This window comes from Saccopteryx leptura, chromosome X, assembly GCF_036850995.1.
Source record: "Saccopteryx leptura isolate mSacLep1 chromosome X, mSacLep1_pri_phased_curated, whole genome shotgun sequence".
Taxonomy (NCBI): domain Eukaryota; kingdom Metazoa; phylum Chordata; class Mammalia; order Chiroptera; family Emballonuridae; genus Saccopteryx; species Saccopteryx leptura.
In genome coordinates this window covers 48,654,808-48,726,896 of record NC_089516.1, presented here as the reverse complement: position 1 = coordinate 48,726,896, position 72,089 = coordinate 48,654,808, and the positions used below count along the sequence as shown (strand labels likewise).

Here is a 72,089-nt window from a genome sequence, read left to right as displayed (position 1 = left end):
AATTGTTATGTATTTTTTATATTTTTTGTTTTTGTGACAGAGACAGAGGGAGAGACAGATAGGGATAGATAGACAGGAAAAGAGAGATGAGAAGCACCAACTATTCATTGGGGCTCCTTCATCTCCTTAGTTGTTCATTGATTGTGAGTGACCCCTTGTTCAAGCTAGCAACCTTTGGGCTCAAGCCAGTGACCAAGGAGTCATGTCTAAGATCACACACTCAAGCCAGCTAACCCATGCTCAAGACAGTGAGCCCATGCTAAAGCCAGTGACCTCAGGATTTCAAACCTGGGTCCTGTGCATCCCAGTTTGACACTCTAACCACTGAGCCACCACCTTGTCAGGCTTATGTATTCTTGATATAGTGTCCCTTTATCATTATAAAATGTTCATCTTTGCCTCTTGTTACATTTGTTATCTGGAAATCTATTTTGTCAGATTTAAGTAAGGCTATACCTGCTTTTCTATGAATGTTATGTGCTTCAAGAATGTTTTTCTACCCTTTTATTTTGACTTTGTTTTTGTCTTTGCAACTTAGATATGTCTCCTGAAGGTAGTATATGGTTGGGTTTTGTTTATTGATCTAACTTGCTATTCTTTGCCTTTTTATTGGTGAATTCAGTCAATTTGCATGTAGGGTTATTTTATTTATTTATTTATTTATTTATTTATTTATTTATTTATTTTTGTGGCAGGACAGAAAGAGGGATAGATAGTGACAGACAGACAGGAAGGAAGAGAGATGAGAAACATCAATTCTTCATTGCAGTTCCTTAGTTGCTTATTGATTGATTTCTCATATGTGCCTTGACCGGGGGGCTACAGCAGACCAAGTGACCCCTTGCTCGAGCCAGCAGCCTTGGGCTCAAGCTGGTGAGCCTTGCTCAAATCATATGAGCACACACTCAAGCTGGCAACCTCGGGGTCTCAAACCTGGGTCCTCCGCATCCCAGTTCAACACCCTATCCACTGCACCACCGCCTGGTCAGGAAGGGTTATCTTTGATGTATGAGGATTTCCTATAGGCATTTTTTTTGTTTGTTTTCTGGTAGTGGTGTGTTTCCATTGGTTCTTTTTGTGTTTCTGACATTTTTTTTTTGGTAGTATTCTATACCTTCTTTTTTTATTTCTTTTATTTAAGTTATGTGTACTAGTTTTGGGTTTTTATGTGTGGTTACCATTACATTTATGAAAATAAAAGTTTCTTATATGCAATTGTTATACTTCTTTTGGATGTATTTCACCTCTATCCTCCCTTACAAATTCAGGTATCTACCCCTCCTCTTTCATGTTTTTGTTGTCACAAATTATCTCTGTTTATGCTATAAGCTTGTTGGTGATCTTACTCATAGTTTTGTGATCTTTTTTTATTTCAGGTAGAAAACCCCCTTGAGTATTTCCTATAATGGAGGTCTTCTGGTGATAAATTTTTTCAGCTTCTGTATATCTGAAGAAGTCTTTATTTCTCCTTCATATCTGAAGGATAACTTTTCTGGATATGTTATTCTTGGCTGGCAATTTCTCTTTTTCAGTAGTTTGAATATTTGGTTCCATTCTCTTCTGGCTTGTAGAGTTTCTGCAGATAAATATGATGATAACCTAATGGGCTTTCCCTTGTATTTTACTTTCTTCTTTTCCCTGGTTGCCTTGAGAATTATTTCATTAATCTTTCACAGTATTAATACAATATGCCTTGGAGAAGGCTTTTTGGGATTGGGGTATCTAGTTGTTCTGTTTGCTTCTTAGATTTGAGGGTCTAGCTCTTTTCATAGGTTTGGGAAGTTTCCATGAAACTATTTGTTTGAATAGGTTCTCTGTTTATTATCCTTCTCTTTTTCTTCTGGTATATTGCTCTTTCTAATGGAGTCAGAAAGTTCTCATAGAATTTTTTCATTTCTCTTTCTCTCTCTCTCTCTCTCTCTCTCTCTCTCTTTGGTGAGAGAAGTGTAGGCAGAGAAAGACTCCTGTATGTGTTCTGACCAGAATTCATCCAACAAGCCCACTAAGGGGTTATGCTCTGCCCATCTGGAGCTGCTGCTCTGTTGCTCCATTGAAACTAGAGCAATTTTATAGCACCTGAGGCAGAAGACATGGAGCTATCATCAGCATTCAGGGCCAGTTTGCTCCAATAGAGTCATGGCTGCAAGAGAGAAGAAGAGAGAGAAGGGAGAGGGGGAGAGGTGGAGAAGCAGAGGGGTGCATCTTCTGTGTGCCCTAACCAGGAATTGAACCTGGGATATCTACACACTGGGCTGATGCTCTACCACTGAGCCAACTGGCCAGGGCCAGTTTTTTCATCTTTTTTTAATAATAATTTTATTTTTTTAATGGGGCAACATCAATAAATCAGGATACATATATTCAAAGATAACATGTCCAGGTTATCTTGTCGTTCAATTATGTTGCATACCCATCACCCAAAGTCAGATTGTCCTCTGTCACCTTCTATCTAGTTTTCTTTGTGCCCCTCCCCCTCCCCCTTTCCCTCTCCCTCTCCCCCCTCCTCCGTAACTACCACACTCTTATCAATGTCTCTTAGTTTCACTTTTATGTCCCACCTACATATGGAATAATGCAGTTCCTGGTTTTTTCTGATTTACTTATTTCACTTCGTATAATGTTATCAAGATCCCACCATTTTGCTGTAAATGATCTGATGTCATCATTTCTTATGGCTGAGTAGTATTCCATAGTGTATATGTGCCACATCTTCTTTATCCAGTCATCTATTGACGTGCTTTTTGGTTGTTTCCATGTCCTGGCCACTGTGAACAATGCTGCAATGAACATGGGGCTGCATGTGTCTTTACGTATCAATGTTTCTGAGTTTTTGGGGTATATACCCAGTAGAGGGATTGCTGGGTCATAAGGTAGTTCTATTTTCAGTTTTTTGAGGAACCACCATACTTTCTTCCATAATGGTTGTACTACTTTACATTCCCACCAACAGTGTATGAGGGTTCCTTTTTCTCCACAACCTCTCCAACATTTGCTATTACCTGTCTTGTTAATAATAGCTAATCTAACAGGTGTGAGGTGGTATCTCTCCATCTTTTTTTATGCTCAGGTCTCTCTCTTCCTTCTGCATCATTTTTAGATTTCTATCTTCCATATCACTAATTCTTTCCTCCATCTGGTGTACTCTATTTCCTGTGCTTGCTAGTTCATTTTTGACCTATTTTATTGAGTTCTTCATCTCTAGAATCTATATTTGGTTCTTTTTTAAAGTTTCCATCTCTATGATAAAGTGCTTGTTTTGTTCATTGATTTGGTTTCTGAGTTTATTAAACTGCTTATCTGTGTGTTTTTGTCTCTTGTTGAGTTTTTTCAAAACTGCGATCTTGAATTTTCTAACATTTAAACCACAAATTTCCATGTTCTTGATTTTATTTTCTGAATATTTAAATTTTTTCTTTCTATGCTACTTTGTTACCTTAGTGTCTATGTATGAATTATACTTTTCTAATAGATTTATAAGTATCTTTCTATTGTTTTCCAGTAGGTGGTGCTTAATCGCAAGGTTTTTTTTAGCTCTCTTGCAATTCTCTGGGTTTTCAGATCTTTGTGAGGTTGTGAGAAATGGCCTATGTTCCCTGGGAAGGCGGGCATCTACCTGTGATCTGGTTGTTCTGGTCCCAAGAGACCAATCCTACAGGGGAATTCAATAGACAATGGGGCTTTAAAACATGAAACCCTAGTGATATCCTCTGAGGTCAGATGCTGATGACAATGCAGCCGTTATGTGTGGGGCTGGAGTAAGCTGAGGGAACCTGGCCACCTCATTTGTTGCTTTGCCCTCCTAGCAATGGTGACCAGTGGACCTCCATAGGATCCCTTTTCCTCTCCACCTGAACCTGGGATTACTTGTAGTGTGCACACTTTGCTCAGGAAAAAAAAGTGTTCCTGAAATACCAGTTTTTGGGTTTTCAGGTAATGTGCTCTGCAACCCAACATGAAAGGTGAGGAAGTTTAAGGGAAGTTTAAGGGAAAGTGGCCAGGCTCTGTGGCTTTGTTTCTCTGTCTAGAATTCTGTCTAGAATGCCAACTGTCAGACAATCATAGCTCCACTTGTGTGCTTCATCTCTACCCATGTCACTGAGCTAAGCCACAGCTCATACTGCTTAATTTTGCAGGAATTCTCACTAAATCTCTGTTTCTCACAGCTGAAGGGAGTATCATCCACCACCATATTCTTTCTCTGTCTGGGCTGATTCCCACCTGAGCTGCTGGATTCAGGGCTATATCTGTGGCTCCTTTGAAAGTACTCTTCTTCCTTCTTGCCTCCCCAGTTCACTCCCACTTTCCCACCTTTAGATGTCTCAATGTGTGTATCTCACAGACATGTTTGTGTTTTGAGAAGGAGATCCTTTGTTGAATTAAAGCTGTTCAAATAGTTGAAACTTCCAGGGAAGAGATCAAAGGGATATTTCATGCTGCCATTCTTCTGATGTCACACCTTCCAATTTTATTTTGATAGTCTGCCTTTTATTCAAGTCCAAGACTTGCTACAAAGTTTTCCAGTTTGGGGTAAATGATTGCTGTTTTGGAAAAATATTCATTAATGTAAAAGATAACTGATTTAGATGTATTAAACTATGCTAATCAATAATTGTGCTGTTTGGAAAATGTATAGATTGTGCTAATTAAAAATTGTAATATTCTGGAAAAGTAGAAATTGATGTAAATAATAAATGATTTAGATGTATTAACTTGTCCTAGTTATTATAATCCTTACTTCTTTGCTGTGCAACATATAGTTCCCTACTCTTTCGCATTCTTAAATTTATATGTAACCAAGAATGTGCCTTCATGTTGTTCTTCCCACAGACTGCTACTGCGAACATACTTCATATTAGGCTTGTTAATTTACTCCTATAAGAATTGTTAAAGGGAGAGGGGGAGAGAAGACAGTTATTCTGAGAATAATTAGATGATGGGAGGAAAAGAAGGCTGTACATTTATTTCAGAGTAAATTAATTTCTCAGGAAAAGTATTGAGAAATTTGCATATTTCATTGTGTTCAGTTATTTCTATCTAAGCCTGGTTCAGGCATGTAGGAGAGCAAATAAAATGATATAATAGATGTCTTCTGCCACTAGCATAAATGTAATTTTAAGGCAGACTGCACAGCTTAAATTTAAGCTATAACATACCAACCAGTTCTGATTTACTTCCACCAATTTACTATTATAACCTTAAAAATGAAAATATTTTATTGTATGATAATAAAACAAGAAAACTTGAAAGTGTATAATTTTGCTTTAAAAAAATATAGATAAGAATAGTGTTAGCTTAACCAAAGTTATATTTGAGAAGTTACAACTTGTTTGAGCTATAGATGCACTATGCAAATGATATAATTTCTCATGGCTTTTTCCAACAAGTACCTAAAAAGTCATGAACCACAAGTGGAGCTGTGGAATCTAATAAGAAAAAGAGATCATCCTAATGCAAAAAAAGGAAACAGTTAGATGCCAGGATTATGGGGAAATACACTGCTAGTATAGACCAAAATAAAAGAGAACACATTGTTAAAAATTTAGTTGTTTAAAACCATAAGCCAGGGGTAGTCAACCTTTTTATAACTACCGTCCACTTTTGTATCTCTGTTAGTAATAAAATTTTCTTTCTTTTTTATTTTTTATTTTTTTGAAGTTGGAAACTGGGAGGCAGTCAGACAGACTCCCGCATGTGCCCGACCTGGATCCACCCGGCATGCCCACCAGGGGGCGATGCTCTGCCCATCTGGGGCATTACTCTGTTGTGACCAGAGCCATTCTAGTGCCTGAGGCAGAGGCCACAAAGCCATCCTCAGCGTCTGGGCCAACTTTGTTCCAATGGAGCCTTGGCTGTGGGAGGGGAAGAGAGAAACAGAGAGGAAGGAGAGGGGGAGGGGTGGAGAAGCAGATGGGTGCTTCTCCTGTGTGCCCTGGCCAGGAATCGAACCCGGGACTCCTGCACGCCACGCCGACACTCTACCACTGAGCCAACTGGCCAGGGCAGTAGTAAAATTTTCTAACCACCCACTGGTTCCATAGTAATGGTGGTTTATAAAGAAGGGAAGTAACTTTACTTTATAAAATTTATAAAGCAGAGTTACAGCAAGTTAAAGCATATAATAATAATTACTTACCAAGTACTTTATGTCGGATTTTTGCTACGTTTGGCAGGATAAATCTTTATAAAATAATTTACTATAGTTAAATATATCTTTTTATTTATACTTTGGTTGTTCCACTGCCGCACACCATGAAAGCTGGAATGCCCACTAGTGGGCAATAGGGACCAGGTTGACTACCACTGCCATAAGCAAGGTTTAGAACGTCAGCTTTTACAAGGAAAGACCTTACTTCTTTAAAATTTATTTTCATAACACATATGCATGTACAGATACTTTATAGATTCTTTGTGATGATGATGATAATATTGGTTTTGATGATCATTGAGAAGATAATGAAGAAGAGCTCTGGGATACCAAAATATTCTCAGTGATTAAAAATAATAAGCACTTAGTCATTCTATCTTCAAGGTGCGAGTAATATTAACCTCAAAGTTGGTTGGGAGGACTAAGTGAGATAAAGCAGAGAAAATGCTAAGCACAAGTCTGCTTTATTACACACTGTCAATCAAGATTAACAATTATGATGATGATGATGATGATGATGATGCTTCAGAAATCAAACTGTTCCTAAGGAGCCATGTCCAATTCTTAACAATTTCAAAATAAAACATTCAAATTAATAAATATGCATAACACTAGGACACTGAAGTCATTCATAAGATTACAGACAAATATGGTAGGGGTTTAAACTCATTAACATGGCTTTGGTTTCATAGGAAATTTGGAATTATTTATTTTCTTGAGAAGTTTCTATTAGAATAGCATATTCTTTAAAGTTAAATGGGGTTAAGGTCCTGTATGTTTTGTGTACATTCTGGGGTTATAGTTTACTAATGAGAACTGGTATATACCAACACAAAATCATTTGGTGGTCCTATCCTTCTGTTTACAATTTTGGATAAAAAACCACAAATGTTTTTGGGAATAACAAAAAAATAAAAAGCAGAGTTTAAGGTCAGAATACAACCTCTAGTTTCTTCTCTGTGATATTTTTGTGATAATTAACTTACTTCATGGGAATATTTTGAAAACAAAATTATATTTAATCTATGGCAATGCTGTACAAAATGTTCATGTTATTACTGAAAGTCATATCTTGTTAATTTTAAAACAGCCACTTTAAAACCAACACACATCACCTGCTTTATTTTGTTCATCAGAGTCTACATATAAGTGAAATCATATGGCATTTGTCTTTTTCTGACTGGCTTATTCCACTTAACCCTTTGAGTACTGAGATTTTTTATGCTCGCTGACCCCTGAAAGTGGGGTTTTTTTCAAATAATTAAATTAGTTCCAGTTACAGTTTTATTTACTTAAAATCATATTTGTTTGATAACCAATTTATGGAAACAAAAAGGACATACATTTGCCTTTTTTTAAATGTTGCCTTACACATGTACAATCGTACTCTGGATGGTCAGGAGGCACGAGGACGTACATGAACGTTTGTACTACTCAAGGGGTTAATATAATACTCTCCAGGTTCATCCATGCTGTCACAAATGATAAGATTTCCTTCTTTTTACAGCAATGTAGTATTCTATTGTGTAAATATACTATAGCTTTCTTATCTACTCATTTACTGATGGACATCTGGGCTGCTTCCAAGTCTTGGTTATTGTAAATAATGCTGCAATGGACCAAGGGTGCATATATTTTTTCAAATTAGTGGTTTGGTTTTCTTCATATATATTCCCAGGAGTGGAATTGCTGGGTCGTAAAACAGTTCCCATTTAATTTTTTGATGTAATTCCATATTGCTTTCCACAGTGGCTGCAACAAAATATAAATAAGCTCATGGATACAGAAACAGATTGACATCTGTGAGGGGGTAGAGGGACTGGGTGAAAAAGTTGAAGAGATTAAGCCAAAAAATACTCATAGACAGACAACAGTATGGTAACTACCAGAAGGAAAGGGGTGTTGGAGTAGTCAGGAAAAGGTAAAGGGAGGCTAAATGGTGATGGAAGGAGACTTGACTTAATACAATATACAGATGATGTGTTATAGAATTGTACTCCTGAAACCTATATAATTCTATTAACCAATGTCACCCCACTACATTAAAAAATAAGGATCATCTGCTTTGTGGATTAAATCATATGTCATCAGTGCACTTATAAATTCTTGTTCTCTGTAGGTTGTGCACATAATAAAGCAAGGCTATGACTTTTTCACCTCAATATCTCCAGCATTTAGCATTCTAGTTAACACATGGTAGGTGCTGGTGCATATATTTAAACTATACACTTAAAAGAAGCAGAAACATTAATTTTAACCCTCAATGTTATAGGCCACATAATGAGACTACACCCTTTAAGTGTACTTGTTTCTTTTTATAGGCCAATAAAATATGTAAAAGTTACTGTTTCAGGCTTGGTTTCCAAAAGTTAGATGCTGAGTTGGAGCCTATGGTGCAGAATATTTATTAAGGATCAGCACCTGTGGCAGGCCAGGGGAGAATCAAGCTTGGGCAAAAAGAGAAGTAGTGCTGGCATGCCTCAGACAGTCCAGTGGCCAGCTCTGGTGCCAGGTTTGCCCACTGGAGTTGTCTTTCATCAGGCCAAGATAGCCAGACTCTTATACCCTCACTTCCATCACTCGTTGCATAAGAGCTACCCCTGGGAGAGCATGTCCTTGGGCAAGGTTACTGCAGCTGAGACAGTCCCTGAAGGGATTGACAGCTGAGGTAACAAATCCTTCTTTGGTGCTTGTCAATGTTCACCAGTCATCAAATTTAAAATGTTCTCTCTACCACATGAGAAGATGACAAATTCAGAATTACATTTACAATCAAGTTAAAGAAAAGCTCTATGCTTTCTTATTCAGACATTAAGTAAAGCACTCTTTTTGGGGTGTAGTGATCCAGCTATGTGCAGAACCTCTCTCTCTTCACAGATCCAAACTTCTCCACTGTTCTAGCTTCTGAAGGTAATGAACACATTTGTCTGCCAGGATGTGGCTGCATCTAAGGTCATGAAGAAGGCAGCATTAGTAGGATATGACTTCCATTTGTATGTATTTGGCATTTCATCTTGGGTGGCTCTCTTGCACAAGTGTAAAATATTGTAATGGAGCCTAGAAAAGTGACCAATAACAGATCTGTGCCTTAATTTCTCCAAGGTTACAAGGAAGAAATAAACATTTCCCTAGTCATAATGTATATGTGGCTTGCTCTACCTAATACAAAATAATGTGTTTGGTAGATTAGCAAACACTTTAGTGTAGTAGAAAATCAATCAAGACCTAGATTTTTCCTTCATTCTAAGTTTCTGGAAAAAGTTCAGGAGCTTACACAAATAAGACTTAAGAGATTGGTGTGGGAAATTGTGATATCAATTCAGTCCATAAACTCCTCTATTTTTCAGTGCAGTGTTAACTCATTATTAAATGTTTATAAATGATAAGAATAAGATCAGTTTGAAACAAGTTTTCCATTCACTATTGTGGATTATCATATATATTTTTAGGTTGTAAACTACAAAGTTTATAATATTTTAGTTTGCTTTTATTTATGCATATCAAATGGGGAAGATAGGTGAACATTCCTTAAGCATTTCAGCAGTAGTGTTCTTAACCAATCAATGTTTTCATTTGGTTCTCTCTCAATCCTTAAGGGTAGACATTAAAATAAGACTAAATATGTTTAAATTTTAAAAGATATATTATAAATTCCATAGTAACTTAAAATTCAATAATGTCTACATTCTCTCAGTTCCCAGGGCTATTTTTAGGTCTTCAAGGAAAATGAAACATTTTTTCCTCTTTCTCAGGCTTGATATGCCCCCATTTAAAGGTGACTGTCTCAAAGCACCCTTTTCTAGCCCATTCATCATATTCAGCATCCAAGATCCTAAAAAGAGTGAGGATCTTTTCACTGGTTGAGAGAAGGGAAGCACTCATGGTTGTGGAGCAGGAAACCTGGGTTCTAGTTCCAAATCCAAGACTAAGTGTGAGACTTTAGGCAAGTTCCTGAGTTGTTGTAGGCCTCCATTTGCTCATCTGTTTAGGGAGAAAGGAGAATGAATGCTTTTTAATGGCCCTCCCAGTGCCCTAGTTTTATGATTCTCTAATGTTCCAAAGATATTCTGCTCATTTCCATGGGGGAAGCTTTGACAATATACCATGTAATGGAATTTGAAGGGAATATTTTCTATGACTTCCAGGGAATTTGGAAAATATGAGTCATATAACTAACCTTTCCAGTTCCAAATCAGTAGTAAGGAAATAAATACTGGAATTCGGAGCATGTGACTCTCAAAGCAAATTAAGTTATCAAAGCCAGGAAGAGATATTTTAAGGCTAGAAGTATTATTTCCATTTTTTTTTTTGATTAGTGACATGAAAGAATAGCTATAAGTGTGACTAGCAGTTAATACTTTTGTTATCAGTTAAGAATTATAACAATTTAACTTTAGGTATTAAGTTTAATTCTTTTTGTGACAAAAATTTTCTTCACATAATGGTCCAAATTACCATTTCACCTTTGCTTTCAGGATGAGACAACCTCCAATTTAGTGGACTGCCTGACTCTGTCATAATGAAGGTTAAGATTAAGGTTAAGACTTAATAACATTAGTTTCTTTCTTTCTTCTTTCTCTCTCTCTCTCTCTCTCTTTCTTTCTTCTTTTTTTTTTTTTTGTTCCAAAACCACAAACACAAATTTAACTCTGTTGGCTTTCTTTTAAAAAAATGTGTGAAAGCTATGCAGAAGATTTATAAAACCATTATCTTTACAGGAAGAATAATTCACAGGTCGGCTGTGCTAACGGTGACTAACAGTGTGGTGCACTTTCATCTCTGGTGAATCAAGACAGCATGGTGTTGCCCTAGAAACTGAGATGTCTAAAGCAGATATAGCACTCTACCTAGTACCATGAATATTCTCCTTAAGCTCAGGAGTATCCCTGGACTTTGAGCATTGGATAGTCAATGACAAAGAAGCTATTGTTAGTGAACTATTTGTCCTCCTAGTTCTTCAGACTTTATTTATGAATACTAATTCTCTTCTGAGAAAAGTGAAGAGGTTAAAAATGAGAAGACTTCTCTATTTCATTGCATAGTGCCTAAGGAAGCCAGAATGCATCGAATTTTATGCTCATTCAATAAATTAAATTCTGAGACTAAAAGCCAAGTTTTATAAGCCCCCACCACCCTAGTACTTTGATTTTTAAAAAATGTCTCCACCATGCATTCTAGGAACCTACCTCTCTCTTTCTCTGGACTCCTTCCTGCACACATACACCATAGTGATACCACAAAGTAAGATATTCAGTAGGAAAAAACATTTACACAGTAAAAATTTTGATGATACTCTCCTTTTATTTCACAATATGGGAATAACTCAAATTTTGAGTCTCACAGACCAAAATATATTTAAACCAAATGTTCAGAAGATGAGCCAGGTCACCATTTTGGCAGCAAGCTTCACATAGCCAAGTGGATCTTGGAGAAAAATACTCATGGCATGGCTATAGCTATCGCACACCCACAAATAGATTCATACTTGGTTGTCTAATTTGCATGCATGAATACAGTGCATTCTCCATGCCACTAGAAAATATATGCCTTTTTCAAAGTCAATACAGTATCTGTATTTGTCCAGGTCTTTAAAAGTGGCTCCCTTACAAAATTTTACTATAATTCATCTGAGAGAACCTTCAGGTGACAAATTTTTAATGCCACTTTTACTTCCCTAAAGTCATTTCTGAATAATAATTACAGCTATCAGGAGTTCCAGCATCTCATAAAAGAATCTGTTTGTTGATTACTTGGATATCAGCTAGCTAGCTGTGAGTGAACCTCACTAAACATATCCACATGTTTGGTGCCTGGAATTTCAAATTAAGAACCTTTAGCAGCAATGGCAACTTTAGACCAAATGACAAGATAAACAAAAAGCAGACAATGTCCCAGAAAGTATTGGGCTTTCTTGCTTTCCACAGTGAACGCTTCCCTAATCTGCACCAAACAGTGACAGTCTGACCCACTCTTGCTTGGGGGCCCACTTTTCCCCACTAACACTGAATTGTTGGAAACCCAAACAACATTCAGCACCAAGGAGAAAAATGAAAAAGAAGCAAAAGAAATTGTACCAGGGAAAAAAAGACAGGAATAGGCAACAAGTTCCCAGGATAATATCTCTCTGTCAACAAATGTCTAGCGTCTTTATCAAAAGAATATGCAGAATCCTCTGTGACTTGCTGCATCTTTTTTTTTAACTCTTTCCAGTCTTTCTTGGCTGATTGAACTGCTTCACTGAAAGAAGAAGGGGAGGTTGTCCCATCAAGAAGCTACTCAACTACAGGTATCAGGAACCACATTCCTCGCAGTGACAGGAGAGGATGTACCGGTAGGTGGCTGTGAGTCGCATGCCCCCTGAGCAGCGCAGCCTCAATGCTTTCAGCTTGGAAGTCTGGGGTCGACAGCAGTGACAGGAAGAGCGGAAGGGCTGCTTGAGGACAGTGCTGAAGGACACTAAGGGCTCAGAGCGTGATGCCTGGCTGCAGTGCCCCTCGCACCTGGCAAGAAGCACCATCTGGGGAGAGAAGAGAGATGGTTACCATGCAGAGATGTTAAAACCCCAGCCAGGTTGCACAGCTTTTTTTTTACAAGGGTCTAATATTCTTTGGAAATTCCTGCTGGATTAGACCGGTGGCTCTCAACTGTAGTTGCATGTTAGAATCATCTGGTAAAACTTGTTTTTAAAATGTCAACACCCAAGCCCTGTCTCAGACCAATTGAATTAAAGTCCTTGAAGACAGAGCCAGACTTTTGTGGTTTTCAAAGCTCCTTAGGTAATTCTGAAGTGCATGGAGAGTTTAGAAAAACTGAGTGAGGCCCACCACCATGAAGTGCGAATAAAAAATCCAAAAACAAAATAAATTTCTTCAGGCAGGTGGTAGTCGACCATTGACCCAATGCCAATTCTTCCAGTCTCAAAATGCAGAAAACATTCCAAATTAAAATTGGGAGTAAAGAATAACTGCAGAAAAAAATTGTTATATAAAAGGAATTGCTAAACAAAAGAAATATGGTTTCTGAAAAAAGAAAGAAAAAGAGAGAGAGAGAGGGAAGGAAGGAAGGGAGGGAGGGAGGGAGGGAGGGAGGGAGGGAGGGAGGGAGGGAGGGAGGGAGGGAGGGAGGAAGGAAAGAAGGGAAAGGGAATGGAAGGGAGGAAGGAAGGAAGGAAGGAAGGAAGGAAGGAAGGAAGGAAGGAAGGAAGGAAGGAAGGAAGGAAGGAAGGAAGGAAGGAGGGAGGGAGGGAGGGAAGGAAGGAAGGAAGAAAAGAAAGAAAGAAAGAAAGAAAGAAAGAAAGAAAGAAAGAAAGAAAGAAAGAAAGAAAGAAAGAAAGAAAGAAAAGAAAGAAAAGAAAGAAAGAAAAGAAAACAAAAGAAAAAAGAAAACAGAAGAAAAGAAAGAGAAAGAAAGATAACCAGAGTGATACTTAGGGAAAAAAATATTCTAGGTATTACAACTTGAAACAAGACCATGAAATAAAAATGGGGTATGTTTTGGGCCCTGAAATGACACCTCTGGGATTATAGATTGAGGAAGCCTAAGATTTGTGCAATCACATCTTCAGAATCATTTAGGGCAAATATTAACTCACTCTAACCATCTCATTTCCAAAAGTAGGTTAACATGATAATAAAGCTTGGGCTGAGTTTACAGAGGATCTGTGTTCTTTATAACAGCTCTTAATGTGGTTTTAATTAACAGACTCTTTTAAGAATCTGACACAAACTACCAAAATTATCCCCAGAACAATGGACATAGCACACACTCAATGTTTTACATACAGACTAAAGGGCAGAGCAGAGACTCATGTATGTATTCTATACACAAATTTTGGTGTCCTGGGAGTAACAGTCCCTGGGTAAAACAGGGTGGGCAATATGATTCATTAAATTACATAATCCTATATAGTGGGGTACAGAGGGTGAGGGGAACCTGAGATTATTAGTCCATGTTTATGTGGAAGGGTCTTGCTTAGTGAATTTCATATTAAGTGATGAGAAATAGTTGCCCTATAACTCCAGAACCAACAATAAGAATATAAAAAAACTATATAAATAAAAGGTTAAAATATGCATATATATATATATATATATATATATATATATATATATATATATATATATATGAAACCATTTGACATTTCCTTCATGATATTTTAGGAATTAGCAGCTATTATAAAAACACACTAGCTATTTATCTTTGAAATTATCCTATAGGACAAAATTAAACACCCAAGGATTAAAAGAAGGGTATGGCCTGCCCATCTTTCCAAAAGGAAGAGAAGCTGACATCTGGTAATTACAGATCATTACCTGAGAAGATGCTGGGTTGAATCCAACAATCTCTTAGCAACCAACAAGAGAATATGAGATACTAGAAAACAACTAGCAGAGCTTGGTGGAGATAAACTAAGAGATCTACTGATTTATTTTCTCTGAAAGATCAGAGATGGAGAGAAAATGACAGTTGTAAGCTGTTTTGGTTTTATTAAAACTTTGATTATATCCTGCCTGCTCTTCACATTGATGTGTGAAACAAAAATGATCTGAAATAAGGTTTTGAGTGGTTATTCTTTAGGTCAGTAGTATCTGGGCCAATCCTTGGTGCCCATCCTATCTCTCTAATGAGAGAGTCCAAAGTCTTCCACAGTTCCTTCTCCACACACCTACCATACATGGGAAGAGGTCCCTGACATCTCATTTTGAATACTATTCAATTTACTCATATTTAATGCAAATTATCTATTAAGCAGATTAAGCATTTATTCAAATAATCACCTCCCAAAATGGTGTCTGTAGAGATCCAGTTTTAGTCTGGATGGATATAACAAACTTGTGCCAATGGACTTAATTCAGAAGCAAAGACATGGTGGTACATGATTCCCAAATGATACACATACAGGTGAACCAAATGGAGACCTTGAATGACCAGGCAATTAGCCTTGATATGTAAAATGAAAAAGTCAGCAATGTAGGGTCATTTGTAGAAGAACTAATTTGATGGTGATTTCACTAAAGTTTTCAAGGTCTCAAGCTCTACCTTTAGCACATTCTGAAGGACAAGAACTCCAGCACTGAAGACCATGGGACCATCTCCAATGGGTCCCCCTTCTAAAAAGTTGGATTTTGGGGGCAAGGAGAATGCAGACATATAATAATCACCATCAGTGGCTTCCCTCACCCTTCACAATAAAATTCAAAATCTTGAAAAGGCAGTAAGGTCTTCTGTGACCTGGATTCCACATATATTTCCAGTCTTTCTTACAACTGTTCTCATTCTCATCACCCACTCCCTATTCTGATCAAGCTTAATTCCTTAAGTGTTAATGGAACTATGCTGAATTTGCCTGCCCCTTGCCTTTGCTCATGTCTTTCCTTTTACAGGAATTCCCTTTCCTCCTAGTTCTGCTTAATGAAATCACAACTACCTTCCATTGTCAAATTCAAATGCTCTCTCTTTGAAGAAGAGGACCATAAAACAATTATTTGGTCCTTGTTCTCAACACACGCACGCGCAAACACACACACACACACACACACACATACAGCTAAGGATCTTGTTAAAATGTTGAATATGATGAAGTAGTTCTAAGTCAAGCTAGAGATTCTGCATTTCTCATAAGATTTCGGTTGATGTGAGTATTGCTGGGCTAACAATCCACACTTTGACTAGCAAGGCTCTGCTTCAGATGGATCACCAAGTAGTACTCATTTAGCTAATAATAATAATGGCAGCTAAAATTTATTGAGTGCTTACAAAATTTACTCTCATTTAATCATCACAACAATCCTATTATTATCTGTATTATTTTTACAGATAAGGAAACTGATGCTTTAAGTAACTTGCTCAAACTCGTATCATGTAAAGGGCAGAGAGGGAGTCAAACTCAGGTCTGTCTAAAACCAAACTTTTCCTGAGGCATAAACCAACTCACACCTTTCTCTCATCTACATTGTCCTGCCTCTGGGAGCCCTAACTATATATCATTTCGCACAAGCCTGACCTTTGTCTTATGGACTTCCTGGGATACATTATCACCACCTCCAAGTGTATGCAGAGTTTAATCTACTAAGATCCATGGCAATCCTAAATAATACCTCCTTCACTGTCAAGACCCTTGCTCACCTCCACCCCCCAGTGATTTGGGAACACTCAGAAGTTTGCTGGATAGTACTACACACCTTCTAACTCTTAACCAATTCATCCCTCTTCAATTCAATAAACCTTTGACACCTTCAAACATCAGTTCATCTGCCAAAACTTGGTGGCCCCCCAGTTTGTGATTGACACACATTCCTCATGTTTGGGTGACTTGGCTGTGTTTTAATAACATGCATTTTGTTGAACATAAAAACGAGACTAAGAGACATGGACAAGAGTGTGGTGGTTACCAGGGGTGGGGGGAGGGAGGATGCAGGAGGAAGGGAGGGAGAGAGTTAGGGGGTAGGGGAGGGGCACAGAGAGAACTAGATAGAGGGTGACGGAGGACAATCTGACTCTGGGCAAGGAGTATGCAACATAATTTAATGACAAGATAACCTAGACATGTTTTCTTTGAATATATGTACCCTGATTTATTAATGTCATCCCATTAACATTAATAAAAATTTATTTAAAAAAAATAACATGCATTTTGAACTGCACTTAATCCTCATAATAAAGAGTATCTACACTGCTCTATTATCAAATCATGAAAGAAACTTCTTTTGACAAAATAACCACATAGGGGATAACCATAGTGGATTCAACAGTTGGTTATTGCTCATAAGACCCACTGACTTCTCACAGCCCAGGTGCGTGACAGATATATTGGCTTTGGGTCCAGTTCACTTTTTATTTTCCAAATAAGTGGCCTGATGCTAGGAAGCCAGGCAACTCCTCTAGCAGCCCCTTTGGATTCCCCCAACCTTGTTGTCACTTGGCTGCAGCTGGAGGTGAAAGCCAGTTTCTTCCAATATGAACAGGGCTACCAGGTTCAGAGAGATTGCTCAAGGGTGGGTTCCTTCATGCTCTAATCTTATTTCCATGTGCCGAGGCTGAGTAATAAAAAGGTTCTTGGGTAATAATAAAAGAATAGTAAGGATAATGATATATAACATGTATTAAAAGTTTACTAGGCTCCAGGCACTGTGTCAAACCCTTCACATGCAACTTAGTTCTGTTTCAAAAGGAAAACTCTCCTTATTTTACAAATTTAAAATTAAAGACAGAGGATAAGCTATCAGCCTCAAGTCACATAGCTGTACAATGGCTTCTGAACCAACACAGCCTGATTCCTGAGCTTTTTTTCCTAACCATAGTGCTATACTGTTGGTCTATGAAAGTCAGCCTGTCAAGCCTTTAAGTGTTCATAAGATGTTCAAGTTCATCATGGGCAACTTTGAGCTACATTGTGAGGGTTGTAGCCTGCTGTGATTCCTGGGTCCAGATTAAAAAATCCACTGGAGATCTCAGGCCTCTGCTCTCTCTGGTGACCTCTCATAGTTCTTAAACATATATGTTTTTTCTTCAATACATAACTATCTTCTGAATGAGAGAAAACCCAAACACAGATGGTTTTCATCACCCTTTCCTGAAAGACTAACTATCACCAAAGTCACTTTCCTCTTCTGACATGTGGAACTCCTGTGGGTTCCTTGATTAGGCCATGACTGACTAGATATCTCTATTGGTATCAGAATAAAGATACACCAGTTCCATCCTAGAACAAGGTGTTGGTTATTTTATCCCAATTGAGTTAGAAACATGTTTTGCCTTTTTCTCAGCAGTGAACACTATACACCTCTTATTCCATGGCACCCTTTGGAGCATCCTGTTTCTCTTCAGGAATAAGATTTACCCATATTTCTTCTGAACCTTTCCTTACCGATACCTTCAACAAACAATTGTTCAATTCATCTTCAGGGACCCAGATCACCCTTTAAAGTGTCTGTGCCAGGCTGAGGGCATCTGCAAAACTGCAACCCGAGGAATTAAACTGTGTATGGAGAAGGTGATGGAGGTGGTGAGAGCTTTGATAAGGTGGGTGGGAACTCTGAAAATTCTACCTGAAATCTGGTCCCTTCACTCTGGTCACAACTCAATTAGACATGAAGAGGCCTTTGCACAAAGAACACTCCCCTTTCCTCTCTAACCCATTTATTTGTAAACATTATGAAAGCCAAAACTTAGTCTTTTTTTTTCTATTTCTGTGCCTCTAGTAATTACCACAGTGCCTGCACATAGTAGGTATTTAGTATATAATTGTTTCTTTTTTAAAAAATAAGTCGTATCTCCCCAATAGTTAATTGTGTTATGAACTCAATGTTCTTGACTCCTTCATTTCTTTTACTACTCTATGACCTTCCAGAGCACCAGTAGGAGATGACTTGGGGATGGATTCTAACTGCTTTTTCCCAACCCCAAGACTTACTCTTTGGCATGCCAAGTCCTTTTTACTCTGGGAATTTCCCTAGGGTTTGTCTCCTGAATCTTCCTTTCCTTTTTTTTTTTGTTTTTGTTTTTGTTTTTGTTTTTGTTCCAGCTCCTGTAGTCTTTCAGAGTTTGGATAACCTTATGTCATGGTTCCACATCCTTGGCCTGGGGTCACCATCTCCTACTCCTCACCCAGCTCAGAATTCATGGACCTGCTCCATCAGCTTTCTCAATCTCAGTTCCTGAAAACTTTTCCTTGGCCTGGTTTTGGAAGTGACCCCCACTACAGTCACCCTTCTTCCACATACCTGGCATAAAAGGTCAGACAGAAAAATCTATTTCTCTTTGACTTTTATTTTTCCTTTCAGCATTCAGCAAAGTGGTTTACATTTACTTTGCTCTTCTGCATGCAACACCCACCCCTGCCAACTTTCTACGTTCAACATGAACCACAGTGAGGTTTATTTTCCTAATCCTTTAAGGCTACAAGAGATCACAACAGTTATTGAGGTCACAATAGTGACTGAAATAGAAAAGTGAGTCTAAACACCTGTCTGGTTTATAACTTCATCATAAAGATCATAATATCATTTATTAATGTCTAATATATACTAGACACTGTGCTCAGTGCTTTACAAATATTATCACCAATACTCATGTTCACACCTTTAGGTAGACAGCAATAGCTCTATTTCACAAAGAAATTGAGGCACCAAATAATTATTTCACTTCCCTCATTTTGCAAACTGCGGAACTAGAATTTGAACCAGGTCTTTCTCACTTAAAAGTCTGGAATGTCTCAGTTCCCTTAAAGATGCCCCAAACAGCTTGTTTTCACTAACTACTAACGTTTTGTCTGTTTGTTCTATATCCTTTACTCACTGAGAATTTCATGAAAGACTGTAAAATGAATGTGCCACTCCCAAAATGTTTTGTACCCAATTCTAAGAGGTGTCATTACTAAATGTTACCAGGTACATCCTAATCTGTGGTTCACACTGACCTCCGTAGTGGACCACAGTAGCCAGTCTTTAGTGCTTGACCCCATCTCAGCTCTTTTCTGAATTTCCAGGAGATGAGCAACAGGCCCCTGGGGCTGGCCAGCTGCAAGTTCAGGGCTCAGGGGAACAGGCAATTATGTTGAAATCTTCCTGAAAGGCTTTCACTACTAGTTCTAGTTCTAGAAAGGTGGCTAAATATAAATCATAATTTCCAGCAGCTCAGAAGATGAGTCTGGATTTCTAAATAGTAGCTCCTGCATTCTACTTGCATTTCTCCAATATGAAGTCAAGCAGTTGAAAGTTGAATGATCTGAGGCAGACATTGCCACTCCTGGGCTATAGTGCATTGAGCAATCTACTTAACATTCTTTCAGGTTTCAGTTTTTCTTGCCCATAAAATGGGAATAATAATTCTTTCTATCACAGGTTTGCCAGTAATGGTTAGATTATATAGCATGCCATGCCTGACACATATTAGCTGTTCAAGAAAGTGCCCTCCCTTCCCTGAGCCTGAGTTGCAAGCTCCCCTTCATCTGTTTTCCTAAGGCCAGACACTGAATAAATTTAAGTCAGGCAGTGTTAACAATTGAAAGGCAAACAGTAGACATGTGTTTAGTAAATACTGGCCTTTGAATATCATGATGAGGGAAAATTTTGCAGAGAGGAAAAATCTGCCCTAGTCTTCTCTTTGTAAAAAACCCCTTTTGGTTGTTTTCTAGAGAGAAGCTAAATGCTTTATCCAAAGTCTAGAAAGACAAACAGTTTTGTTAAATGAGACCTTTTGGAGAGAAGACCAGCCTGAGTTTGTGAAAGTTAATAACTATAGTATAATTCAAATGAAAAACAGTTTTGTGCCTGGACACATGAAGAAAATGTAATCCAGGAAAGGTCTGGGTATTTGAGATTCTGCCAGGCATATTTTATGGCTAAAGAAGAAAAGTTTATAATTACAACACCATTTACATAAAACTATTGCTATATTTAGGATAGTTTGGGATGTTTGAAAATAGATTGTTCCCATGAAATTGCAAATATTTCTCTTATTATCATAATTTTACGCTATTTACCATAACATTCTGGAAGAAACAAAGGTGAACTAAGGTAGACTAAAGTCTGTTTCTAGGACTCATGCTCAAGCACTATGGGTTGCTTGGGTCTGAGTTAATGACATCTCTACTTTGACTTTCCTTTAACTAATGTGATACTTGTTATGGTGTTCCTCCATCATTTCACCAAATATTTTCAGACTGTTCTTTTCCTTTTGAATATGCTCCTTTTTCTCTGTTCCTTCCCATTATCACATTGGCACTTTCTTTGAAATAATTTTAATTTCTGTTTTTATTTCAGAATCATTATTATGGAGCATACCTCAACAGACGAGAGATCATCCTTGGAATAAGAAAAACTAAATCCTAGATGCTGCTATATGGGGGTAGGGAAGGAGAAGCTAACAATTGCTCTAGTCAATTTCCAAGCAATCAAAGTTATAAAAACATATCCCATCTTTTTTTTGTCAACTTGTTTTTTGTTTTTCTTGTTTGTTTGTTTTTCCTAAGTAAGGATTGTGATCTTGCGAAAATTTAAATTTATTTCTTTTTTTCTTTTTCTTTTTTTTTAAGCTCTACAAGTACAAATAAGAGACAAGATGTTTTTCTTAGGTACAAGCAGGACTTTGGGACAAATATCCTTTGTGCTGTTTGGTAACACTTAACTCTTTATTTGTTGCAATCTTTCTCCTTAGGTGCATTTTCCCCAGAGTCATAGATCTTATTAATATAATAAGATTTAACTTGTAATAGAATAATAGAATGATTTAACTCATATTCTGATCCCCCAAAACTAAAACAAGCTATTATAATTGAGTTATAATCAGACAAATTATGGCCATTATAAAGGCAGACAAAAGTTGTAATGTTTTTAGATGGAGGGTAAAGATACTTACTTATATGGTCTTAATTCTAGTGATTGATATGACAAAAACTTCTTAATTATACCGATAATTAAAAAAATACTTGCCATATGAGAATGTTTAAGCAGTTTTAGTCTCAGGACTAAAAGTGAAAATCTCTGAGGTTGGCCTTAAAAAATTCTTATTTAGTAAATGTGGGCAAGTTTATTCATGTGACTGTTTGGGCCAGTGACAGTCATGAGGATTGTCATTCTGAGTCTGTTCTTCCCTACTCTATGCCTCCTTTCTAGCTGGTCCATGTGGCTGGCCACTCTTGGTGACCTCTAACACATGTTATTTCTCCCCACAATGTGTCTCAACACTGAGACATCAGTTGTACAGGTTGCCTGTATAAAACAAACAAACAAAAAATATACAATCTGCTTTAAACAAGAATGATTTGGATAATCAATGTGAAATGGACAAATGATCAAATTGGCATTTATCTTTTGAAATAATTGTAACATAAACATGGAAGGTGAAGAAAGGCTCGGACTCAAGACCAATGACCAACTACATCGTCAGGAAACTCTTTGAAGAGCCCCTCAAGAACTATGTTTCACTGCTCAATCATGTTTCTTGCCATCCCTTTCTCTTTATTGCCGCCGATGGAGATAGAAGGTGTTACAATAATTTGTAGACTCCATTTTTCTTTCTTGAAAAAGGACAGTACCACTCATAAATTTCACAACTAAGGATGAAACACACCCCTCCCATTTTGTGTTTGGCAACAATTTTATTGTGAGAACCATCCAGCCTCTCTTATTGACTTCGAGCAGCCTGTAAAGAGAGAAGCTGGCTGCATTTACACATGCTTAATTAGGCAGCTTTACAGACAAAAGTGCAAAGCATCAAAGCATGGTGCAATACTCTAAGCATGATTCTCCCACAAGCTTTGTGGACAAGCAGTATAGCTCAGGTTTGTGCTATCATCATAGTTCTCCATCTCCTGACAAAGGAATATGGCTTCCCTCCTGTTTCTAGAAGTAATGCTATACCCTCAACAAAGATTTGGATCTTACCTTTGAGCTACACTTGTACAGTGGGTGACTGATAGAATCGACATAGTGGTGCCTCATGCAGCGTCGAGGGTCTGAGTCCATCATGAAGGAGCTGTCCGTTTTGCTGTCTGTATCTCCCATTAGTGCCAGCAGGGAGAGCATAGAAAAGGATGCAGCTAGTACATGATTTTTCATTGTTGTAAAGAAAAACTTCTCAAGAGGAACAGCAGAGGGAAGCAGAGGACTAAAAATCAGAAATGCCTTCACCTCTTAGGATCCAGTTCCTTCCAAGGAAAGGGTAGGATCTGGCTGAAGCTTTCTGGTTGTCATTTTCCTTTGTACGCCAGACTTTTGTCTTGCTATTTACACTTGCAATCCATCATTACTGTATCTGCTGCACAGCTGGAATAAAAAACAGAAATTATTTTCCCCAGAAACATTTACCCAGAAAAACTAATGAAACCCAGGAGGTATTAAATAGAATTTTTCTGTGTCATTTTGAGTAGAGAATATTGGTTTCTAGAGTATCATTAGTATAAACTGTCATCCACTCGACACTCCCTCTGTAGCTTATGCTATATATTTATAACCATTTGGAGATGGAAACAGTGGTTTAATGAAAGCACATGTTAACTTCAATTGGTGTTCATGTTCCTATGAGCAAGAATAGTTTGAACCCATGGTAAAGATTAACCATGTGGTTCTGGCCACAGCATGACTAAATTGGGTGGCCTCATTCTTATCCTTGAATGGTGGGGTCTACTCAGTTTCTCAGTTAGCTTTGGTGTTAACATTAGCTTACAGGGATAGAAAAGAGAAAGGGTCAGCACTAATGAACACAGGCCATGTCCCATGGGAAAGAAATACATTTTCCATTTTCAAGTCAATACCCATCCACCGTCCCACCTAATTTTCCACTTCTGTGGTAGGCTCATCCTGTTTTTGTTTTTAGCCCCATGCCACCCAGCAAACTGCATCTGAGATACACGTTATGCTAACGGCCTCCAGTGTGGTTAAGACAATATGTGTATTTGCCAGCACAATCACAAATTTCTGCCGTCTCGGTAACCTGGACACATGATGTAATTTGAAAAGTAAATGGTCGTTGAAGCAGAAACTTATCATTAAAATCATGTTATACTGGTTTTTCTGAAAATTTCTTTGTTCTTTTAACCATATACCTTTTGGACAAAGGACTGGGTCTAGAGATCTCTCCAAATCACCTCACTAACCCCCAAAACATGGCTAACATTGATGCTTTTTATCACAACAGAAAACAAAGAATATAAAAAATATTTTCAAACATTTAGGAAAATTAGAGGAAACCTGACATTACTTCCAAAATAAAAGGAACATGATAATCAAAGCATCTGAAAAACTTTCAAACATATTTCAGATAAAATATTCACTTTTGTTCATAGTACAACATCTTTTTAAACTTTCCACTCATGTACAGTCTGAAAAACAGGGCAAAGTATTGATAAGATCAATATTAGATGTTCAATCCTATATATGTCAATAAGTTTTGCTTTAATAGATTGGCCCCAGACTCATTTAGCCTCAGTTAGTCATCTTGCAAGTGTGGGGCAGGGGATCCAAGCAGAAAAGAATGTGTGTCATAGGGTTATTTCAGTGCATAGCATCCCTGGCAATGACAAAATCTCCGAGAGTGTGTTTCAAGGAAGTTCTATAAATTGAAGAAAGGGCAGGGATCAGTAACAAGGGGACCTACCTGGACTCTAACACTGCCATTAATTAGCTGGAAGACCTTGTGCAGGTCATGTGAACTGTTCCAGCCTCAGATTCCTCACCTGTAGAGTAGGGGAGTTGGAAAAGATGACAAATGCAGTTCCCTCTTGCTCTAAAATGCCACTACCTGATATTCAGTGGATTCAGTTACCACCATCTCCATATACAGAAGATAATCTTAAAGTTGAGGAGACCATCTTTTCATACAACTTTGCATGATTGTTCTTTATGAACATGCTAATGAAAACATCTCATTAAAATTTATCAAGCCTGAGTCTAAAGCTCCAAATTGGCAAAGGATACAGAAGAGCATTTTTTTTGTTTTCTTTTCAGCTGCATAGTTTAAGTTTTCTTATGCACATTACACTGAAACTCACCAAGAATTCGTTTCAAAGACTACTGCTTTTGGGGGTTCCATGTTCAGAGGCAAATAATACTGACCATTTCTTGAGTTTCAATATAACTATATTATCCCAAGTGGTTATCTGTTTCTTTGAAGCCTTAATTAGTCCCTGGAAGAGAATTTATTAATTTCTCTTTTCACCACTCTAGTTTGCAGATATTTCCCTTAAGAGTCCATTGTAGCCTGACCTGTGGTGGTGCAGTGGATAAAGCGTCGACCTGGAAATGCTGAGGTCGCTGGTTCGAAACCCTGGGCTTGCCTGGTCAAGGCACATATGGGAGTTGATTCTTCCAGCTCCCCCCCTTCTCTCTCTCTCTGTCTCTCTCTCCTCTCTCTCCCTCTCTGTCTCTCTCTCTCTCCTCTCTAAAAAAATGAATAAATAAAATAAAATTACAATAAAAAAAAAGAGTCAATTGTAAAAGGATAAAGAGAAAAGCAGACATTCTAGTCCTGGTCCTCCCTACTAACTGCTAGTGCCTTCTATTCAGAGCCATGGCCAGCAGATATAGTCAAATGAGCAAAGCAAATGAAAGAAAAAATGTATAACATAATAGTAAAAAACAAGCAACAACATCAATAACAAAATTCTATCTATGTGTATGGATGATTGTATTTGTTGGCATTTGCATTTTCTCCAAAGAAAAGTACATATAAAATATAAATAACCCTTAAACATAGAAGATGGGTGTGCTCACTGATCTAAGAGAAATGAAAATTAAAGTACATTGAAATACTTTGTTCAACCAATCAGATTTACAAAAATTCCAAAGTCTGATCGGGTACCCTATTAGCAAGGCTATGGGAAACAGACCCATTGTGGAGACAGTACAGTATAAATGATACAAATTTTGTTGAGGCCAATTTGGCAATATCTATTAAAATGGTAAATGTATATAACTTAGACCCAGCAATTTCACCTCTGAGAATTATCTAATTTGTGAGACCATACCAGCATATTGTCATTCACTATAGCACTAGTTGCCATAAAATAAAATAAACCACAGAATACCTATCAGTAAGAAATTGGTTTAATATATTATGAAACATTTATACAATGAAATACTATGCAGTTATATAAAAAATGTGGAAACTCTACTGATTTGTGTTGTTAAAACAGAGAGGAACAAGAATATGTGTGTGTGTGTGTGTGTGTGTGTGTGTGTGTGTGTGTGTGTGTGTGTTTTCTTTGTATTTACATAGAGAAACTCTGGGAGGATGCCCAAGAAACTATACAATTAGTTACTTGTGGAAGTTGGGGAACAGACATAGGAGAAGAGCTTTTCACTGTATACGTTTTTATTTATAGTTTTTGAAGTTGTGAAAGTATACCTATTCAAAATTTTATTTATGAAATAATACTTTTTCTTTTAAAAGCTAGGTTTAAAAATATTAATTAAATTAATGGCTAATTAAGGTCTGTGTTCTTTTCTAATAGTAGTATATTTTTATTTCTCATAAATATGGGAAAACATGCTAGTCTTTTCTTAGTTCTTGTACACTACTGCCACCTAATAGCAGCATACTGAATTGCAAACACAGTTGAATATTTTTTTCCTACAAGGTGAATATGAAAAGGTGAAATTATGAAGTTTATACTGATAAAGAGATAGTTAATGTCATACAAAATGTAACCATATTATATTATTTTCTTTTTAAAGATAAGTTGAACCCAGAAGTTGTAAAAAATATAAAGTATAACAGAATGACAGATGTTGCTTCACCACAATTTTTCATTTCAACACACTCACAAAGCATGACACTTTTTGTTCAGTTTTTATATTGACCTATAAAATAAGAATGGAAGTGGCAATATAAATATGCCACAGAACTCATAGAACCTCAAAACATAAAGGTAAGATTCTTGCGAATAGCATTGGGATTTTTGCCTTAAATGCTCAAATTAAATGATTCAACACTGCTGTGTTGAAGAAATAATAAGCATAATGTTGAAGAAAAGAGGGATATTAGGTCAAGTTGTCCTAACATTGTGTTGGCCAGGGTATGCATAGGTGAGAATATGCAGAGTGCCGAGGGAAGTGCTCACAAAGAAGAAAATTGGAAACAAAGGAAATTTACATCACTTGAGATTCCAACTTTATGGCAGTCTAATGGTATCTGTCTGTCTTATAGGAGCTTCTGTCATTTTTCTCAAAATTAAATTAATTCTAATTTGCTTTCATTTTTTAAAAGTCACATAGCATAAAATCAAATGTTGCCTATTAACACTTAGAACCTCGTCCTAGCGAATGATGGATTGAATTAGAAAATGACTCTCTTGATAGAATCAGTAGCCTCAGGACTGCTCTGGATACAGTATCTGAGACATGGACTTGGCCAATGTACAGAGTCCACATTCTAATAGCTCCAACATGGACCTTTTGCCAGCAGAAGAGGCACGTAGGTCAGTGTGCCCAACTTTGGAGCTACCCTCCAAACAATACCAGTGGAAAAGAACAACTGGTGCCCAGATTTTCCCACCTGTTATCCTCAGCGAAATAATATAGCAGAGCTTACAGTGGGCCCAGCCTCCTGGGTGAGAGATGGTATTGTGTCCACAAATCAGCTTACTCTTGGGCTGACCTTCTGCCTGACAGAGAGTAAAGAGCTGGTTTCTTGAAGAGTTATCCCAGCAACAGGCTAAGACAAGTGGCATGTACCAAGAATGGCCTTATTTTTGCCCTGCTTGCCAGGCAAGGGAGGATAGTATTCATATCGCCCTCCACTGCCCCAGCTGTTTTCAGTGCTAGTATATGCAGGTATTGCCTCTCATTGCTTCTTTCAATAAGTATTTATTCAACACAGTCATTGAGTACCTACTATGTGTTTGCTTGTATTCTAGGAGATAAAAGTTAAGGGTCAGGGGGGAAAACAAGTCTTACTCTGATTCCCTCTTTTAGCTCACTGCATCCACCAGCAGAGTCTTGGCTTGTTGTTTTCTTGGGCACATTGATAAACTCTCTTAACACATAAGTTTTATCCAACATGCTTTGCATCATTTCTAAGATTAAGTTAAGTAGATAAAATATAATGACTCTGGAATGGCGTCAGTGACAGACAGAATTACTTGATACTTACTATAATTTAAAACTATCATATCAGGCATAAATAAGGTAAAGATGGCAGAACATAGAGCCTCTCTCAAAAAAATTACAAAAAAAATCAGATTTAAGTGTGAAAGTAAGCTTGCTACTAGATAACACTTTGTACTAGGATTAGAAAAGCAAGAGACTCACGGTCTAATTAGACAATGTGAAGTGCTAAGTAGCCCCTTCTCAGGAACTCAAAGAATTCCAATTGGATCTAGTCAACTAGATGCCTTGGAGAATAAGTCAGATGCCTCTTCCCAAGGCACTTAATTTATAAACTGTAAACAGCATGTTGGATTCTATAAAGCATCCTGTGCGCTCAATGAATGAGTTTTGATATTAGTCTTATCTGGCAGCACATCAGTAGCAGCCAAGAAGCCAAGCCTGGGCTGACCGAAAAGCAGCAGTACTGTAGACCACAAATACTTCTAAGCCTCCAGCTTTCCAGCCTCAAGTAGCTCCAAGAATGGAGAGCCACAAGGTCAGTGGGGAGTTAGTGGCTCCTGCCCCCATTGTCTTATAATGTCTATACCAGAATCAGAGATAAAGGAGCAGGTGAGGCAGTGCCTGCCCCCACTGTGCCACATTAAGAGAAAGAAAATGGGTTCTTGTTATAAACAAGAGTCCTCCAGTTGGGGATAAGATTCTCTGTTCTTCCAAACTGCATTACTAGCCAAGCATGGTCAAACTCAGCAGTGACAGGGATGAAGAAAGAAAAGAGATGGGAGAAACAAAAGGAAAGGAGAACTATAGCTCAGGAAAGAAGCAATAAATCACAATCCTGGGGTAAATATGGGTGCAACAAAGGACTGGAACTAGAGGTAATATCTGGGTATGAGCCAACTTTCAAGTGGACCCACCTGTGTATATGTGTCCTTGAATTGAATAAATTTACTCTCGGAGAAGCGACTGGTGAGGGAAGACTCGACCCTGAGACTAGCTGAAACTTCAAATTCTGATTTTCAAGGAAATCCAGGAGAACCTTTCATTGTTATTTAAACTCCCACTTATCTACAGCTTTCATCTTTTTCTCCCCAAATCTATTTTTAGGCTATCTTATTAATATATCATCTCCTGGTGTTTTACACTCATTTGTCAGAAATATTGGATAACTATTCCACTACATTCTGAAACTTAAACATCATTCTATGGTTGTCTGATCTGGTAGAAAGAAGGTTGATCTGAGGAGCCTCAAGCTCTGAGTTCTACCTTCCCATCATTGGCTGTATAGTCTTGAAAAAATCACCTGACTTCTCTGAGACTCAGTTTCTTAATTTACAACATGAATGAAATGGTCTAGATGCTTCTGTGGTTATATCAATTTCTAACATTCTCTAACTATACCTCAGCTTCTCAGAGTACAGCATCTCCTTTGGGGCTACATATTTTCCAAATAGATGCTACAGAAAGAGTTCCTTCTTTACACAACAGGTAAATGACTGTGGAAAAATCTAAACAAGTTCTAATGTGGTGCCTGAGGCAACATTGAAGGCCAAGCTATAAGAATGCCCCTTGGGCCTGACTTGTGGTGGTGCAGTAGATAAAGCAACGACCTGGAATGCTGAGGTCGCTGGTTCAAAAACTACACTTGTCTGGCCAAGACACATATGGGAGTCGATGCTTCCTGTTCCTCCCCCTTTCTCTCTCTCTCTCTCATTCTCACTCTCTCTCCTCTCTAAAATGAATAAATTAAAAAAAATGTAAGAATCAACTGAGTGCATAAATAAATGGAACAACAAATTGATGTTTAATAAAAAAAGAATTTGCCCCTTGATGAGGCCATATTGGTGTCCTTAAATAAAAATAGCCCTATTTCACCAGTTCTTATTTCTCTTAAAGCTGTCTTAAACTGTATAATGTTTTTCCGGTCTCCACCAAATGCAGAGAGAAGAAAGGCAAATAGTCAACCATATTAAAATTAAACTTCTTTCATTTGAGATGATGATAATAATGATGATGATGATGATACATAGGTTGAGTTCAACACTCCTGTACTTTTCTTATGAATGACACTTATTCCTAAACTGAGCATGAGACAAAGATCATCATGCTCTAATGGAGCCTTCTGTGATGCTCTGGCTCAGGACAGAAAAGGAAAATTGGTTAGAAGAGTTTTCTTCTCTGCAGATGTAGAATAAATAAGGCTTTAGTTGTTGAGAGCAAGAGACTAGGCTGGGTGTGGAAATTTTGGGCTAGGGGAAGTACATTGTTGAAGTCCTGGGCTGAAACTTCGGTCTAAAAGAGTTATCCATTTTCTATGGCTCTTGAATCCTGTGATGGACTTTTGTGAACTTCTATAGTTTCTATAGAAAGACTCACTCTGAGTCTTTTTTATTATTATTTTTAACTGATTTTAGAGAAACAAAGGAAAGGAAGAAGGGAAGGAGAGAGAGAGAGAGAGAGAGAAAGAGAGAAAGAGAAAGAAGCATTCATGTGTTGTTCCACTTAGTTGTGCACTCATTGGTCACTTCCTGAATGTGCCCTGACCAAGGATCAAACCTGCAACCTTGTTGTTTCGTGATGACACACTAACTGACTGAGCTAACTGGCCAAGGTCTCACTGAGTTTTTAACAGTTGACATAACTTACAGACTTTTAGAATACAAACCTTGCATAAATTGTAAATGATCAGGTTTGATTACCTATATGTAAAAAGCATGATACAGCTGAAGACTTTTCTTCTAGGAGTTTGGATTATTTCTGCAAATCTGGTGAACCCACTAAAAGCTATAACTGAAACAGTGACGAGCTATCAGAAAATGCTTAGGGTGAACTTTATACAGTGCTACAAATCAACAATATCCCAAACATGGAATCCTCTCCCATCCTTTCATCCACAAGTAATAAAAATAGGGAGGGAGAAAGCCACAGAAGTAACAGAAGAGAAGAAGAAAATATTATTTTTGTTAAAAATCTACCACTGTCCTTTCAATGATTTCAAATAACACAATTTCAAATAAGAAAGGTTCCCTTCATTTCACCCATTTAGAAGATTTTATGTGAGTAATGAGACACATTCTCACTTAGGTATCATGTGAGTAATGAGACTCATCTGATATAAAACCCTTTGAAAAGAAAACAGGAGAGTTCTAAGATACCCAACCTAGGGATTCAGTCCAGCCAAAACACATGAATGTGCTCTTTCCCTGTGGAAAAGAAAAGGTGGCCATGTTTTCTAGGGACCCTGGTGCTGATATAACTTGACACTGGTTCTGCCACGAAACTGCTGGCTGTGGTATGGCCTTAGGAGAAGAGAGGTGACCAGTGTTAGCTCAGGGTACAGGCTTCCGTTTTCCCTGGAGCCAAATGAATAAGTTGGCTTTTCTTCAAAGTGTCCAGCAAAGTGTTTCCAAAACTGCATTTGAATCTCCTCATCCGCAACAACATTTTGGAATGATGAGTAGTGATCTCACCTAACAGCTGTAGAGCCCTTAGTTAGAAATGGGGCATAAACAATAGGAGTAACACAGTCTTTTCATTCTCCATTCAATTTGCCTTTTCTTCCCAATGGTAGGATTTGAATACTGCAATCCAGAACACTTGTAGATGCAGACCTACATCAAAGAGGTGAGATTAAAATAATATCACATAAAAATATGTTTCCCTATATTGCTAATAACTCTGAACTTCTTGGGCTGTTGGTTTTCTGTTTGTATCTTGCTTTGCTTAAACCAGATATGTACAGCTGTATCATTTGATTGCTAATTCTCCTGCAACTATTCTATTCTGCTGCCTTGAGATGTCAAACCTCAAAAATACTTAAATTCTGAAAAGGAGTAATTTCTCATAATTTGAGGAAAAATCACAGAAACGTATCAAGTCCTAAACATTGCCTTGTGTTTAAAATTTAAAATGAACTTGCAATAAGGACTGGATTTCTTTGAAGCTTCACATCCATTATAGGCATTTGTGTGCCTACATTTTACTTAGAGTTGAAGATGGGGGATATTTCTTTTTCACTTGAAGAATGGGCCTTCTTTTCTAAAACCAAGTTAAAAAAAAAAAAACAATGTCAGAATTCAAACACCTCTTTCTGGGAGTAGAGAAGGTGAAATTATCGGTTTCCTTTCTGAAATTGTACTATGTGAAAATCTGCAGTGGCAGATTTTGAACACAAAAAATAATCCTTTTTCCTCTCTTTTGCTACTTCTCCCAAGGCCTGCTTGCTATCTTTTTATTTTTATTTCACATTGATAAAAGAATGGAAAAGGACTCCATATTTAGGGCTATTATTGGTTTGTGACACTGCAGAAAAGTCATCCCTGAGCATTTTCTGACAGCTCATCAACTTTCTTAAATGTATTAACCTGTTGCCCTTTCATTTTTAAAGCATATTGCAATTGGTTGGATCACAGCTTAAAAGAAAAAAGTTGGGATTGAGCCAGTCCCCTTGGAAGACAGAAAATTGTATGAAAAATTCCTAGCTCTTTTAGAAAAACAAAAAAGAAAATATATCGAAATTTTACAGAATTGATTTTAATGTTCATATGCAGATTTTGACATGAAGGTAAAATGGACATCAATCGGATGAATATATGATTATAAATACTGGGGATATATCACCAACTGAAGTTACTCATTTTTAAAAATTTTCTGAGTCGGCACTCTTTCTAACAAGAAAGTAATTGTTCCAGACTGTGAACCCTATCCAGGGTGTTTTGTTCTGACTGTTGACAATGGGTCTAGGGGGGTACAGCTCTCAGCAATATGTGCGCACCCATCAGACTATGAGACCCTTTAATGAAGGGGACAGTAAGTATGAATGATACCAAACAAACTATTGGCAGGCACACAAGGAAAAAAGCTTTGCAGATGTGAGGGCAGTTGGCAACAAAAATAATGCCATCGGCACAATCTTCCTTAAAAATCCAAATGTGTGGGCACGTGAATTTGTAGCATGCAACGTGCACAGTCAAGCAGCATTCATTTCAGTACCAACTTCTCCCATCCTACTGCACACACATGGGGGTTTCAGAAGGATTCCCCACTCTTTGTTTTTTTTCTTGGAATCAAACATAGAAGTTCATGGTTGCTGATCTGATGGTTGAGGAGTGGGTACTACCAGCTGGAATGTTGCCACTGGCAGGGGCAGACAGGAAAATAAGAATGCTCTTAATGTCCTCCCAAAGAAAACCTTTGATGGACAAAAGAGTGGTTGTATTTTTACCCTCTCCCTTCATGCTGCCAGGCGTCTTTAAATAGATCCTCTAGCCTAGGGACTTGTATGGAATAATTCATATTAAAATCCAAGAAGTGGCAGAGGAGGGGAGTTGGTTCTTTCTTCTTTCTTTTCTTTCCTTCTTTTTTTTTTTTCTTTTCAAGCTAACAGGGAAAGACTCATTTTAATTCAGCTGTGTTAAATTTTTTTTCTATTGGGTCTTTTAATGAACTTTAGTTAATTCAGAAAGACTACCCAGCCCTTAAGAAAAGAAAAGGAATAGGAAGCTGCATTGTAGGTTGCTCTTTAATACCTATTGGTCCCAAGGACATTAGCAGCATCTTTTAAGGATGCTGCGCAGAGGGGGTTATATGAGGCTCTTAAATGGGAATGTCTAATTGAAAAGTCCAGTTCTTTCCACTTGCAACTCATAAACCAATCTTTTGTTCTGTATTAAGAGAATGAAAAAATAAACCCAGAAAAAGTCCTCCCCCATCTCCCAGACCCATGCATTTTTAGTACAGCTCAACCCAGGATCCATTTCTCCCATCCCCCTTTCACCAAATAGGTTTCATAAAGACATTCAGGTCCGTGCTAGCCAAATTAAAAGTCCTGTTTCTCCTTCATTTTCCTTGGAAAGAGAAGAATGTGGATAGGACAGAGAAAGGGGGAAGGGTAGGGCTCAAGGATTCAGGGAGCTTTGTTTCAAGTCACTTGCCTGTCCCTCTGAAAAAGAGAATAACTACATTTCTCTCAATGTAGGCTGAAATGCATCCAGGCATTCCCATAGCACTCCCACCCCCAGCCCTTCACTGGAGATGTGCGGGTCACTGAGATGGTATGCTTGTTCCTGCCAGCGGGTCACTCCAGCCTTGCTCTCAGCAGCCTAAAGGGCAGCTGATCCTTGTGGCTGTTCCTTTTTGTGAGTGGGTTCAGGTTCAGAGCTTCAAAAGCCCCCAATCCTATCAGCCCAACAGAGCTGTTGCCAAGAATGACATCCTAGGAATAGTATGGAGATGGGGAGACCTCAAGGAACGAGACCCACGCTGTCAGGAAAACAGGCAGAGCAAAGGGCAAGCTCACAATGGAAGGAGCTCAAGAAAAGGGGAAAGGGGGTGGGGTGGGAGTAGTGGAGAGCAAAACAGAAGAAAAGACATATGCCACCCAGGAAGATTCCAAGGAGGGAAGGAAGAGGTGGTGATGAAGAACTTGCAGGAAACAAGTGCCCAGACATGGCACTGCCAGTCTAGCTGGATTCTTTTCTGAATTAGATTATGTGAAAGAAAGAGGGGAAATATATAGCCTGCCAGCTGTTCAAAGGCTTACAACCTTGCTTTTATTGTCCGGGTAAGTTGGTGAGGTGGGGCATCAGAGGAATTCCAAACATACCATCCCAGAGAAATTTTAATATGTTCTACAGTGTCATACACGAAGAGGAAATGACAGCTGATCACAGCCATGGCAGGCCACACAAATCTGGGCCTCGGAGCTCACCCACCCTTGCATGGCCCAATTTCCTTCTGATTTAGCACTCCTCAGTCCTTCCACCTGCCTCCCCATCCCCTCTGCTCCCACTGGCTCACTCAGCAGGCCTGGGCAATAGCACTAAATAATTGTCATGGGAAGAGGATGGAGTAGAAGTCTGCTGACCAAGAAGCTAAGGACTGGCTAGGGTGAGTCAGGCACCACAGAGAATCAGAAGCATTTAATTATCTGCTGATAATGATCAAATCAAGGACCACAGTGATGCTGTGATGCTGTCTTCAGGGCTTTTTCCCCCCAGTAACCTACCCGTGTCAGAAAACACAAGACTATATTATTTGAAAGCAACACTGTGTGTGGTTCTGATGGAGATCTGGGTTTAGAGAACAACTTCTTCTCAGGGGCCTCTTGAATTTAGGCCAGGCCCCAAGGTTGATCCTAGGGGTGAGACAAGTAAGTGGTGGGAGATAGTGAATGCATCTTCCTCTGTACACATTTCTAATTCAATGATTCATCAAATGGCCCTGATGTCAACTCCTGAATAGGTGACGCACAGCCATCCCAGATAAAGACAGCATATGGTCTTTTATAAAGGTTGCTGAAGAAATCAGAGAAAAGTTAAACTGACTGTTTCCTAGTTTTCTTCTTCCTGGGAAAAGAAGATCCAGGCAATGATAGATATGCAAGTGACATGTTCCCAGAATCAGGTGATAGAGGCCTAACAAGAACCTCTTAATCGTAAATGGGAGAGAAAACCCATTGATAAGTGGCAATCATTTCAAGTAAATCTGAATACTAGCAGATATTTCAAATGAGTCCCTGTAATAAGGAAATCATTGCCCAGTTTACTCACTGATAAAGTCCATCTCAGTTCCAAAATCTAACTGGAGATAACATACAGACTGAGAATGAGGGCATGGTACAATGTCTAATTCACCTTTGCATCCATCAGGACTAGCATAATTTATTAAGAGAATGATGAAATGAATAATCAACTAATAAGAATAATAGTACTTGAATAGTGAGTTCTTGAAATGGAGTAAAAATTGCTGGCCACTACTGGTGGCTATAATTCTGAAATACTCACTACATTTTTCAAAGACCCAGGAAAATAAATGAGTTGGAAATTGTTAAATGTATTGAAAAATGATTAATTTTCCCCTTAACAGTATCATTGGAACTCTAATTAAGATTGAAAACTCCACAGGCATGTTTTCATCTATTGGTGTCAACTGCTTAGTACACAGTCATCAAGAAGGCCTCAACCAGTTTTCCTTTAATCTGAAATAAATGGATTTTAAAGTAAATGACTCAAAACATTGCATTTTGTGTTCAGACATTCTTATGTAATAATCTGAATGATAGGTTAAGAAAATTATTTTGATTTGGCTAAATGCCTTAACAGCAGCAGTTTTATAAAACCACTGTAAAATTGTATAGCAATAGAATCCATAACATGATTAAAGGCTTTGTCAAACAGTGAATATCATAAAGTTGTAAATTAACTCATTCAAAAGTCAGATTTTCATTCAATAATGCCTGCTAAGCTAGTTATTAGAGAAAATTAGAAAGGTTCCCCATAAACCATGTCTCTGCTCCACAAAGGAAATTGGTCAATAGAACCTTAAAGTTACTTTCAGAAGCCAGACTGGTGTGAAGAAAATGTGCAGAAATTTGCATTTGCTCTAAACACTCAATCAAGAAGTGTTCTGCAGTTCCCTGCTGCATTTGGTTGACACCCACAGCTAACACTCCATTTTAGGTATCTCTATGTTTTCAAATGCACCTGGTATTTAATATCAAGTATTAGAGCAATTTGCCAGTGCCAGCTCATTGTAATTGAAATACACTAACATTAAGAATGGAGAGACATATTTTACAGCATCCATATTTGTTATTAATGACAGTTGCAAAGAATAGAACATGGAACTCTTATCTTGCTAAATGGCTTCCTTTCCCACACCTGAATCTCAGTTGACAAGGGAGTCTGCCTTTTTTCATGCAGGTTTATCTGGGGACCTTAACTACAATAAGCCTCATTTACAGGACATTCTGAGTCATTAACATTCTGTACACAAACTTCCTGTCCCCCAAGAAAGAGTTATGTCCAGGCCTCCTACTGCCCAATTGTTCACTTGAACAGAAAACTTGTATTCAGAAGATTGAAAGAACCCTTAGAATATTCTTCAGGTAGGAGTTATTCCTATAGGTCTTTGTCCCTGTGCTGGTGGGAGCATCCTTTCTCAGTCACTGCTTAGACAGAGTAGCATCGGTCCTGTTGCAGGGACAAGCAGACTGCTAAAAATAACCTTTTGCAATAAGGCCAAGGCAAACAGCATGCATTTCCTCGGAATTTTTGCCCAATCAAAGTCATATAGTAAACTCATCCTCCTCTCTCCGCAGTGCTCCTGACTGCATCTAAGGAAGCAGAGTCCTTGCACTTTGGAAGAAGAGTGCAAAGGAAGGATTCCTGCAAAGTATGACACAGAAAGCTAGAAATAAATGTTGCCTATTGTTTGAAGTCATTCTAAGTCCTCCGGCAGAGCCCTGGCAAGAAATCAGCAGCATACATAAGTAGTAATAAAAGTAAACAGTGCACTTTTAAACTCAAAGGCTTGCCCGCGTTAATAGTGCCCCCATTGTAAGAAGGATGAGGGCAGTGGGGAATAGACTGGGGAATCCGGAGTCCATGTCTGCGAGTTGCTGCTTCTCAGTCTTTTTTTACAGGGTCAAATATAAGAACCATTACAAAGTTACATCCAACTACGCAGAGTTTAAAAATCAAATCTCTTTAAGTCAAACCAAAAGAGATTTTTCCAGCCTTTCTATGAGGCTCCCCTGCTCTGTCACAGACTTCAAAGACCCGTTTATTTAAAAATCACAATGCTAGCATGCTACAGATTAATGCAAATTAAATTAATGCAAATTTAAGTGGTATTTAAAGGTTGTCTCTTTGTCTGAGAGGAGGATGAAATGCTCGGTTTGGAAAGAAGTAATTTCCTAGGAAGCCGTCAGCGCTTGTTTTCCTGCTTACCTTGGGGGAAACGCAGGGCTCCCTTCTTCTCAGACTTTTCTGAGAGCTAGAAAGAGGTCCTGTTACTTCCAAATGCTTTTGTTCTTCTGTCCCTCTGTCACATGGCTTGCCTTTTATATTTGCAACACACAAAAGTTAGGACTGTTGTTTAAGCGACACAGGGAGAGAGAGAGGGAGAGTGAGAGAGAGGGAGAGAGAGAGAGAGAATGTCAAATGGAAAAGTGCCATTGCAGTCATATATCAATCAGGCGTGTGGTCGCAGCAGCGCACTAGCAAATGGAAATGCCAGGGAAATGTGAGGCGCTCCTTATCGGGGACTCACAGCCTCTGCCCACCGCTCGGCTCTCTTCCACGGAGCATCTTGAGACGGGAACAGAGAGGAACATGGGCAAAGAAGTTTCCATTTGGCGTGGAACATTATAAAGATAATGTGAGGATAAATGAATATTCTGCATTTAATTCATTGGCTTGCATGTGGCTGCTGCCATAAAGATGTGCAGTCCGCAATAAAGACACATAGTTTCAAAAATACATAGACAGAGTGACATTCTGTTTAATGATTCAGCAGCTGACTGGGATAAAGTTAAAATTCTAAGTAAGAAAGAAGGATAAGAATGAGAACTACTTCTCAGGCGATGCTGTTAAAGCAAGTGCAAAATTCTTCCCTGTTTCTTCACGATGTGTGTGGGTGGTGATTTTTAGCAGTGTATCCATGATTAAATCCACAATGGCACTTTAATAAGCGCTTCATCTGTGTCATTTGTAATAAAACTTTAGATCTGATTTAGAAACAATGTGAAAGTGTAATCCTTGACTCCTTGAGATATGTCAGTGTGAGAAGAACAGGTAGGGCCAAGCCACAACACCACAACTAGTAGAAAAATGGCAAAGATGACTATGTGTGTGGGTTAAGCACTTGTTAGCTGGTTGATAGTTATGACTGTGGGAATACAAAGGGAAGTATTTCATAATTCTTGCCCTTAAAAAGTAAAATTAAAACAGAAAACCATTGGCATTTTTTGTGAAAAACACAAAGAACCATTGAATTATTTATTAATTTTTATATTATTTATTAATTTTATAAATTTTATATAGCTGGTCAGATAGACCCAGCTCCAGAATAATTTTTATTAACACCAATGAAGAATTAATCTTAGAATATTAAAAAATGATATTTCACAGAATAGTAAATCTATCAAAATACTTAAAAAGAAACTTCTCTTGGGAGCCCCATGTAATTGTTGATGCTGAAACTTTCATGCTCAGCTGTATCACATCATTTATTATCCATTAATATATTGTTAATCACATTATTACTTTCTTGTAGATTTTCTACTCCAAACAGTCACTAATGTTTACAGAAGGTGTCTTGAAAATTTTAAGTTTACCTCAACACTTTAATAAAAATCTCCCCCTCTTTTTTTTTGCTCTACAGTAAAACCCTGTCTTCCTGGAACCAGCCAGTTACAAACAGAACCCACTTACAATGATAAAGGATAAATGACAACTTCAAAGTCTTGAGAGAAAACCTGACACTTAGCCCATAATGATACTGGTTAAATACCTTAAAAGCAGAAGATTAAAAAACAAATGGAAATTGGGCCTTAAAAAATGAAAATAATCTGAAAAGGGAAATGACTTGTAGCTGTGCAAGAGCCATATAGTTATCAACACATTTTCTGGCTCAAGATTGTGGGTCAGATTGGGAGGGAGGTAAACTCTTTGGCTACCAATATTTTCAAATATCAGAACTTGACATCCATCCACATTTTCATTTCTCCCAGTAAATAATCTCTGGCTTTCTAAACATATGCTCACCACTCCACCCTGCTATCTTTTCCCTTTTGGTTCTCAGAGTCACTCTATCTGCTCTGAAGTAACATGAAAAGGTGTGGTTCTTCCTGGTTGGAATTTTCCAGCCTTCTACAATCTGCGCTTCTGCAAAAACACCACAGAAAGAATGAAGATTACAAACATATTGACTGCTTGGCTACTACAGAAGACAAGCTCTCTCCCAGATGAAGCCCACACCTTCCTCCAGCCATTATTCTGTCAGGGGTGGCAAAGAATATCATCTGCTGCCCCTTTCAAGAGGGAGGCTTTGCCTCCACACATTGGGCTCCAAAGGACCTGCTTCTGAGCCTATCAATAGGTATCTGACAACAGCAACTCTTCATCACATTATTGTGCTTTTAAGAAAGGTTACTGTATCACATGTGGTTATATTACAAGCTATCATTAATGTTTCTGAGAAAGAAGGGCTCTCTCTAAATTTCTATCTACAAAAAAAACAGGATTAAATTATTCCTGTTATTTCCTATGCACTCAGGATAGACAAAATTTAGAGAAGGATATGTCTATTATCTGGATGGTAAATTCTGTAAGGGACAACTCCTGAGCCTTTTATTTCTGGTAGTTTTCAAGTTGCCTCTCTTTCTTGGTAGCTGTACTGGTTATTTACAGGAGTCACCCAGCAACCAAACAATCATCAAAGGAAGGGTAATCCCAAGGCAGGTGAGAAGTAAGACCTGCTTCCTCCCTGAAGAAACTGTGAAAAGCAACTTCTTTCTTCCCCATCCTCAGGGCAGTTGGACAGTTAGGTGTGACCTAGCCTGGCTCACCAAGTTGCCATCTAGAAGGAGTGGCCAAGGCATGGAGACACGTGAGAGGTTATTTGCTGTAGTCACACTGGAATCAAGAGCCCAAAGGTTATAGTAACCAGCACTGGGAGCCACAGAGCCCACCCTGTGACAGTGGGCCATCTAAACAGGGTCTATCTATGACAACATCCTTAGCAATCTAATCTTTTTGGCTGCATCCATGTTTACCACCATTTTATGAGCCTGGATCTTGAGCTTTACTGGTAATTCTATGAACTGCCCCCCATTACCACACCTAACCAAATCCTGTTAATAAATTCCTTTCTGCTTTTATTAGCTAGAGACAGTTTTTGAGGTTGGCAACCAGGAGACCGAACACTGCCACTGCATTTCCCAAATTTAGGCAAACTAAAATTATTAACATACAAATGGAAATGTAGCCTCTACTTCCTCCTACTTTCCCGTGATTTCAGATTCATTGTAAGTCTCTCATAGTCTTTGCCATAACATTTTGAAAGTAGAGAATTCCTATGTGAATATGTAAGAAGATCCATATAAGATACTCATTAAAAACCAGTAACATTTGCCCTCATATCTACATGGATACAGATAGATGTGTGTGTGTGTGTGTGTGTGTGTGTGTGTGTGTGTGTGTGCGTGTGCACGCTTGCACATGCGCGTGTAAAATCCCAACATGTCATCATGGTCTGCTAAGCATGACTTATAATTATCTGTGAGAATATTAATCTCTGTCATCTACATGAATATGATAGTATTCATTCAAAAATACACTGGGATATGGTAAGTGTTAAATGAACTTTTTTCTTGGTAAAAAAAAATACAACAAAATTATAGAACTATCAACATGGATAACTATCCAAAGACTAGCCAAACAGAATCCTATAACTAAGGATATACAGAAGAAAACACATTGAGACTAATAAAAGGGACAGAGATGTGAAATGGGCTGGCCCAGAAACCATGTGTGGCAGTTGAAAATCCAGAGGGATATCTTGGCTGCACAGGACACCTCCCTAGGAAGAACAAGTCTTAGCCCCTGCCAGTGGCAAGAAGAAGAACCCACATAACATCTGGCTGTGAAAATAAGCAGAATTCTGTTCATCTGGGTGACACAGAAGACTACTAGAAACTTAGGCATTCTCTTAAAGGGAAAGCACACAAACTCTCACTTGCAGGCACTCACCTTGGGCTCCAATGGAGGGACCGCAGGTCAGGGGCACTAGAGACGTACACGGAAAAACTGAGTAGAGACGTACAGGAAAAAACTGAGTAGGGGTGCTTCAGGACAAGAACTGGAGGGACAGTGGCAATTGTCCCTTTGTTGACCTTTCCTCCCACACAACCAAATCTGAATCTACATTAACCTGGTGAACTCCACCAGCTCCACCCTGATGACTCCCTGAGACCCCGCCCTACCCAACTAGAGAAAGGCCCAAGGCTCTTTCAGTGGCATCCATCCTGGCTGCATGCTGCAATCTTTTAAAAAAAAAAGAAGGAAAAACTTTCAAAGAATTTTGATCAAGCTGAGCAGGTTTGGAGGTAGCAAAAACATACAAGGAAAAATTGAGTTGCTTGGCTTCAGTATTAGGTCTGGAAAGATAATCACTATTGTCATTGTATTGAACCCTCTCCCACATAACCAAAACCGAATCTGTGTTAAATGTTGTGTTAACCTAGTGAACTCCACTAGCTTTAACTTAATGACTCTCTGAAAACTTGCCCTACTGCAAAGATCCACAGATCCTAGGCAAATGGCAGCTGGACTATATACCCTGAGACAGAATTGAGTGGCTTCAAGCCCAGAAGTGGTGCCAAGTGTGAATCTGTATTAACCTAGAGAACAACAATTGCCCCACAGTGGTAACTCCCTGAGACCTTGCCTCACCCAATTCCTGTATTAACTGAGGCCTTTTCAGAGGTTGAACATTATGAGCATCTGGCAGTGTTGGGCAGATAAAATATATTATGCTCACTTTGTTAAAGATGGTGCTGCCTACATGGAAGTCCATCGCCCAGGTGATATTAATGTGTGTTGGGGGCGGGCTGTGGGCAGGCAGGATCCTTGTAGCCTGGGGCTTGGTTTTAGGACTAAGACTTTCCCATTCCTTTTTTTTTTTTTTTTTGTATTTTTCTGAAGCTGGAAATGGGGAGGCAATCAGACAGACTCCCGCATACATGCACCCGACCGGGATCCACCCGGCACGCCCACCAGGGGGCGATGCTCTGCCTATTGGGGTGTCGCTCTGTCACAACCAGAGCCACTCTAGTGCCTGGGGCAGAGGCCAAGGAGCCATCCCCAGCGCCCGGGCCATCTTTGCTCCAATGGAGCTTTGGCTGTGGGAGGGGAAGAGAGAGACAGAGAGGAAGGAGAGGGGGAGGGGTGGAGAAGCAGATGGGCGCCTCTCCTGTGTGCCCTGGCTGGGAATCGAGCCCGGGACTTCCGCACACCAGGCTGACGCTCTACCACCGAGCCAACTGGCCAGGGCTCCCATCCCTTTTGATATGGGGTGGTGCAATCCCATCATGCCTCAGATAAGTGACTTTGTAATTAGAGACTTTCCTATTTTGTATATTGGATTAAAGGTTTTGCTTTCTGCACTATAAAGTGAGGCAGAGCAGGAGCTTGCTCTCTCTCAGTTCCTGAGATTAGCATTAGAGTAGAGAGCAGAGAAAAGAGAAGAGAGAGGCCATGTGGAGGAGGCCAGGAGAAGCAGCCAAGATGGCGGAGTGTTGAAGGAGAAGCCAGTTTTGTGCAGAGTTTGTGCAGGGAGAAGGAAGGAGATGGGGAACAGAGGTGAATAAATCTAGTGAGCTAGAAACCTTTGATTTTAGGAAACTCAGATAAGTCAGTAGCTTTGTGAGCACTGAATGAGTGGGTTTTGGACCCCAGTGTGTGTTTTACTTGCCCACCGGCTGCAAGCTAGGATTAAAGATGATGGCCCATTAGTTTTTGGCTTCGTTATTTGTTTACCGACTGTCTGAATCCAATGTGAACCTGCATGGGCCAGGCAGCTGTGATGATGGCCCTGGCTACTGGCTTCACAGGCAGGTAATGGCAGGTCTTGGGTTTCTTTGGGCCATTTGCTGACTTGTCACAGGCCTCGTACTGGTAAGGACCAGCGTTGGATTAAAACATGGTTTTTTCAATGGGTATCCTGGGACAGAACAGGCAGCCACTGACTGCAAGTTGCTTTGTAGCTTCTATAAGGTTGCCCCAGAATGATCACAGGTAGCACCTGACATTGATCTGCACCAAAGTCTCTCTCAAGAGGATCCAGAACCAACATACCCAGTTACCAAGTTCAGACCTAAACAGAGCATAAATGCATTATTTCCATAGGCAACACATCCAAAGGGAGGTCTTAGCAGGCACCAAACCCAAGTAGGATGAATCTCACTTTTTTATAGCTAGCCCCCACACAGCAGGTAGTATACTGTGGTCATGGCCAGTTTTCAGAGCTAGCCAGCTTGAGGGCAAATTCCACCCACTGACTGTCAACAGCAATCAAGGCTCAACTTCAATGGGAGTGCACACACAACCCACACAAAGCACGTTCTTGATAACCTCCTTAGGTTATAAGGGAGAATGTGCCACTGGACCCCACACAACGTCTACTACATAGAACACACTGCCAAAATAGGGAGACATAGCAGATCTGCTTATACATAGAAGCAAACACAAATAAGTAAAAGGTGAAAGATTTATGCGGTCTGAAGAGAAACCAGAGTATGCAAACACAAAGAAGTAAGCAAAAGTAGGGAGACAAAGTGTTAGTTAGTCAAATAAGTTTGTAAATATGATATATATGTTTGCTCACTTATATTGATAGTTTGCATTGGGTGTGGGAGACAGGCTGTAGGCTGGCAAGGTCCTTATAGCCTAAGGCTTGGTTTTAAGACTAAGCCTTTCCCACTCTTTTAATACTAAGATCTTCTCAAAACTGAGTTTTACCCACACTCTTGACTGTTGCATGATGTGGGGTGGTGCGCTCTTATGAGGAATCCCATTTATGCCTCAGATAAGTGGCTTTGTATCAGAGACCTCCTTATTTGTATATTGCTTAAAGGTTTCAATTTCTACACTATAAAATGAGTCAGACCGGGGACACTCTCGCTCAGATCCTGACATCAGCATTGCAGAGGAGAGGCAGCCAAGATGGTGGAGTGCTGAAGGAGCAGCCAGTTTGTGCAGAGTTTGTGCAGAGAGAAGGAGATGGGAAACAGAGGTGAATAAGACTGGTGAGGTAGAAACCTTTGATTCTAGGAAACTCAGATGAGTCGATGGCTTTGGGGCCCCTGAATGGAAAGGGAAGTGCTTTCCCACTGTGTGTATTTCTTGCCTGCTGGGTGCAAGCTAGGATTAAAGCTAATGGACCATCAGTTCTTGGCTCCATTGTTTCATTACCGTCTGTTTGAATCAAATGCAAACCTGCACAGGCCAGGCAGCTGTGATGATGCCCACGGCTACCGGCTTTACATTTGATGAAGTCTGTGGGAGGATTTGATACAGATTCATATGAAGCCACCACCACCTTTGAGCAGTGGAGGAGAAGACTGACGACTGCTGTTATGGTTCTCCATGGCTGTCCTTTTAGGGGTCATAGGCTGGCTGACTTTTACAGCCATGCATGAGGAAACCAAGAGCTCTGTGGAAGTGGCTGCCCAGGACCTGCAAACCAAGCAGTGGAAGGAGCTGAAGCAAACGTGCGAGAAAGAGATGCTGACCCTGGAGCTGAAGCAATCACCAGAGAGGGCTGACCAGGTTCGCAAGATTCGCCTGAAAATGGAGCAGCCGCTGGAGAAGGAATCACAGGTTCGTGAGTTGCAGATTTCCCTGGACATTGTGGAGAACCAGCTGCAGCAGGAGGCTGGGGCTGTGACCGGGGCTGGAGCTGCAAGGCCCGTGGAGCAGAAAGCAGCAGCAGACCAGGGCTCAAGCCCGGCAGCAGGAGCTGGTGTTTTCAGTTTCTCTTTGGAGGATAAGGAGAATCTGGCTGGAGTTGTGATCTTCAGTCTCCAGAACAGGGGTCCCCAAACTACAGCCCGCGGGCTGCAAGCGGCCCCCTGAGGCCATTTATCCAGCCCCCACTGCACTTCCAGAAGGGGCACCTCTTTCATTGGTGGTCAGTAAGAGGAGCATAGTTCCCATTGAAATACTGGTCAGTTTGTTGATTTAAATTTACTTGTTCTTTATTTTAAATATTATATTTGTTCCCAATTTTTATTTTAAAATAAGATATGTGCAGTGTACATAGGGATTTGTTCATAGTTTTTTTATAGTCCGGCCCTCCAATGGTCTGAGGGACAGTAAACTGGCCTCCTGTGTAAAAAGTTTGGGGACACCTGCTCCAGAAGATGAGAGCCCAGCAGCAAGGAGAACCTACTACACCCTTAATAGGTCTGCGATTTTGGGACGTAGGGGTGGATACCATCAGCCTCTCCAGAGCAGAGATGGAAATGCTGACTGCTATTGCCACGTGCTGCTCTTTGGGACAGTGTAAGACCTGCCAGGATGGCAGGGATGAGGGGGGTGGCTGAGGCCCCATGTGCGTGGACTGATTCCTGGACTATGACCAGAGTGGGCACTGGCTTCTTTGTTGGATGGACTTACGGATTTTGGACAATGTGAAATACACTGATGAAGGTGGGGGGGGGCTTTGCTGGAGCCCCTCCCCCTGCCCCAGGAAGCTTTTTCCATGGCTAGAAAAAAGTAAGAGGACATTTTGCACTTTTGGCAAAGTGCTCAGAGACTGGTGAAGTGTATATTTGTAATTGTTGAAATTGTATGGTTTGTCATGTTGTTGTAATTTGTGTAATATGCCTAACTTCCTTGTGCAGGAATACTTGTGCTTTAGATTGTAAGCAAGCAAAAGGGGTGGAATGTTGGTCAAATAAGTTTGTAAATATGATATATATGTTTGCTTGATTATAGTTTGCATTGGGTGTTGGGGCAGGCTATAAACAGTCCGGGTCATTATAGCCTAAGGCTTAGTTTTAAGACTAAGCCATTCCCACCCTTTCAATACTAAGTAATATCTTTTCAAAACTAAACTTTTCCCCACACCCTTAACTGTTGCATGATGTGGGGTGGTGCACTCTCATGAGGAATTCCATTATGCCTCAGATAAGTGACTTTGTTTCAGAAACTTCTTTGTTTCTATATTGGATTAAAGGTTTTGATTTCTACACTATAAAATGGGGCAGAGGAGCCCATGCTGGTGGAGGGCAGAGAAAGGCCATATGGAGGAGTGGAGAAGCAGCCAAAATGGCTGAATGCTGAAGGAGAAGCCAGTTTTTGCAGAGTTTGTGTTGAGAGAAGGAGATGGGGAAAAGGTTGGTGAGGTAGAAACCTCTGGTTCTAGGAAACTCGGATAAGTCCGTGGCTTTGGGAGCCCTGAATGGAAAGGGAAGTGTTTTCCCACTGTGTGTATGTCTTGCCTGCTGGCTGCAAGCTAGGATTAAAGCTAATGGCTCACCAGTTCTTGGCTCCGTTTTATCTTTACCGTCTGTGTGAATCAAATGCGAACCTGCACAGGCCAGGTGGCTGTGATGGTGGCCGCAGCTACTGGTTTTACAATTTACAACTAAATTTAAGAATAATCATCCCTAAAACCCTACTCCAGACTAAATAAAGAGGAATTGCAACCAAGGATTTATAGAAGAAGCCACATCAACACTGGTAGAAAAGGTAGAGATTCAAAAAGGGTTGGCTCCACTTCCATGAGTGGCAGCTGAGATTCTGGAAGAATTCTGGGGAGAATTCACCTGAGAATGGAGGGGTCTACACCCCAAGCCAAGCTCCCTAGCCCAGAGCACCAGAGCTTGGAAGAGGCATCCCATAACATCTGGTTATTAAAAGCACCAAGGTTTCTGTCTATCAGAAAGAGATGGGAGTCTGAAAAGACTCAGGCACCCTCTTAAAGGGCAAATGCAAATATCTTATTTGCAGCCACTTACCCTGGGCTCTGGCAAAAGAGGGCTGAAAGAACTAGAGTCAAGTGAGGAAAGTCAACAGTTTGTGAATCTGGGGAGAGACACAGGGAGATAGCTACCAAAATCCCTGTACTGAGTCATTCTCCCATACTACAGTGACCATCAATCTTGGGTGAAGCATACCCCTCAGTGTACCAACAGCCTAGGGAAAATATATTTGCCCCAGCTTGTGGAGATTAGGCCCTGTTAAAGTCTGCTGCCTTGGCCAGGAAGTAGATGTATAGACAGATGCAAAAAGTATCAGAGCCTCAGTTGTCTCCCTTTGAAGTAGGAGTCATTCTCCACACTTTCCCATAAATCTGACTGGTGCTTTGCCTTGAGGGAGACTCAATATAACTACCTTCCTGGCTGCCAGCAGATCCATATTTTGGGCTTCAAAGCTCAACACACCCAACTTCTACTGGTTCCACCTTGCAGAGGTTCAGACAAAACTTGGGATAGATAAAAAACTGTGACTCCACAGGCCACATCCAACACCTTCCTTGAGGCCTGACTTGTACCTTCCTCACAGGGAAAATTCAATAGTCCCATTATCCAGACTCCACCAGAGGTTCTTTTAGTGACAGAGCCTGGCAGGCAGCCAACAGGCAGAGGAAAATAAAGGCAGTATCTTGGGACTTTTGTGGACCTGCCTAAGGCCTGGTGCAGATAAAAGCTAGCCTTGGTGTATAGCTTGGTCCTTCCCGTGCAAACCCAAGCCTAACAACCACAGTCGCAAACTATGGATCACTTTGTAGCTCTAAACATGATTTCAACAACCTGTCACAGGCAACATCTGATATTGGCTTGCACAAGAGTCCTTCCCAAGAGGCCCCAGAACCAACACAATCAGTGGCCAGCTTCAGACAACATCACAGCAGGATCCAATTAGTGTCACAAGCAGCATATCCAAAGGGAGATCTCATCAGGCCCAAACTTAGCTGAGGCAAATTCCACTTCTTGTGGTCAGGTTCTGTACAGCAGCTTGCATACTTTGGTCAAGGGAGAGCTTCACAGTCACTCAGCCTAAAGGTCAACCCCACATACACAATGGGCCAGTAGCAATCAAGACTCAGTTATGCCTGACGTGTGGTGGTACAGTAGATAAAGTGTTGACCTGGAACATTGAGGTCACTGGTTTGAAAGTCTGGGCTTGCCTGGTCAAGGCACATATGGAAGTTGATGCTTCCTGCTCCTCCCTCTCCCCTCTCTCTTACTCTTTCTCTCTCTCACTCTCTTTCACCTCTATCTACCCTCCACCTCTCTAAAATGAATAAATTTAAAAATGTAAAAAAAAAACCCTAGAAAAGAAGACTCAATTACAACAGGAGTGCCCCATAACACACTGAAGGGACATTCCTGGAGCACCCAGCTGAGGTGATCTAGGAGACAGAACCATTGGACCCAACAGAACATTTACTATATAAGGCCACCCCATGAAAAAAAGGAAACATAAAAGATCTATTAAATAAATAGAAACAAGCACAAAGAGGCAGCCAAAATGAGGAAAGAAAACAAACAAACAAACAAAACAAAACAAAACAAAAAAACAGGCCCCAAATGATAGAATGAGAGAAAACTCCAGAAAAAGATTTAAATAAAACAGAGATAAGAAATTTATCAGATATATTTTTCAAAGTAATAATTACACAGATGCACAAGAAACAAAGTGAGAACTTCAATAAATAGATAGTAAACATAAAAAAGGACATAGAAACCACAGAAATGAAACACTCAGAAAGGAAGAATACAGTATTTGATATCAAGAATACACTGGAAGGAATAAACTGTAGGTTGGATGAAGCAGAGAATTGAATCAACAATTTAAGAAACAAGGTAGAAAGAAAAACTCAACCAGAGTAGCCAAAAGAAAAAGAGGAAAAAAAAAACACTTAGAAAGAATGAGGAGTGTTTAAGGGACCTTGGAGACAACATGAAGCACAACATCCATATCATAGGCATACCAAAAAAAGAGCAAGAAATCAAGAACCTCTTTGGAAGAAATAATGACCAAGAATTTTCCTAAACCGGTGAAAGAAAAAGTACACTAAAGTTCAGGAAATGCACAATTCAAAACAAAATGGACCCAAAGACATCCACACCAAGACACATCCTAATTAATATGACAATGGCTAAAGACAAAGAAACAATCTTAAAAGCAGAAAGAGAAAAAAAAGTTAGTTTACAAGAGAGCTCCCATTGGACTGTCAGCTAATTTCTCATCAGAAATATTTCAGGCCTAAAGGGATTGGCATGAAATATTCAAAGTGATGAAAAGCAAAGAACTATAACCAAGATTACTTTACCTAGCAAAGCTATCATTTAAATTTGAAAGAGAAATAAAGAATATCTCAGAAAAGAAAAAAATTATAGAGGTTTGCTACCACCAAACCAGCATTACAAGAAATATAAAAGGGCATTCTTTAAGAAAAAGAAGAGAGGGGGAGAACACAGTTAAAAGAAGAAAATGGCAAATAATATGTACCTACCAATAATAGTTTTAAATGTAAATGGCTAAATGATATAAGCAAAAGACATAGTATAACTGAATGGATAAGAAAACAAGCCCATATATATGTTGTCTACAAGAGGCATATCTCATAACAAAAGATACACACAGACTAAAAGTAAAGAGATGGAAAAACATATTTTATGCAAATGAAAATTAATAAAAGGCTGGAATAGCAAAACTTATATCTGACAAAATAAACTTTAAAACAAGGGCTATAGTAAGAGAGAAAGAAGGACACTATATAATGATAAAGGGAGCAATCCAACAACAGAATATAATCCTGGTAAACATTTATGTATACAATGTAAGAAAAACCTAAATATGTAAAGCAAATCTTGATGGACAGAAAGAGATAGCTTGATAGCAATACAGTCATAGTAGGAGAGTTGAACACCTAATTGACATCAATGGATAGATCTTTCAGACAGATAATCAACAAGGAAACAACAGCCTTAAATAACACATTAGATCAGTCAGATTTAATTAATATCTTCAGAACATTTCAAACCAAAGCACTAGAATATACATTCTTTTCAAGGGAACATGTAATAATTTTTAGAGTAGACCACATGTGAGGACATAAAACAAGTCTCGATAAATTTGAAAAAATTGAAACCATATCAAGCATCTTCTCTGACCATAGTGGTATAACATTGAATATTAATTACTGGTAAAATAAATAAATAAATAAATAAATAAATAAATAAATAAATAAATAAAACACAAAAGCATGGAAGCTAAAAAGCATGTTACTAAACAGTGAATGGCTTAACAATGAGATCAAAGAACAAACCAAAAGATACCCTGAAACAAAAGAAAATAAGAAAACAACAACCAAAAATGTATGGGACATGGTGAAAACAGCTATAAAATGGAAATTTATAGCATTACAGGCCTATCTCAAGAACCTAGAAAATATCAAATTAACAATCTAACCTTACACTTAAAGGAATCTGAAAAAATAAATCAACAAAGCCAAAGTGAGTAGAAAAAAAACATAATGAAGATAAGAGCAGAAATAAATGAAATACAGTCTGAAGAAATACAAAAGATCAATGAAACCAAGAGGTGGTTCTTTGAAAAGATAAACATGATTGACAAACCTTTAAGCAGGCTCATCAAGAAAAATAAAAAAAGAGACTCCAAAAATAAAATCAGAGATGAAAGAGAAGAAGTAACAACAGACACCAAAGAAATGCAAAGCATTGTAAGAAAATATTATGAACAACCATATGCCAAAAAGTCAGACAATCTGGAAGAAATAAATAAATTCAAAAAATATAATCTTCCAAAACTGAATCAGGAAGAATCAGAAAATCTAAATAGACAGATTACAGCCAGTGAAATTAAAGAAATAAAAAACAACAAAACTTTTCAACAAGCAGAAGTCTTACATTGTATTGCTTCATGAGTGAATTTTACCAAACATTCAAAGAAGAATTAACACCTGTGGTTCTCAAACTATTCCAAAAAATTCAAGAGGAGAGAAAATTCCCAAGCTCGTTTTATGAGACCAACATTATCCTAATTCCAAAACCAGATAAAGACACTACAAAGAAAGAAATTTGCAGGCCAATATCACTGATGAACATAGATGCTAAAATCCTCAACAAAATATTAGAAAATCAGATCCAGCAGTGCATTACAGAGTTCATATACCATGATCAAGCGGAATTTATTCAGAAGATTCAAGATTGTTACACCTGCAAATCAATAAACATGATATACTACATAAACAAAATAAAAGATAAATATCACATGATCATACCAATAAATACAGAAAAGGCATAATGGCCCTGGCTGGTTGGTTCAGTGGTAGAGCATTGGCCCATCATGTGAATGTTCTAGGTTTAATTCCATCAGGGCACACAGGAGAAGTGACTATCTGGTTCTCCAACCCTCACCCTCACCCTTCTCTCTCTCTTTCTCTCTTCCCTTCCTACAGCCATGGCTCGATTGATTTGAGTGCATTGGCCCTGGGCGCTGAGGATGGCTCCATGCAGCCTCCACTTCAGGTGCTAAAAATTGCTCAATTGCAGGCATGGCCTCAGATGGTCAGAGCATTGACCCCAGACAGAATTTGCTAGGTGGATCTCAATTGGGGCGCATGCAGGAGTCTGTCTCGCTATCTCCCCTCCTCTCACTTGGAAAAGAGGAAAATAAAAATCCTCTCATCAAAGTGGTAATTAAGAGTACATACCTCAGCATATTACAGGTATATATGACAAACTTACAGTCAACATAATACACATTGGGAAAAACTGCAAGTGTTTCCTTTAAGACCAGACCCATGACTGGAATATTCACTATCACCACTCAGTCAATATAGTACTAGAAGTTTTAGCCACAGCAATCAGGCAAGAAGAAGAAATAAAAAGCATCAAATTTGGAAAGGAAGAAGTAAAACTGTCACTCTTTGCAGATGATTTGATACTGTATATAAGGAACTGTAAAGATTTTACCAAAAAAAACTACTAGAACTAATAAATTCACTAAAGGAGAAGGATACAAAATTAATATCCACAAATCTGTTGAATTTTTATACACCAATATGATCAATCAGAAAAGGAAATCAAGACAACAATACCATTCAAAATTGCTTCAAAATGAACAAAATATCTTGGAATAAATTTAACCAAGGATGTGAAAGACTTGTACTGAGAAAAGAAATTGAAGAAGATACAAAAAATGGAAGCATATCCTGTGTTCATTAATAAGAAACTTTTCATCATTAAAATGTCCATACTACACAAAGCAACCTATAAATTCAATGTAATTTCTCTCGAGATATTTATGGTGTATTTCACAGAACTAGAACAAATATTCCAAAAATGTATATGGAACCACAAAAGACCCAGAACAGCCACAGCAATCTTGAGAAAGAAGAAGAAAGTTGGAGAAATCACGCTACCTGATATCAAACTATCCTACAAGACCACAGTAATTGAAACAGCACTGTACTGGCACAAAACAGACATATAGTTCAATGGAACAGACTAGAAAGCCTAAAAATCAACCCATGAATACATGGTGAATGAATATTTGACAAAAGAGGCAAGAACATGTAACGGGGTAAAGACAATCTATTCAATCAATGGTGTTGGGGAAATTGAACAGATAAATGCAAAAAATATGAAACTAGATCACCTTCTTATACCATACACAAGAATAAACTCAAAATGAATTAAAGACAATTATTACACACAAAACTATATACATCCTAGAAAAACACAAGCATCAACATCTCAGACATCTCTTTTAGCAATGTGTTTTTTTTCTGATATGTCATTGGACAAAAGAAAAGAGAGAAAAGGTAAACACATGGGATTACAACTAAAAAGATTTTATACAGCAAAGAAAACCATCAACAAAACGAAAATACAACCCACTGACTGGGAGAACATATTTGCCACTATATCTGATAAAGGATTAATATCTGAAATTCATAAAGAACTTATAACTCAACACCACAAAAACCAACTATTCAATTATAAATGGGTAAAAGATTTGAATAGACACTTTTCTAAAGAAGACATGCAAATAACCCATAGACATATAAAAAGATGGTCAACATCGCTAATCATCAGAGAAATGCAAATTAATACCACAATGATATGTCACCTCACACCTATCAGAATGCTATTATCAATAAATCAACAAACAACAAGTGATGGTGAAGGTGCAGAGAAAAGAAATTTTCTCCTGCAGTTTTTGGTGGGAATGCAGATTGGTACATTCATTGTGAAAAGCAGTATAGAGTTATCTCAAAAAATTAAAAATGGAACTTCATTTTGAGCCAGTGATTTTACTTCTGCATATGTATCCTAAGAAACCTGAAACACTAACTCTAAAGAATATTTGTACCCTTATCTTAATTGCAGCGTTTTTTACAACAGCCAAGATCTGGAAACAGCCCAAGTCCCATCAGTAGGTGAGTGGATAAAAATGTGCTGGTACATTTTCACAATAGAATATTATGCAGCCATAAAAAGGAGAAGGAAATCTTACCTTTTGCCACAGCATAGGTGAACCTGGAAATCATTATGCTAAGTAATATAAGCCAGTCAGAGAAAGACAAAATCATATGATTTCGCTCATATGTGGAGTCTAATGAACAAAATGAACTAATTAGAAAAATAAAGATATACTCATACACAGAGAGCAGGCTAACAGTTATCAAAATTGGGCAAAAGACCTGTGCAAGGTAAGTATAAAGACAAGGCAAAAAAGGACAAAGAAAACCCATACTCATGAACAACAGTGTGGTGATTGCTCTGAGGGATTAGGTGGAGGAGTGTATGGAATCATAAATGGTGATGGACAAAAATTTGACTTGATGAGCTTGACCAGGTGGTTACACAGTGGATAGACCATTGGACTGCAATGTGGAGGACCCAGGTTCGAGACACTGAGGTTGACAGCTTGAGTGTGGGCTCATCTGGTTTGAGCAAGGTTTCACCAGCTTGAGCCCAAGGTCACTGGCTTGAGCAAGGGGTCACTTGGTCTGCAGTAGCCCCACGGTCAAGGCACATATGAGAAAGCAATCAATGAACAACTAAGGTGCTGCAATGAAGAATTGATGCTTCTCATCTGTCTTCCTTCCTGTCTGTTCCTATCTGTCCCTCTCTCTGTCTGTCACACACACACAAAAATGATTTGGTAAGGTGAATACACAGTACAGTGTACAGAGAAGTGTTGTAGACCTTAAACCTGTATAATTATGATAACTAGTGTCACCCTAATAAATTCAATTTTAAAAAATGCTCAAGGGACTTAAAGGAAAAAATAATCTCAGTGAGAATTTAAAGATATAGTAACCATAAAAATGTATATAGAAACCAAAAAAATTAACTAGTCAGAAATGAAGAATAACTGAAATAAAGAATACACTAGAAGTAATCAACAGCAGATGAGATGAAGCAAAGGATTGAATTAGTAAGGCAAGATAATAGAAAGCACCAAATCAAAATAGCAAAGAAAAAAATTAAATAAGCATAGTTTAAGGGATGTCATGGACACATGAAGGCTAATAAAATTTACATCATAGGAGTACCAGAAGGAGAATAGAAAAAGCAAGAGATTGAAACACATTTTTAAAAAATGACTGATAACTTTCCTAACTTGGTGAAGGAGAAAGACACACATGTCCTGGAAGTGCAGAGAGTCCCAAACAAGATGGACCCAAGGAGGCCCATGTAGCATAATTAAAATGCTAAAGATTAAACACAAAGAATCTTTTTTTTTTTTTTTTGAGATAAAGAGAGAGAGAGAAGCAGAGAAACAGACAGGAAGGGAGAAAGAGAGGGTGGAGAGAAATGAGAAGCATCAACTTGTAGTTGCATCGCTTTGGTTGTTCATTAATTGCTTTTCATACGTTACTTGATTAGGGGGGAGGATTCTAGAGAAGCAAGTGACCCCTTGCTCAAGCCAGCAACCTTGGGCTTCAAGACAGCAACATTTGTGCTCAAGTTGGCAACCCAAGATCATGTTGATGATCCCGTGCTCAAGTTGGAGAGCCTGCACTCAAGCCAAATGAGCTTGTGCTCAAGCTGACAATCTTGGAGTTTTAAACCTGGGGCCTCAACTTCTCAGATCAAGGCTCTATCCACTCTCCCACCACCTGTCAGGCAAGAAAAAAAAATTAAAGCAGCAAGAGAAAGAGTGTTACCTACAATGAAGGTCCTATAAGACTGTCAGTTGACATATCAACAGAAACATTTTAGGCCAGAAAGGGTTAGCAAAAATGTTTAAATAGATGAAAAGCAAGGACTTACTACCAACCTTACTATACCCAGAAAAGCTATTAGTTAAATCTGGAAGACAGATAAACAACTTCCCAGACAAGAGAAAGCTAAAAGAGTTCATCATCACCAAAGCAGTATTACAAGAAATGTTAAAGGTACATCTTTAAGAAAAGAGGAAAAAAGGAAAATATAAATATGAATTATTAAATGATCAAAACTACATAATTATCAATAATCATTTTATTTTTTATTTTCCATTGACTAGTGAGAGAGAGAAATAAAGAGGACAAGGGAGGGATGGGGAGGAGCGAAGGAGTAAGAGAGCAAAAGACAGAGAGAAAGAGAGAGAAACAACGACTTGTTGCTCCACTTATTTATGCACTCATTGGTTGCTTATTGTATGTGCCCTGACCAGTGATTGAACCTGTGACCTCAGCTTGTCAAATTAATGCTCTATCCACTAATCTACCCAGTCAGAGCCACTAATCACTTTAAATGTAAATAGAATAAAGACTTTAATCAAAAAACATGGGGTAGATGAATGGACAAGAAAACAAGACACATACATATGCTGTCTGCAAGAAACCCAATTCAGCTCAAAACACAGACACAGGCTGAAAATAAAAACATAACAAAATAATTTTATGCAATTGAGAATAAAAAACGCTGGGGTACCAATATTTATATTATGCAAAATAAAGTATAAAATAAAGGCTATAATAAAAGACAAAAAAGGACATTGCATAATGATAAACGGATCAATCCAATAAGAGGGTATAATCCTTGGAAATATTTATGGACCCAACATAGGAACATCTAAATATATAAAGCAAATCCTGATGGACATAAAGGAAAAGACTGGCAACAATACACTAATAGTAAGGGACTTTCAAATTTCACTTACCTCAATGGATACATGCTCCAGAGAAAATATCAACAAGGAAACAGCAGTCTTAAATGACACATTAGACCAGATGAATGTAATTAATATTTTTAGAATATTTCACCCCAAAGCAGCAGAATATACATTCTTGTCAAGTGTATATGGAACATTTTCCAAGATAGACCACATGTTAGAGCGCAAAACAAGTCTCAATAAATTTAGAATATTGGTATCATATCATAAGTATTTTTTCAACCACAATAGTATAAAACTAGAAATCAGTTGCAAGAAAAATAACTGAAAAGCACACAAAGATATGGAGGCTAAATAACATGTTAGTAAATAATGAAAGGGTTAACAATAAGGTAAAAAAAGAAATAAAGCCTGACCTGTGGTGGCACAGTGAATCAAACGTAGACCTGGAATGCTGAGGTCGCCGGTTCAAAACCCTGGGCTTACCTGGTCAAGGCACATATGGGAGTTGATGCTTCCTGCTCCTCTCCCCTTCTCTCTCTCTCTCTCTTTCTCTCTCTCTCTCTCTCTCTCTCTCTCTCTCTGTCGCTCTTCTCTAAAATGAATAAATAAAAATAATTTAAAAAAAGAAATAAAAAGATACTTTTAAGCAAATGAAAATGAGAACACAACAACCCAAAATCAATGGGACACAGCAAAAGCAGTCCTAAGAATAAAGGATATTGATATCAACAAGCCCACCTCAAGAAACAAGAAAAATCTCAAATAAACAATCTAACTTTACAACTAAAGGAACTAGAAAAAAAACCCAGTAAACAAAGCTTAATGTGAGTGGAAAGAAAAAAATAATAAATATCAGAGCTGAAATTAAAGAAAAAAAATAGTAAAAAAAAAAAAAAAAAACAATACAAAAGATCAATGAAATGAAGAGCTTGTTCTTTGAAAAGATAAACAGGATTGACAAACCTTTAACCTGGCACATCAAAGAAAAAGGAAGAGGACCCAAATAAATAAAATCAGAAATGAAAGAGGAATAGTATATATTCCCAAAAGTAGGAACACTATATCAAAAGGCAGATATATATTTAAGTTTTTCAGGAAAAATCATACTACTTTCCACAGTGGCTGCACCAGTCTGCATCCCCACCAACAGTGCACAAGGTTTCCCTTTTCTCTACATCCTCACCAGCACTTGTTGTTTGTTGATTTATTAATGATAGCCACTCTTACAAGTGTGAGATGATAACTCATTATGGTTTTAATTTGCATCTCTCTGATGATTAGTGACAGTTGACTATTTTTTATATGTGACAGTTTTATTAGTGACAGTTTACCCATTTTTTTTAAATTTTATTTATTTATTTATTTATTTATTCATTTTTTAGAGAGGAGACAGAGTGAGAGAGAGAGAGAGAAAGGGAGGAGGAGCAGGAAGCATCAACTTCCATATGTGCCTTGACCAGGCAGGCCCAGGTTTTGAACCGGTGACCTCAGCATTCCAGGCCGACACTTTACCCAGTGAGCCACCACAGGTCAGGCAGTTTACCCATTTTTAATTAGGTTGTTTGCCCTCTTTGTATTGAGTTATATAAGTTCTTTATTTTGGAAATTAACTCCTTATCAGATGTATCATTGGCAAGTATGTTTTCTTATTTAGTGGGTTCCCTTTTCATTTTGTTAATGTTTTATTTTGCTATTCAAAAGCTTTTCAGTTTGATGCAGTCCAATTTGTTTGCTTTTATTTGAAAGAATATATGAACCCCAATGTTTATTGCAGCATTATTTATAATAGTCAGATCTGGAAATAGCCTAAGTGTCCATCAGTAGGTTAGTGGATAAAAATCCATGATACATTTACACAGTGGAATTCTTTGTGGCCATAAAAAAATAGTACCTGTTGCAACAGTGTGGATGGAACTGGGGATTATTATGCTAACTGAAATAAGCCAATCAGAGAAAGACAAATACCATATAATCTCACTTATATGTGGAATCTGATGGACAAAATAGAAACAGAGGCATGGACACATGGAACTGACTGACAGCCAAAAAACATATATGCATACACATAGACATAAGCAACAGTGTGGCAATAACCAGAGGGAAAAGGGGGGTGGAAATGGGGATGAAAAGAGACTTTGCTTGGAGTGAAAAGTGAACAATGCAGTATACAGATGATGTTTTATTGAGTTGTTCCCTTGAAATCTATATGGTTTCCTGAACAAATGCCATCTCAATAAATTCAATTAATTTAAAAACAAGAAAAGAAAAAGAAGCAACAACTGACACCAAAGAAATATAAAAGATTGTAAGAAAATATTATGAATAACTATATACTAACAGATGAACAATCTTGAATAAATGGACAAATTCCAAGAAACATACAATCTTCCAAAACTGAATCAGAAAAAAAAAATACGATGACAGTTACAACTAGTGACATTGAAGCAGTAATCAAAAAAACTCCCAACAACAACAACAAAAAAATGCTGGACCAAATGGCTTCACAGATGAATTTTTCTAACATTCAAAGAAGAACCAAACCTATCCTTAAACTATTGCAAAAAATTCAAGAGAATGGAAAACTCCCAAGATAATTTTATAAGGCCAGAGGTATACTAATTCCAAAACCAGATAAAGACACTATAATGTCTTTATCACTAAAAAAATAGGCAAAAAAAAAAAAAATAGGCCAATATCTCTAACAAACAAAGATACTAAAATCTTCAGCAAATTGGATCCAAAATTACATTAAAAAGATCATACACAATAATCAATTGGGATTTATTCTGGTGATGCAAGGTTGGTGTGATGTCTTCAAAACAATGTGAAATCTAATCAACAACGACAACAAACTAACAAACAATATAGAAACCATATATGCAGAGAATGAACTGACAGCTGTCAGAGGGGAGGAGGTTTGGGGGGGTTGGGTGAAAAAAGTGAAAGGATTAAACAATAAAAAATAAAACCCATAGGCCAGAGGAGAATTGGGGTGGAGTGAGGTAGAAGTGAGTAAAAGAGAAATAAGTGGTGACAGAGGAAACTTGACTTTGGATGGTGAACACACAATACAATATACAGATGGTGTATTATAAAATCATACACTTGAAACTTATATAATCTTATTAATTAATGTCACCCCAATCAATTCAATAAAAATTTATGAAAGAATCAAAACATGCAAAGGAAATACTTGGGAATGATTTTGAATGTGGTATTATTGAGAATTTATCAACTAAGATAAATAAATACTAAAAATAAATAGGCAAAAATAAAACAAATGATGTTGAGAAAATTGGACAGATACATGCAAAAATAAATAAATAAAACTAGACCACCTTCTTACACCACATACAATAATAAACTCAAAATACATTAAAGATCTAAATGTAAGAATCAAAATATTAAAACTCCTTGAAGAAAACATAAGCATTAAAATATCTGACTTTTCTTTTAGCAATACTTTTTCTAGCATATCTCTTTGGGCAAGAGAAACAAAAAATGAATAAATAAACAAATGGGACTACATCAAACTAAAAATTTTTGCATAGCAAAAGAAGTCAACAAAATGAAAAGACAACCTACTGAATGGAAAATATATTAGTCAATGATATATCCTATAAGAGGTTAATATGCAAAATTTATAAAAAAAAACTCATACAAGGCCCTGGCCAGTTGGCTCAGCAGTAGAGCGTCAGCCTGGTGTGCGGGGGACCCTAGTTCGATTCCCGGCCAGGGCACATAGGAGAAGCGCCCATTTGCTTCTCCACCCTCCCCCTCCTTCCTCTCTGTCTCTCTCTTCCCCTCCCGCAGCCAAGGCTCCATTGGAGCAAAGATGGCCCGGGCGCTGGGGATGGCTCCTTGGCCTCTGCCCCAGGCACTAGAGTGGCTCTGGTCGCGGCAGAGCGATGCCCCGGAGGGGCAGAGCATCGCCCCCTGGTGGGCAGAGCATCGCCCCTGGTGGGCGTGCCGGGTGGATTCCGGTCGGGCGCATGCGGGAGTCTGTCTGACTGTCTCTCCCTGTTTCCAGCTTCAGAAAAATACAAAAACAAAAAACAAAAAAACAAAAAACAAAAAACTCATACAAATCAACACTAAAAAGTAATAAAATTTAATTAGAAAATGAGCCAAGAACATGAATAGACACTTCTCCAAAAAGGACATACAGATTGCCAATAGACATATGAAAAGATGCTCAATATCACTAATCATCAGGGAAATGCAAATTAAAACCACAGTGAGCTATCACCTCACACCCATCAAAATGACCTTCATCAATAAATCAACAAGTTCTGAGGAGGATGTGGAGAAAAGGTAACCCTCATGCACTGTTGATGGGAGTGCACATTGATGCAGCCACTATGAAAAAAAGCATGGTGTTCCTCAAATAATTAAAAATGAAATTGCCTTATGACCCGAGATTCTATTTCTGAGTATATATTCTAAAAATCCCCAAATACTAACTTGAAAGAATATATGCACCCCATGTTCATTTTAGTGTTATTTTCAATAGCCAAGATATGGAAGCAATGCAAGTATCCATCAGTAGATGAGTACATAAATAATATGTGGTACTTTGTATATCAGTGGAATATTACTTGGCCTTAAAAAATAAAATATTTTCATATTTGAAAATATAAATGGACTTAGAGGGTACTATGCTAAGTAAAACAACTCATACAGAGAAAGATACATATATGATTTTCCTTATATGTGAAATCTAAATGTCAAAAAGAAAAAATGAACAAACAAAACAGAAACAGACCTATAATACAGAGAACAAATTGAGGGTTCCCAGATGGGTGGGGTGTTTGGAGGGCTGGTTGAGGAAAGGAAAGGATTAGGAAGTACTAATTGGCAGTTACAAAATAGTCACAGGGTTGTAAAGTTGCAGAATGAGGAATATAGTCAATAATATTGTAATAACTATGTATGGTACCCGGTGGTTACTATAATTATCAGGGAGAATCACCTTGTAAATTATGTGCCTAACCACTATACTGTGCAGCTGAAACTAATATAAAATAATATTGAATGTTAACTGTAATAAAAAATAAAATAAATATATGTTCAGATTTTTTAAAAAACTCAAAAGTGTTATATTTAGGAGAACTCCATTTGGTCTGGATTTTGAAGCCACTAAGCAGGAACTAGAGGATGCAGGTAAATTTTTGGAGTAACATATAGTCAGACGTACGGCTGGGCCTAAATCTATGTTATGGTGATCTAGAAGGATATGGTGGGCAGAAGAGGAGACAGGCAAGGAGCTTAAGCCAGATGAGGTTAAAAATGAGAAAATGAAGTGGAAATGCCATCTGAGACAAAGGAGAGGCTATGTAAGTGATATAAGTGAAAAAAGAATACTAAGGCAGAGGAGCATAGATAAGTAGCATAGCAGGAAGGCAAATAGGTACTTTTATTCATCCATACATTCATTCAACAAATATTCTTTTAGGCTTCCTACCTGACACATATTCTCAGCCCAAGGGTTCCAACATTGGACAAGCAGAAAATGTTTCTATGGTAAATGGTGGAGGAGGATATCAGTAAGACATTTTCAAGGCAAATACCAAAAATCTTGAGTATCAATGATTTAATACATAAGGACATTTATGGTGCTCAATCAGGTACTAGATGGTTCTAGAATCAGTGCAATGGCCATGGTATTATCAAAAAGTTAAACTTCTTCCATTTCCATTATGCTCAGCATTGATACCTTCTGTGCTCCTCTGGATAATTTATCAACACAAGACAGCTGGTGGAACTCTAGAAATCACATCAAAATTCAGGAGTCAAGAGGAAAGCAAAGAGATTCCTTTTTTGTCTACTTCTTTTATCAAGAGGAAAATCTTTCCAGAAACCCCAAGGGCTTTCCCTTGCATTCCATTCGAACCTGTCCACATTCCCAGGTCAACAGTAATCTTAGCAAAGGGAAACACAATTGCTATGACTGGCCTGGCCTGTTCACAATTCATGCCCTGGGGCTGGGTGTATGACAGACTATAAATAGTCAGATCTTTAGTGATAAAATAAAGGATGAATATAGTGGTGAAATTCAGCTGGTTTGCACTGGTTCAGCAGAACTGATACCTAATTTTTTGTTGAGTTGGGCAAACAGGTTGTTAAAATGGCACTTGTAGTCAAGGTTCTCTCTAAGATAGGTGTCTGGACTGCCACCCAATGTGGAAATCACAAATTTACATTCCTTACTTTTTTTTAACATTTGTCTGTGCAACAGCAAATTTTAAGCAACCACAGTAATATTCATTCTGTCTATAGGTGAAAAAAATTGCAAGTGAGGACATCAATCAAGATGTAATATAAGCCTGACCAGGCGGTGAAGCAGTGGATAGAGCATCGGACTGGGATGCCGAAGGACCCAAGTTCGAGACCCCGAGGCCGCCAGCTTGAGCGTAGGCTCATCTGATTTGATCATACCTCACCAGCTTGGACTCAAGGTCGCTGGCTCAAGCAAGGGGTTACTCGGTCGGCTGAAGGCCCATGGTCAAGGCACATATGAAAAAGCGATCAATGAACAACTAAGGTGTCGCAACGAAAAACTGATGATTGATGCTTCTCATCTCTCTCCTTTCCTGTCGGTCTGTCCCTATCTATCCCTCTCTCTGACTCTCTCTGTCTGTCCCTGTAAAAAAAAAAAAAAAAAAAAAAAAAAAAAAAAGAAGTAATATGAAAATATCTCAAATAACAGTTTTAATTTCAAGTATTGCATAATGTTTTTATTAATATTTTAAAACTTTCTTATAACATAATCTAGTTGTGTGTACCTTTTTTGTTGTTTTTATTTAAGCATAAAATAAAATAATAAACTACCTTTCAGGATATCATTTTTTGTGTGTGTTTTTTTTGTTTTGTTTTTTTGTGAGAGAGACAGAGAGAGGGACAGATAGGGACAGACAGACAGGAAGGGAGAGAGATGAGAAGCATCAATTCTTTGTTGTGACTCCTTAGTTGTTCAGTGATTATTTTCTCATATGCACCTTGACTGGGGGGCTACAGCAGACTGAGTGACCCCTTGCTCAAGCCAGTGACCTTGGGCTCAAGCCAATGACCATGGGGTCATGTCTATGATCCCATGTTCAAGCCAGTGACTCCGCATCATGCTTAAGTCTAATGAGCTTGTGCTCAAGCTGGAGACCTCAGGGTTTTGAACCTGGGTCCACTGTGTCCAACACTCTATCCACTGCGTCACCACTTGGTCAGGCCGGTGTATCTCTTTTTAAGCTTAAAATGGTCATTAGAGCCGAGAACTCGTTGATAAATTATTTGAATCCCACCACTGGATGAATAGTAATAGGTAGATGACTAGTAATGTCTGCAATAGCCATAAAGACAATATACACATGTAAGGCCAGGAGCTGCCGCTGTGGCCATGCACATGCAGGTTCTCATTGGATTCTGGCAGATGGTAAAGAAACTGTGGAGCCAGAAAATGGAGGGCCATTCCATTTATTAAAGTCTCATAACGATGGATGAGCACACAGGCAGGGAAGACCATTTCCCTCTCACTCAGAGCTCCAAAGCCCGGAGTCATTCTCCAGACTCTCCCAGACTCACAAACCCCCATCAACCTCAGCAAGGCACTCTCTCTCTCTCTCTCTCTCTCTCTCTCTCTCTCTCTCTCTCCACTCTTCTGCAAAACAGACTGGGGGAAAAACCCTTCTCCAGCAAACAATAGCAACAAATGGCTCCTTCCAAGCAAGAAGGCAATCTGCAATTTGCAGTCTGTCGCCCTGAGGGCAAGCACCCACAGCCTTCCACAGACCACACACATGGCTCCACCCGAATACAAGCCAGCAAACCTAAAAAACCAAAAAACCAAAAAAACATTTGTTTATCCAACAATATATCTGGTGACTTTAGAGTCTGACACATGCTATGAGGAAAATAAAACAGTAATGAGAGAATAATTTGATGTACTGCAGGGAACAGGGTGAATTAATAGGGAGAACAGAATTGGTCTTTTTTGCAGAAGTGACATTTGAGTTTAAATGCTAAGAGCAAACTTGGTAAGCCTAAATACCAAGGTGGCTGAAACAGAATGAGAGGAGCAAAAGTATAGGAGGGGTAGTTAGAAATGAAACCAGGGGTCACATATCACAGAAAGCTTTATTGACTAGTGTAGGGAGTTTGGGTTTTTGCTACTGGTTAAATTGTGTCTCCTTCAAAAAAGATGTGTTGAAGTCTTAACTTCCAGTACCTCAGAATACAACCTATTTGGAAATAAATTCTTTAAAGAAATAGTGACATTTAAATGGGGTCATTGGTGTTCTTATAAAAAGGGAAAATTTAAACACAAAGACAGACATGAACAGAGGAAAGATGATGTGAAGACACACAGGAAAGACAATCATATGACAGGAGTGATACATCAATAAGCCAAGGAAGGCCAGGGTTTGCTGATGAACAACAAAAGCTAGAAAAGAAAGAATTCTCCCCTAAAGCTATCAGAGCTGTATAAGGCAATAAATTTCTGTTGTTTTAAACAACCCAGTTTTTGGCACATTGGTATGACAGCCCTAGGAAATTCATATAGTTTTGTTTGCAATTGGATAGGAATTTACTTAGGGGCTTAAAACAATGATTTAGAAGCTCACTGTAGCTCATATGTAAAGATAGATCGTAGGCAGATGAGGAGGTTAAAAGGAACAAAGAGTGGAAAGAGAAAAGTTACCAAGGCAGGAGAAGGTAGTGGATTGTGCTAAGATTAAAGTAGTACAGTTGGAATAAAGAGGATATGTTTTGTTTGTATTTGGGAGGTGGAATATACAAGACTTGCTTCTGAATTGAATGTGAGAGATGACATAAAAGGAAAAATTTAGGATGATTCCTCATGGTGGACTGAGGGAAACAAGTTTAACAAGGGGTGGGACTGGAAACATTAGACATGCAAGTTGTAATGTAGAGAAGGTAGTGTCATATACAAGCCTAAATTTGGGGGGGCAGTTTCAGATCTGGAGGTATACATTTGGAAGTTGTCAACCTATGGAGGGTATTTAAAGCAACATAGCTCATTGAGATTACCCAGAAATAGAATCCACCTAAAGATGAGAAATTTGATAGAGCCCTGGAGTTTACCTACACTGGATGAGATTTAAAAGAGATCAGAGAGGTAGGAGAAAAATCAGGAGAATGGGTTGTCATCAGAAATACAAATAATAGTTTGTTTATGCTTTTTAATCATAGAAAGCTATTGCCTAAAACTAAAGAAAGGGAACAATGGCATTAGGCCTGTGCTTCTCAACTTTAGCAATGACTAGACCTTTAAAATGCTATGCCCAAGCCTTTCTCAGGCTACTTAAACATACTCTTTAGTGGTGGACGATCGACATCTGGTATTTTTAAAAGCTCCCTTTAGTCTCTCAAAAGATTAGGACTGCCATATGATCCAGCAATCCTCTTTCTGGGTATTTATCCAAAGAAAGTGAAATCAGGATCTCAAGCCTGACCAGTTGGTGATGCAGTGGATAGTGCTGACCTGGGATGCTGAGGACACAGGTTTGAAAGCCCGAGGTTGCCAGCTTGAGCTTGAACTCACCAGCTTGAGTGTGGAGTCACCAGTTTGAGCATAGGATCATAGACTTTACCCCATGGTTGCTGGTTTTAAGCCCAAAGTCGATGGCTTGAGCCCAAGTTCACTTGCTTGCACAAGGAGTCACTAGCTCAGCTGGAGTTTCCCAATCAAGGCACATATGAGAAGCAATAAATGACCAACTAAAAGGGCCACAACTAAAGTTAATGCTTCTTATCCCTCTTCCTTCCTTTATGTCTCTGTCTCTCTTTCTGTCTCTCTTGCTAACAAAATAAATAAATCAGAATCTCAAAGAGATATCTGCACTCCCACATTCACTGTAACATTATTTGCTATAGCCAAATATGGAATCAATCTAAGTGTCCATCAAGGAAGGAATGGATAAGTAAGATGTGGATAATGGATTAATAGATAATAAAATATTACTCAGTTATGAGAAAAAAAGAAATCTTGCCATTTGGGACAATATAGATGAAACTTGGGGACATGATACTAAGTGAAATGAATCAGATAGGAAAAGACAAATACTGTATGATTTCACTTGTATATGGAATCTAAAAAAGCCAAATTCTTAGAAACAGAGTGGTGGTTACCAGCAGCTAAGGGTAGGATAAATGGGAAGGATTGGTCAAATTATACAACCTCCCAGTTATAAGAATAAGTTCTAGAGATCTAATGCACGTCATGGTTTTTATAGTTAATAACACTATATTATATGCTTAAGAGTTACAAAAAGAGTAGATCTTAAAAGTCCTCACCACAAAAAAAGAAATTGTAATTAAGTGACATAATGGAGGTGTTATTTAATGCTATGGTGATCATTTTGCAATGTATAAATGTATGAAATCAACACATTTCCCACCTAAAACTTACACAATGCTATATATACAATTACATCCTAATAATGCTGGGAAAATATAAGATAAGTAATATAAATAAATAAAGTTCCTCTTACAACATCAAATGCACAGTCATTTAAAGAATTAATTGATAAGTCCTGGCCTGATGACTCAGTGGATAAAGCATCAACGTAGCACACCAGAAGTTACAAGTTCAACACCCATCAGGGCACCTACAAAAGCAATCAATGAGTGCACAATAAAATGAAACAACTAAATGAAATAATGCGTTTCTCTTTCTCTCTTCCTCCCTCTACCCTCATCAATGGAAGAAAATTTTTAAGAATTAATTGATAAGTTGGACTTCATTAAAGTGAAAACTTCTAATCCACAAAAGACAATTTTTAAAAAGCCATGAACTGGAAGAAAATATTTACAAAAGACACATTGGATACAGGACTGTTATTCAAAATATACAAAGAAGTTTTTAATTCAACAACGAGAAAATTAACAACCTTATTTTAAAAAATGGGGTAAAGACCTGAACAGACATCTAGCCAAAAAAAGATATACAGATGGCAAATAAGAATACGAAAAGATACTCCATATCATGTCATTAGGGAAGTGCAAATTAAAATAACAGTGAGATACCACTATACACCTATTATAATGGCCATAATCCAGAGCACTGACAACCCCAAATACTAGCAAGGATGTGGTGGTTGGGGATGGAAAATGGTACAGTGACTCTGGAAGACAATTTGTCAGTTTCTTACAAAACTAAATATACTCTACCATATGATTCAGAAATTGTGTTACCAAAGGAGCTGAAACTTATGTCCACACAAAAACCTGCACATGAATGTTTATAGCAGCTTTATTCCAAAACTTGGAGACAACCCTTTAGTGGGTTAATGGATAAATGAACCGTGTTATAGCCAGACAATGGAACATTATTCAGCGCTAAAAAGAAACAAGCTATCAACTCATGAAAAGATATGAAGGGATCTTTTTTTTTTTTTTTTTCTGAAGCTGGAAACGGGGAGAGACAGTCAGACAGACTCCCGCATGCGCCCGACCGGGATCCACCCGGCACGCCCACCTTGGGGCGACGCTCTGCCCACCAGGGGGCGATGCTCTGCCCATCCTGGGCGTCGCTCTGCCGCGACCAGAGCCACTCTAGCGCCTGAGGCAGAGGCCACAGAGCCATCCCCAGCACCCGGGCCATCTTTGCTCCAATGGAGCCTTGGCTGCGGGAGGAGAAGAGAGAGACAGTGAGGAAGGCGCAGCAGAGGGGTGGAGAAGCAAATGGGCGCTTCTCCTATGTGCCCTGGCCGGGAATCGAACCCGGGTCCTCCGCACGCTAGGCCGACGCTCTACCGCTGAGCCAACCGGCCAGGGCTGAAGGGATCTTAAATGCATATTCCTTTACAATTTTATACAGGGTGAGGTAAAAGTAGGATTACAGTTGTGAGTACCTGAAATGCAGTTTATTCTTGTATCATTATTTATTAACTATTATATTATTTTCCATATGAACAACTGTAAACCTAATTTTGCTCCACCCTGTATGTCACTTATACCTCAATAAAGCTGAATTTGTTTAAAAATGTGTATTACAAAATGAAAGAAGTCGATTTAAAAAGACTACATATTGTCTGATTCCAATTATATGCATTTTTGAAAAGGCAAAGCTATGGAGACAGTAAAAAGATCAGTGGTTGCCAAGGGCGGAGAGAGTGGAGAACAGATGAATGAACAAGCACAGAGGATTTTTAGGGCAGTGGAACTACTCTGTATGACATTGTAATGATGGACACATGCCATTATATGTTTGCCCAAACCCATATAATATACTACATTAAGAGTGAACTCTAAAGTAAACTATGGACTTTGAGAGAAAATCAGGTCATGTAGGTTTATTAATTGTAACAAATGTACCACTTTGATGCAGGATGTTGATATTAGAGGAGGTTATGCATGTGTGGAGACAAGGGAAATATAGGGGCTCTGTACTTTCCACTCAATTTTGATGTGAAGTTAAAACTATTCTAAAAAATAAAACCTATTTTTAAAAACAACAACACGGCACATTCCCTTCTTTCCACCCTTAAAATATTACACGATTCAGGAGACAGCCTCAGGAAAAGAAACAAAAAACAAAAAGCCTATCCAGGCAATTCTAAAGCATAGAGTTAAGAGTAAGTCTTTAGCCACTATGAAAGTACCCAGTCAATCAATTCAATAAATAATTTCATAATGTAAATTCAAGCTAGTGAACTACTAGATATGTGTTAACTTTAGTGAATAATATTTTTGGCATCTTTTTCACAATTTTATGGGCATCTTCAAAGCGTTAAGTGAACATTTTTGTTTTATAACATACTATATACATCTCATCAAAGGCATATATCAGGACAATCTTTGGGTCATAAAAATATGATGAAAGTAAAAAGATTCTCATCTCTAAATTTAAGCACCTTTTGAACTTTATAAAAACCACTTTAAGAGCAAAATTGTTAGTGTAATAGAAAAACCAAGATTTTTATCTAGCCTTTTTCTTTTAAAACATATTCTTCTGTCCATGAGTTACTCCACAAAGAAAATAAAAAATAATTTTATACACAAAATTAATAATACAAAGATTTAAAGCAGGCTGAAGAACATATGAGAAAAAGGACTTATACTTAAGGAGGAAACAAAACCTCTAACAAAATGTGTCATCTTACTTGTTATGGTTCTAAGATTAGTCCTTCCTTAATTAGGTGAGAAATGGGGCTATTAAAATCATCACTTGGTACTCTGACAAACTGCTGTGGGTTCTCCATGCTAAAGGTAAGGACCCCAAGGTCTATTTTATTTCAAAACTTTTATCCCTCACGTCACCAGACAAGTCAATAGTATCTGACACAAATGAGTAACTTCCTTAAAATTCTTTTTTTAGTCTTCATCATGTTATAGAATTCACTCCTACCCTAGCATTCTTTTTCCTTTATGGCCTCAGTTGTCTTCACTAACAACCACCTGAGTGATTTATCTAGTTCATGGTTCAAATATTATCCCAAGGTAAATTTCTGTTCTCAGCATACTTTCTGAACTTCGAAGCAAGAGTTTCCACTTATTCCCAAGAAATATCCCCTTGGCACCTCTTACTGGGGGTACAAAATTCAACTAAATATCCTCTCCTCTAATGTTGCTCCATATTTTGCATCTGTAACTCAGTTGCCCCAACCTGAAAAATCTTTTTTAGCTTCTAAATTTTGGAAAGTTGTTAACTTCTTACAACCTGAGTTACTTCATCTATTTTTTGTTGTTGTTGTTGTTGTTTGTTTGTTTTGTCTTTTTTTACCTAAAAAAAATTTAAGAGGCTCAGCGTGAAGGTTAGCTGAGACATTGAACTGACATTGCTTTAGATATCAAAGATTATTGCTCTGTGTTGTTGTCAGACAAGGCCCTGCTGAAGAACACCTAAGGAAAAGGTAAATTCAGCCTTGGGACCAGGAACTTTGAGTCACACATCATGCTGCATATAAAATTACTGGCAGGCTGAGAACTCATAACTTTCATCATAGAATTAAACAGAAGTGTTTCAGTTATATTTGAACTTTAATTTCTTCTGTTCTTGCTATAAAATAATAGACTAATTACAAATCTCATTTTCTTAAATTCTTTTTTTATTATTTACTTATTTTTTATTTATTTTTAAATTTATTGTATTGACATGGTTTCAAGTGTCCTACTCAATGTAACACCATCTACACACCACATTGTGCCCCCTATGACTCATGCGAAGTCTCTTTCAAGCCCTAGTTCCCCACCATTGCCCCTCTCCCTACCTCCATACCCCCTTTCCCTCTGGCTTTTGCTACCTTTTTGTCTGTATATATGTGCTATGTATATGTTTTTTGGCTAATCCTTTCACCTTCTTTGATCCCATCCCTTCTTCCCCCTTCCCTTTGACAGCTGTCCATCTGTTCCCTGTGACCCTGTCTGTGTTTCTATTTTCTTCCTAAGTGTATTGTGTTCATTAGATTCTACATATTAGTGAGATAATAATTTCACAATATTAAGAAATATTTACTACTTTTAATATAAAATGTGACATTCATTTAAAACTATATTTTTAATTAACTCTGCATTTCTTAGTAATCCTGTAAAAAAGTACATTACTAGCAGCTCAACAAATTTTTGTTAGGTCAGTTTTAACCCTACTCAAGGCCAATTTTATAGAGAAAGAATTATTGTAAGAGTTTATACTGATAGCTTATAATTAATGTATGTTTTTGAAAGGATGAATAGTCATTGCTTAGCTATTCAAAGAAAGACTATATTTTTTTACCCTCCCCATACAAAAAAAAAAAATTCACTCATTATATTTAACACTTTATTTTTCCTAGAATTTTTTTTACATATTAAAAATTTTGCCCCAAATTTATGATTTTTTCAATTAAAACTTAATTTAAAAAATATTTTTGCTGTTTTAAGTCAAGAGAAAATAACAGGCTTAGGGTTTCATAGATTTTCTATGTGATAAATAAAGGCAGTTTTGTTGTATCTTTTTGCTTATTCAATCTATATTTACTTACTTATTAAGAGGAGGGGACATAGAAAGACAGACTCTTGCATGCACCCCAACAAAAATTCACCTGGAAATTCTGGTCTAGGGCTGATGCTTGAATCAACTGAGCTATCCTCAGTGCCTGAGGCCAATGCTTGGACCAACCAAGCTTACCCTTAGTGCCCAGGCTGATGCTGGAATCAATCGAGCCACTGGCTATGGGAAGGGAAGAGGGAGAGAAGGCGGAATGGGAGGGATAAAAAAGCAGATGGTTGCTTCTCATGTGTGCTCTGACCAGGGATGGAACCCAGGACTTCTGCACACCAGGCTGACATTCTATCTACTAAGCCAACCGGCCAGGGCTCAATCTGTATTTATTAAACATCTACTGAGTGCAGATAATTCTACCTTTCTTTAGAAAATTAATGAATAACTATATTTTCAGAAATATCCTCTGATTTTTCCAGATATTAGAGAAAAGATTTTCAGATTTTTTTCAGTCTTACTCATTTACTATGCCACAAATAATTTTTGAGTAGTGTCAAACCTTGATTTAGGCCTTTGATATAGAGTAACAAACAAGACAGACAAGGACACAATTCTCATAAAGCTAAAATTCCATTAGAAAGATAGACAACAATCTCATAAATAAATATAAAATATACTTTCAGGTGATAATAAGTGTAATGACAAAAATCTAAAAGCATAAGGGGATCCAGAGTGAAGAAGAACACTGTTTTAGATTGGGTAACCAGGAAATGCACCCATGATGAAATTGTATATGAACAGAGATATGGGCGAAGTAAGAAAGTCATTCAAGGGATGAGAGAAGACCATTCTAGGCAGAGGTAACAGTTTTGGGATGAGAGCAAGATTAGCATATTTACAATGAAGAAGGAAGGCAACTGTTTTTGGAGCAAAGTGAACAGGCAAGAGTAGAAGATTAGAAAAAAATGAGCCAAGGCCAAATCATATAAAACCTTGTCTTCATGATAAAGCATTTTACAGTATAT

At 38.3% G+C, this 72,089-nt stretch overlaps 1 protein-coding gene across 1 annotated transcript; it reads right to left on the bottom strand.

Annotated features, from left to right (window-relative positions):
* Positions 1-11,569: 11,569 nt before the first annotated feature.
* Positions 11,570-37,560, bottom strand: NDP (norrin cystine knot growth factor NDP). The gene is made up of 3 exons (XM_066356734.1): positions 37,422-37,560; positions 22,531-22,911; positions 11,570-12,662 (listed from the first exon to the last, which is right to left on the bottom strand). The coding sequence occupies exons 2-3, from the start codon at positions 22,702-22,704 to the stop codon at positions 12,435-12,437; spliced, it is 402 nt and encodes a 133-aa protein (XP_066212831.1). The 5' UTR covers positions 22,705-22,911; positions 37,422-37,560; the 3' UTR covers positions 11,570-12,434.
* Positions 37,561-72,089: the final 34,529 nt, after the last annotated feature.

Bases quoted from the DNA above. Each gene is read 5' to 3' on its own strand.
- NDP (XM_066356734.1), bottom strand. From the start codon at position 22,704: ATGAAAAATCATGTACTAGCTGCATCCTTTTCTATGCTCTCCCTGCTG. The intron at 12,663-22,530 runs GTAAGATCCAAA...TTCTCTCCCCAG, and splicing joins TGTACAAGTGTAGCTCAAAG to ATGGTGCTTCTTGCCAGGTG.